General features: G+C 46.0%; 2 protein-coding genes and 1 non-coding gene across 5 annotated transcripts; 1 reads left to right on the top strand and 2 right to left on the bottom strand.

The window, feature by feature from the left end:
• Positions 1-4,445: 4,445 nt before the first annotated feature.
• Tmem237 (transmembrane protein 237) lies at positions 4,446-23,325 on the bottom strand. Of its 3 annotated transcripts, XM_055616975.1 has the most exons (13): positions 23,249-23,322; positions 21,401-21,432; positions 20,774-20,784; positions 18,568-18,624; positions 16,834-16,971; positions 13,733-13,850; positions 12,851-13,008; positions 10,755-10,878; positions 10,307-10,498; positions 8,999-9,072; positions 8,267-8,357; positions 7,140-7,261; positions 4,446-5,112 (listed from the first exon to the last, which is right to left on the bottom strand). In XM_055616975.1, exons 1-13 carry the CDS (start codon positions 23,279-23,281, stop codon positions 5,051-5,053), a joined length of 1,212 nt encoding a protein of 403 aa, XP_055472950.1. In that variant the 5' UTR covers positions 23,282-23,322; the 3' UTR covers positions 4,446-5,050. The 3 variants fall into 3 exon arrangements, with proteins under 3 accessions (XP_055472950.1, XP_055472948.1, XP_055472949.1); XM_055616973.1 differs by lacking the exon at positions 20,774-20,784 and having other exon boundaries at positions 23,163-23,323; XM_055616974.1 differs by lacking the exons at positions 4,446-5,112; positions 7,140-7,261; positions 20,774-20,784 and adding an exon at positions 7,294-8,180 and having other exon boundaries at positions 23,163-23,325.
• A 1,317-nt stretch (positions 23,326-24,642) lies between these two features.
• On the bottom strand, positions 24,643-52,523 carry Mpp4 (MAGUK p55 scaffold protein 4). Its single transcript, XM_055616772.1, has 16 exons — positions 52,413-52,523; positions 51,943-52,024; positions 49,282-49,367; positions 47,867-47,938; positions 46,271-46,467; positions 45,399-45,469; positions 42,863-42,880; positions 41,892-41,930; positions 40,381-40,401; positions 35,217-35,258; positions 33,019-33,189; positions 31,824-31,904; positions 28,120-28,213; positions 27,320-27,428; positions 25,880-26,014; positions 24,643-24,970 (listed from the first exon to the last, which is right to left on the bottom strand). The coding sequence occupies exons 1-16, from the start codon at positions 52,449-52,451 to the stop codon at positions 24,779-24,781; spliced, it is 1,449 nt and encodes a 482-aa protein (XP_055472747.1). The 5' UTR covers positions 52,452-52,523; the 3' UTR covers positions 24,643-24,778.
• Positions 52,524-55,472: 2,949 nt separating this feature from the next.
• On the top strand, positions 55,473-55,578 carry LOC129684068 (U6 spliceosomal RNA). The gene has a single exon (XR_008721258.1). It is a non-coding gene; the product is annotated as a U6 spliceosomal RNA (small nuclear RNA).
• Positions 55,579-65,101: the final 9,523 nt, after the last annotated feature.

Raw genomic sequence — 65,101 nt, 5'->3', positions numbered from 1 at the left:
TCAATTTTGTCTTCTGTTAATCTCTACCGCTAGAAAGTCTATTGTACACAGCACCTGCTCACACCCAACCCCACCCACACACCTTTCCAAGGTTCTCCACTCCCACCTCTCTCTAAGTAGACTGAGAGCCTCCACACGTCAGACATTGTGCTTATTTGTACGTTCACATATGCCTCTAAGACACAGCTAACTGCTGTCTCCAACCTACTGTTCGCCACACTGCTTAGACTGGGCTCACAGTAGTAGCTGCTCTTGACAGAATTCTTCAGGGGTAAGAGCTCGGTCCCTTCCCTTTCTTACTACATGGTACAGAATCCCAAGATCCTTCATTCCTACGTGTGGTCAGTCAGCACCCCAATGAGGGTTGTCTTACCAGGTCGTTCTGACTTCCCAAGGGTTCATTAATGCAGCATAAAGTACACCCTAGATGAAGTAATCTTGGTTTTTGTTTGTTTTTTTACACAATGAGAGAAGATTTTATTTGTATTATAAAACTATTCCCACTGGGCAGTGGTGGCGCACAACTTTAATCCCAGCACTTGGGAAGCAGAGGCAGGTGGATCTCAGCCTGGTCCACAGAGTGAGTCCTAGGACAGCCAGGGCTACACAAAGAAATTCTGTCTCAAAAAACCAACAAAACATCATACCCCAACAAAACAAAACTATTCCTGTGCTCCATTTACTGGCTTCTTAGGGAGAGCCCTGTTTTGCAGGACAGTTTAGAAATTAGCTCAGTGCAGTTTCCAAAATGCTAATGTTTTTCTGGCCAAGGCCTGAGTAGTAAGCAACAAGTTTATCACTATATGAAATCTCTGGTTAAGTACAGAAGCTCTGGCCAAGCCTTCAATCCCAGTACTCAGAGAGGCAGCGGCAGGCCGATGGCTGTGAGTTGGAGGCCAGCCTAGTCTACAAAGTGAGTCCAGCGCAAGGCAAGGCTACTCAGAGAAACCTTGTCTTGAAAAAGAAACAAACAGAAACCACAAAAATTCTGTGCATTACTTTCTAAAGACATCTGCTAGAAAATAATAGCATTACTAGTTTACAGTGAAATAAAGGAAATACAAAGGAAAGGCATACTTCGGGGTCCACTAAAGCCTGGTTCTTCTGAATTGTTACCAAGTCTGCAAATTTATTTGAACCTAATTGGTGGAAGCAACTAGCAATTGTCTTTGGGTGGGACAGAAATGAAGTCTCATGAACAAATTCATATCTCTAGTTATTTGAATCTATTAGTGCTACACAATTTGAAGAGGACAGAATGTATTTCTGACAGTGCTGGAGGCTGCCGAATTTAAGATCCAAATGCCGTGAGGGCTGCTGTCTGCTGAACATCTAGTCTATGCTTCCTAAACAGTGCCTTGGGCAGAGTCCTCTAGGAGAGGGCCACTGTGCTCCCATGCTATTATTTCATCTTAAAGACAACTAGGAAAATTTGAAATTGGACTGGATATTAGATATTATGGAATTATGTTTTCTGGTTGCTTTAATGACGCTGTGCATTCATAGACAAATGTCCTTAATTGTTTAAATAAACTTCCCTTCAAAATTTTTTGAAAGAAGAGGCATACAAAGAAAAAGCAAATGAGGTAAAAAATTAATTAATTAATTAATTAACATGAAACCTAGGCTGGTATCTCACAACATTGTTTTGTTTTGTTTTTCTGAGACAGGAATTTTCTTAGTAGCCTTGGCTGTGCCACAGTGCTGAATCATAGGCCTGCGCCACCTCACCCAGCAACATTATGTAATCCCAGCACTCTGGGAGGCAGAGGCAGGCAGATTGCTGTGAGTTTGAAGCCAGCCTGGTCTACAAAGCAAGTCCAGGTTAGCCAGGGCTACACAGAAAGACTCTGTCTCTAAAAACAAAACCAAATAAAATTAAATCTCAAAGTGTGCAGCACTGAAGGCCTGTAGAGATGGCTCGGCGGCTGAGAGCACCTGCTCCTCTTTTCGAGGACCAGAGTTCAGTTCTCAGTGCCAACATTAGACAGCTTACAACTGCTTATGGCTCCAGTTCCAAGGAATCGGACACCTTTTCTAACCTGCAGGGCACCCACATGCTTATGGCCTAGACACACATTCATATAAAGAAAAGGTAAAACTTTCTTGTTTTTTAAAGGCTGAGCTGAGCTGGTGAGATCCTTGCACAAGCCTGGTGGCCTGAGGGTGATGCCCAGAACCTGTGTGAAAGAGGAAGAGTGAAGCAACTGCTCAGAGTTGTCCTTTGACCTCCACATTTACTCTGTGGCATGAAGCCCGATGATGATGGTGATGATGATGAAAGAGTGTTTTAAAGTTCTAAGCTCACTCGCCTTTCTGCTCTTTTTTTTTGTGCCCCTCTCTACCAGGAAATTGCATCCATTTTACAAAGCCCCTGCTCATGTCCAACTTCACCTACAAACCTTCGCTAGACCCTCCCATTCCCAGATGGCTCTCTAAGTAGACTAAGAGCCTCTGGAAGGCACTGTTTACCATGACTCATCCTCCCTACCACCCGTTCCCATAAGCCTGAGCGTCATCCTCAAAGATTCTGATTTGACAGGTCTGACATTCTCAAATTGCCTCGGCAATTTGCCTTGAGTTAATCACCGAGACATTTGCAATAAGCTTGCAATGGACTTTTCTGATCATCATGGTCAAAAGAGTCTTTGACGTGTGCTGTGGATTGCTGCTGGTGAAGGATTTGTAGGTTCCATCAACTCCTTGGGGATTGTGTCCTTGGTGGGGTACATCGGGAGATTTGAAATCCAAGTCATATTCCCAGACCTATTAAGAGAGCATGCTTCCAGTGTCAGTTAGGACATTATTCATGTTCCCAGCTTTCTCCATTTGCAGTGCAAGGCAGCACTCTCTATGCTGGTAGGAGCAAACCTGGCCACTTGGCTGACACAAAGCTGTTGTCTTACATGTCTGCAGTCCAAGTCTGGTACAGATATAACTTGAGTCCAAATCAAGGTACCATAGGACTGAACTGCTTTCTGGAGGCTTCCTTGATCATTCATTCTTGATAGAATTCATGGGGCTGGGATGGCTGTCTCTGGCTGATAGGTAAGAGTCTGTTCCCAGCCTTTCAGGGGCGCTGAAGGCTCCTCACCTTTATAAATGAAGTATCACAACTGATCAACAGCTCTTTAACGAGATAGAAAAGGGCTCAGTCTTTTACATCTCTGGGCTATACTGAGCCATTTGCATTATGGAGGATGCTCTCCCCATTCCAAGATTCTTATCCTAAACACACTGGCACAACCACTTTTGCTATGCAAAGTAGTATAATACTCATGGCCTTCAGGAATTAGAAAATGACTGTCCTTTGGGGCCACTACTCAGCCTACCACAACCCCACACTGAGAGCAGCTTTCCCTAGTTCTCCTTGATGATGCAATTAAGATGTGATAGACCTTAGCTCAACTTCCTGGCAGTTGCCACAAAGCAGACTGTCAACTCCTACACTCCCAGGTGCCGCCAACATGAGAATCACTGCCAGTCAGAGAAAACTAGAACTGATGGGATGGCCAGAATTGCCTGTAGTTATAATCCTATGACCCAAGTGAATGCCTGCTCAGCAACTCGGGCCTTACAGCACTAAAAGATATTTTAGTTTGGTGTAAGCATAGGCCAGTCCCCAGAAACAGCCACCTCAGTTATCAAACTGTCAATGGTCTTCTCTGCATCCCTCAGTTGTCCGATAATCTGGGAGGCCCGGCAGTTTCAGGAATGTGTCCAACAAGCTCTGGGTCACTTTCTCTTCCAGCAGATCTTCTCACTGACTGAAGCTGTCAGGGCTCACAGACACCAGCTGAAGAACCATTTGAAGTGTGTGGAGAGAGCCTTTTTCTGTGCAGAACCCACCCCAAGAGCGGGATTCCGCAGACACCTAAAGATGTCTGACAGAGTGGAGTGAGACTGGTGAACCCCCACTCATGTTTCTTGTGACTCATAGGAAGAACCAGGACCCCGCAATCTCACCACTCAAGAGGCTGGCGAAGGAGGATCAGGAGTTTGAGGTCAGTCAGGGATACAAGGCAAGGCCTTTCTCAGCAAACAAACAGAACAGAAAGACTAAGGGTGTGGCTCAGTGATAGGGCCCTGGCCTATTTAAACCCTAGGTTTAAATCCATCACCTGTAAAAAGGCAGGGTGGCGAGAGACCCTGCAGAGGTTAGCCCCAAACCACAAGCCTGAGCTGGCCTTCATGGCCCAGTGTCTCTTTTGCTATGTTTGAGTTTGTTGGTGCTGCTTCTGGTGTCTGAAATGGGCTTTTATGTAGCCCAGGCTGGACCGGAGCTTGCTGAATAGCTGAGGTTGGGTGGCGCTGAACTGCTTCTCCTGCCTCCACCTCCCAAGTGCTGGCTCTAGGCACACAGCACCACTCCTGGCTGTCACAGATGGTTTCCAGAGCTCCCTACATGATTCTGATGTGCGACCAGATACAACAACGGGCACATATTTAAGGAAAAATCTTCTGTTTATAAAGCTTTTCAAAGAGATACATTTGTTTTATTATCCACAAAGTAAAGCATCTTTCAATTCAAATGACAACATAATTATTACATGATGCACAACCCTGGGCAGATTCAGAAAACACACATCAGATACTGCAGTGTGCTCAGTAAAATGTCAAAAATATGAAATGAAGGCATTTTCCCTTCTACCCTAGTCTCTAAATTTACACTTAAACGTGATGTATATTATTTTATGATGCTGAAGTTAGGGCTTTTCTACGTTGGCACTTTTTTGATAATGATCATGAATATAGCAAATCTGTGAGAACAGGAAACAAAAACATTCACCTGCCTTTTTTTAGCCCATTATCTCCTGTATCACTAAAGGGATAGTAATATGGAAAGTAATGTTAAGTATAAAGATATAATTTAAACATTTTTCATAATCTCCAGAAGCATTTCAGTATTATATAACAAAAGCTCAATTATAAATACACATACACATATCTTATAAAAATACACTTAAAAACAAGAGTAGGGAAATGCAGGTGGTTACTGAGGCTCTCTCTTGGGGTCTTGGAGGCCTTCACTGTGGTGAAGGGGTCGGCACTATGAAGGTGCTTGGATTCTCTTTTCAGAGTATTCGTCCACATCAGAAAAGAACATTAGCTCTGGAGAACAAAACGAACATATCATGCTTAAAACACTTTTCCAGCTCCTCAGAACAGTTTTTCAGCTTAGTCAGAGTCTGCTGAAATCCTGATTTATGTATAGTACTCAAGCACAAGGATGAATTATTCAGGGAGTTTTTAATCTAAAAGCGAAGCTAACAGCGAGTGTGCATGTTTTGTAATTTTAAAAGGTCAAGTTTTAAATTTATTATAAACCTCTTAAGATAAACTACACAAAATAAAAACAACATAACACATCTTACCAAGAAAATTAAGTCACTTAGGGTCAATAAAGAGCTAAGAGGCTTAGTTCTGTAGGGATCAGGTAATTTACAGTGAAGGAGAGAAGCGGGGGTTTCAGAACAGACACTAGGTGTCTCCTTACAGCACTTCTGCTAGCCTATCCTACTTCATCCCCTAAAGACCCAACGCGCTACGTGTTGTCCTCATTTTGTTTTCACTTTTAAAATTACCATCCTTAAGAGACGGCAGGTTTCTGGAATTCTTGCTATTCACCATACACGCTGCCACTGAGACTGAACCCTGCACAAGGCAGCCGGAAACAGTGTCAGTCCCAGCAACAACACACAGTGCCGTCAGGAGGAACTGTAATCACTACACTATTATTCTGCACAGCAATAGAATTTATTATTAAAATGTGAAGAAATATACAAAAAATTAAATCTTGAAAATACAGAAAACAAAATCCTCTGGTTATTAGATTAAAAAATTCTTTGAATGTTCAAAAACTGTACTTCATGAAAAAAAAAAAACCAGCAAAGTGCATAAAGGGCAACCTGTTTGTGTATGACTAGGTGTGTAGTATGCACATGTACCCATGAGTGCGTGCACACACGTGTACACATGCCAGAGGCTGACATCAGCTGTTGCCCTCTCTCCTTCACCACGTTGTTTTTGAGCCGGAGTCTCTCTCTGAGCCGGGACCTCATCAGTCCGGCTGGCCGGCTGCCATGAGCTGAGGGACCACCTGCCTCTGCCTCCCTGTGCTGCAATACAGGTGCACAGCCCTGTGCCTGGCTTTTCCCCGGGTACTGGAGATCTAAAGGCAGAGCCTCGAGTCTGCATAACAAGTCTGTGGACAACTGACCAGCTACCCAGGCCCAAAGCCCAATATACAGCAAACTGGAGGGAGCGGCAGGATGTTTAGTGGAACAACATGAGAATCACAATGCGCAAAGGTACATTCCTGAGTGAAATATTTCACTCCTGAGTGAAAATTCCTGAGTGAAATGACGAAATTACATTTTGGTTTGCTATAATATAGTAACGTGCATACGGAAAACACAACGGGGACAAACGGGCTGTATATTTATGTACAAGCTCATATATGCATATTTACATCTATAATGTAACAAAAAATTATAGACGAAAGGTCACGAATTTGGAAGGAGGGAATTGAGAGGAGTTAGAGGGGAAGAGAGCGGTGAAGCTGACAGAACTACAGTGCTCATGTGTGAATGGACGGAAATGTGGGAGCCCTGTCAAGGGAGGACAGTCTATGCTAAAATTCCAAGCATTCCTAGAGCACTTGCTGATGAGCTAGCTGCGTGCTAATGGGAGTTTTCTTCTTTTGGTGTTCTGGAAAGAGCCTTGGGTCCAGAGATTAGAGACTTCGAGGGGCACATTGAAGGTGAAACAAGAAAGCGCCGTTAGGCAAGGAGACAGGGTCTGTGCCAACGAGATGAGAGTCACTGACTCCCGTGTGTGACAGGCCACGCTGATGGAGCAGGGCATCATCATGTGAAGACCACTGAGCACGATGACAGCAGAGCCTTAGCAACCTGAGCATCCCTAGAAGGCACAGCTTCGGGAAGGATAAGGACCCTCGTTCAGTGTTGCCAGGCTTCAACTGTCCAGGCCCCTGTTTCTTCTGACACTCTGAGACATTGTTATTCTCACTGTCCTTCTGATAATTTGATTTTAAATGTGTTTGTTATGAAACTATTACTGGAAGACTAATCATGAGAGAGACTGCGGGATACTTGTATTGTTTTTTAGCTTGATACCTTCACTGAGATCCACGCCTGGCCTGTAAGACAGAAAAAGCCAGGATAATCCAACCAGAAGGGCCACCACCAAGTTCACTATGATCCACGGCATGAGAGTCTCTTCCTCAATTTCTGCTGCCCTAGACAGAGAAGCGCTCGTTAGAAAGGCCTTCATTTTTGCTCCCATGTCCAAACGTAACTATTTTATAAACTTTTCAAAAGTAGTCCTCTCCTAGAGGGAGAGCACTATTTCATACCAAGTAGGAAATAAGGTGTGATCCTCCTAAAACAAGCAAACAGCACAGAAGAAACCCGACACGTGCCTGCAGGGCTGGAAGCCGTGTGCACTCTGAAGAGACCTCTCTACGCCAGTGTAATGACAGTCAGGTGTTCCCCTCAAGAGTCCCAGCAAGTTCTTTTACAACATCACAGTAATATTCTTCAACTGATAATCATCCTTCTCTCTTAGCCTACCTCTATTCCCTCTCAAAAGAAACTGTCATTCACTTAAACTGGACTTTCAGCCATCTGGTCAACCCAGCAGCTCATCTGCAAATGCTGGTTCTCCCTTACTCTCTTCCCAGCACTACTAACTCCTTTCTTAGGCTCTGTTCTCTACCACAGTGTGGTATTTGGCTCTCTGCCTGGGGTAAAGACATAGAGCACACCTCCAATCCATTACACAATGACTTGAAGAGTTAAAAAAACCTTTTTTTGAAAAGAAAATAGTCCATTTAAAAATCCAGGTATAGTGAATACACTGTAATTAATATAAAAAATAAAAATGTAATTAAAACATTCAAAAGCAAATAAATAAATGAAAACCCAGGTATAAGCTAGGTGTGGTGACTCATGCTTATAATCACAGCACTGAGGAGGCACAGACAGTACGATCAGGAGTTCAAAGCCAGCCTCAGCTACATAAGGAGCTTGGGCTACCTGAACCCCCATACCAGGAAAACAACAGGAAGTCTCTAAGAAGGTCACTCTCCATTAGCCAACAGAAAAGATCTTCTCTTCTCATGGTTTATTATAAACAGAAATGTGGCCTCTTCTAATCTATGGATGAAAATGTGGAAAGGTATCATTAGCCCTCCCCCGCTGCTGCTGTTACCATAACTGCTAATGTTACTATGAATTCTTACCAGCGGCTCCCATTAACGGAAGGTGTGTAAAGGTGGATTCTGTCACTTGTCATTTGCTGACTCAGAGATAGCACTAGAGCAGTAAAGTACACTGAGGGGAAAAAAAGTAAAATTACTAATTATTTTAACTCCTGTTTATATTGAACTGACAGGCTCTTACAGGTCAAAATAAAGCACACCTTGCTGAATGATTATACAGAATTACTTCTGTATATTAGCCATGTCTGCCTAATGCCAAGTGAAAGCCACAAAAGCTAAATAAGTAATAAAGGCCAAAAAATTCAACTTTACTTGTTATTTTTGGTGCAGGTCATTAAACCCAGGGCTTCACATAGAAATTCAACTTCCGAAAGTCATTTAAATGATCCTCTAATGAGAACCACTTATAAATCAGGCCTGGCGATGCATCCTTGCAAATCCCAGTTCTTAAGGGAGAGCAAAGAGGATGAGGAGTTCAAGGCTATTCCCAACCACACAGAAAGTTCAAGGCCAGCCTGAGCTATGTAAGAGATCCTGCCTCAAAACAAAAACAAAAATGTAGCTCTATCAAAATCACTCCTACCATGTTTTAAGTTACAAATTCATTGATGGGTTTTTTTTTTAATTTATTTTTTTTTTCATTGATGGTTTATATGAAGAAATAATACAAAACTTCTGTAAAATCTTTTTCTTGATTCAAAATGACAGAATCGCTCCTCAGTTATAGCAGTTATCTAGGTAACTATTACTTACGGAAAGAGGCTAAAGCTGTTGGCTCCAGGGCTAAGAAGTTCCGGATTGCTACTGATGTCTTAGCAAGGTCAATCCTAGGATGAGACGTGAACGGCGTCACCGTGCAGCTCGAAGGTAACCAGCCTTACTCCCCTTGCTGGTTTCCCTCCTCTAGCCTCCCACCGCCAGGGCCACCGTCCCTTCCGTCTCTAAGGAGCTAAAGTTTAAACTTAAACACGAGAGTGTCTACCTTAAAGGCCGCGGAAGATATCTAACACAAAGACTACTTGGTATCAAAACACATGAAGAAACAATTTAATCCTGATCTGCAAAAATCATTAGCTTCCTCCTCCTCCTGTCAGACTCTTAGACTGCAGTGCTGGTTAGTGTTTGTCAATGCGACCTAGTCGTCTGGGAGCTGAGGAACCTCCACTGAGAAAATGACTCCAGAGGACTGGCCTGTAGGCTAGCTCCACGGGAGCACCTTCCTGTTTAAGAATGGATGTGGAGGGGCCCAGCTCACCGTGGGTAATCTGTCCCTGGGGCAGGTGGCGCTGGGTTGTGTTTTTAAAAAAGGGGGCTGAGCAAGGCCATGGGCAGTAAACCAGTAAGGGCGGTCTTCCACGGCCCCTGCTTCAGGTCATGACTCCAGGCTCCTGCCCTGTTGAGCTCCTGCTGTGGGTTCCCCTGAAGAGGGGCTAGGACATGTGTGGTAAACGAAGCCGTTTCCTCCCCACGCTGTTTTGGTCAGTGCTTTATCGCAGACACAGAGAAGCAAACTGCGACAACAATACATAGGCAGGATTCTGTGCACGTGTCTGATTTTATTTAGCTTGTGTGGTCAGGTGGGTACACGGATGCACACACGCGCGCGCGCACACACACACACACACACACACGCACACGCACCTCAAGCTAGGGTGCACATGTGCAGGGAGAGGACAACTATCAGGAGCTGGCTGTCTCCTCCCACCTTGTGGGTCCTGGGTAGCGAACTCAGGGCATCAGGCTCGCCAGCAGCATCTTTACCCACCATCTTTAAGCCATCTCTCCAGCCTACTGACTTCTTTTTATTTTTTAAATGGGTTGACTTGTGTTCCCCAGGATAAGTGCTGAAGGTCTAACCATAGCACTTACAAGGTGACTTCATTTGGAAACAGGATCTCTGCACACACAGCGAAGTTAAGACAAGGCCGTGCTAACCCAAAGGCTGGTTTTAAAATGACAGCGTTCCCACGCTGCAGTCCTGTCTTGAAGAGTCATGGTTAGTAACACGTTTTGCTCGCCGGTTTCTTCCTGCAGGAAGGCAGAGGGCCCACACAGCCTTACCTGTCAAATGCTGAGACTGTGCTCAGAGCCAACAGCAGGTAGAGCAGGCTCTGGCACGGATACGCCAAGGGCTTGTAGTGCTGCACAAGGCTGGAGAGGTTCGACAGCTGCTCTCCCGCGAGAACGTAGATGACAACGACATTCCACACAGCACAGCCAGCCAGGAAGCCATGAGAAAACAGACCAACCATCCTGCAAAGAGAAGGGCTGAAGTTCCTCTCAGTCGCTCAATGAAAAGCTAAGGTATTTTAAAATCTCTTCAAATATAACAAACGTTAACCTATTATGACGAGAACATGTGGAATGTCTACAAAAATAAATCTATACGCCATGCTAAATCCTCAATTTTGTCTAAAGTATGGAATAGCCGAGACTTTTTTTTTTCTTTTGTCTTAAGTAATGAAATCTGGTTAACATTTGCTTAATAAGCATCAACAGAAGGCTCCACCTGAAAGCTCGATGTACCGAAAGTGCCACATCTCGGGTGGTCCAGGACGGCTTCGTGTCCATCGACACATCTATGTTTTCTGTGGTCTTTATCAACTCTGAACGGTCTGCTGCCTGAAATCTCCCTGGGAGTGCAGAACAGAGAGCACGTTACTCATGACTGGCAAGAAGAACCCACTGTGCAGGTAAGCGCTCGGCCAGCCTAACAGTGCGAGCCTGTGCCACCAGCACTGGAGTCCCGGCCGCCTGGCTCCGTGGCGCTCTGTTGTAAGAGCAGGCCAGGGCTGAAGACACTCAGCAGGGCTCAGCAGGCAAGAGTGATCGTCCAGGGGCATCACTGGACGATCTGTTCAGGTCCCATCTGCAAACCCAGGTCCAGAGGATCTGGCCCCTCTGGCCTCCACAGGCACTTGCACACACACCCACATACCCACACACAGATTCAGACGCAAACATATATAATTAATTGAAATAAACTCTTAACAGGATAAAAAGGAGCCTGAGAGGTGGCTGCTGAGGTAAAGATGCTGCCTCGGGTCAAGCCAGCTGACCTAAGTGTGGCCACTAGATCCACACAGAGGCAGAGGGGCAGAACCACATCCACAGAGTTTGTCCTGACCTCACAGGCTTCCTGCACAAGCACCCATGCTTAAAAAATTAAAAGGAGGGCTGAAACTAAGGTTGACATTTGATAATTTTTGTAATCTAAAAATTAGCCTTGACTGTAACTTTTTTCCTTTTCTTTCACCTTTGGCTGCTCAGACATATCATTTCTTCATCTTTAAAAAATATAATGTGAATTAGCTTTCTTCTCAACCCAAAGCCAATGTCAAAATAACGATTTTACGAATCAAGTATATTTAATACGTTAACTGTATTTAATAAAATACAACAATAAACTTCCAACTCAGAATTAGATGTCAAAGCCTCTAGCATGACCTGGAAGTACTGTAGAGACTTGGGGAACATTAACACTGGAACGCTGGGGCCTGGAGGAATGGCTCGGAGGTTGAGAGCACTTGCCGCGCTTACAGAGGCCATGGGTTCAGTCCCCGGCACCTACACAGTGGTGTGCAGCCGCTGAGCCTCCAGCTCTAAGGGCTACATGCCCTCTTCTGACCTTTGCAGGCATGAGACACACGTGCAGTACACTTCAGCAAAACACTTGCACACATAAAATAAAAAATAGGTTTTTAAGAAGAAATCATTTCTTAAAAATGTAATATGTTTACACTATCGAGGCAAGCTATTATTTGAAACTTTCTTTAGGACTCTTGGGAAAGATGTCGGGGTGTGGGGCACAGCTTTCTGAACCGGCAGGAGGGAAGTGGGGTACTTCATAAGGTTCTGAGGTGCGGGAGTGGAGTGGGGGTGTCACACCTGCACTATGGCTAGGGGGTTCTTCTTTAGGAGCTGCAACCCAGAAACAGATCAAGAAGCAGACAAGACTCCATCCCCATTACCCTCACAGAACCCACTGCTCAGATATTTTGAGAGATGAAAGAATAATTTTCTCAAAAAAAAAATTTTTTTTTATTGGATAGTTAACAGAACCATGCACGCCTTTATCAGTTACTCAAATGAAGGAAACAGAATAAAAATGACTAGGTCACACCGCTCTAAAAAAGAGGGGATGAGGGATGGCCCAGTTAGCAAAATGCTTGCCTTGCGAGCACAAAGGCCAGACTTTGATCCCGAGAGCCTACCTAAAATTGCTGGGCAGGCGGCCATGCCTGGAATGAACCCCAGCATTCTGAGGCACAGTTGCTGGGGCCTAATGACCAGCTGGCCTCGCTTGGTGAGCTCCAGCCCAGTGAGAGATCCTGTCTCGAAGGAGCGAGATGCTGTTACTTCAGGTTAACACCTAAGCTGGGTAAGGGGAAACTGAAATAAGAATATAATATATGGAAAAAATATATTTTCAATCAATAAAATCCAGTGGGGAAAAATAGTGTAGTGATTAGTTTGGGGTGTCAATTTTCATTACTAATTTTTATTATTTCCTTCATTCAGGTCATCAGAACTATAATCACCAGATTAAAGAGATCCATGTATAGTATTTAGCGCAACTGAAATCCAAAACAAGAAACTACTCACGGCTTTTTTCCACGAATATTTTGCCAACAGGCTGGCTAATGCCAGTGGGCGCCGTGAACCTAGACTGCTGTTCCAGGGCGCTTTGCTCCTCTGTCACTATGTCTTCATCTTCTACTCCCAGCTCATTCACATACTGCAGTTCCGCTGGCTGGGTTCTCCTGAAATCAGGGGCAATCTTTAAGAAAATAGGTAATGCTTGAATTTTTAAAGACCCACGTAAGAAATTCCCACTGAATATAATGGAAAGAGTCCTGAACTTGGAGTGAAAACAAAAAATGCTGTTTACTCAAATAGATTTGTTAGTAACTGCCCACATCTCTGTGGAACTCGGTTTTCTCATCTAGGAAACAGTCACTGACTGGGCTAGATTTCTCCTGACATAAAATCATAAAATTACAAATGTACCTGCTTATTGTTTGCAGACGCAAAGTATACACATTAATGTTATATAACTTCCAGCATATTTTTAAAGTATACCATTGTATTTTATATGAATTTAATCTTCTATGTTAAAACACAGTGGTTATGCTTATTGTAAAATGCCTCAATTTAACTTCCATTAACATGAAAAAATGAGTCATAGTAGCTTATCTTTAATTATTAATCTTTACCTCACATTTTGCAACTTCTATGAAAATACTGTCTTGTGCTTTTTTAGAGATGAGTCCTTATGCTATTTCTACACACTATTCTTTGGGTTTTTTTTAGTGTTATTCTTTTCAAATTCCTCATCACATCAGCTCATTTCTGTAACGTAACTTGTCCTGACACACACAGACATAGCGTTTGCTAAGCCCCAGCGAGGAGCTACTCTTTGGGATCTCTATATGAAACACCAGCCCTGGCTCCAAGGAGGGGCTCGAACAGTGAATAAACTATTACTTTGCCTTTCTTCGAGGTTTCGGAAGGACCGCCTCCTCACGAGGCTCCACATCGATGCCATTTTCATTCCGCAGTAAGGATGGACCAGGTGGCTTTTCAGTGAAAGAAGTCTCCGGCTCTGAAAATAAGATGTGTCCCACGACCACACGGCAGAAAGAAAAACAATACACAGCTTTTGTATTATACAGGATAACCTTAAGATTTTAATTTGGTCGATTATTTTCTACTAAGGGCAGTGTAGCTGGTGGAGACAGGGTTTCACTATGTAGCCTTAGCTGCCCTGTAACTTGCTATGTAGACCAGGTTAACCTTAAACTCAGAGAACTCTCTGCTAAAGATGTATGCCAACATGCCTAGCTAGGATTTTTTTTTTTAATTTTTTCCATATTGGGTGACTTGAAAACTTGAAATTATATATTTAAAGTATAGAAGAGTAAAAATTTTTAACTGAAAAACTTGGCCAGTGTGGCAGTGCCTTCTTTTAATCCTAGCACTCAGAGGCAGAGATAGGCAGATCTTTGTGAATCTGAGGCCAGCCTGGACTACATAGTAAAACTCCAGGCTGGCCAGGGCCACGCAGTGAGACCCTGCCCCAACAAAATGAAACCAAACAAAACACTAATCTCCAGATTTGGGGTAGCTCCAGGTTTGGCACCTCTCGGGCAGGTTGCACACCACTCAGAAGTCTCTGTACTCACGGTTACAGGTTATTACCGTGAAAGAACAAAAGCAAAATCAGCAAAAGGAAAAAGTGGACAGAGCAGACCCAGGTGACTCGGGTCCAGCGCCCGACAGTCCTCCATCAGCAGAGCCGAACCGGATGCCTGTTATTCCAGCACCAAGTTATGGCAACTCGAGAGACTTGTGCGGGAAGCTCATTAGAAAGCCCCAGGGTTTACCTGACAGCTAGTCACACACTTACACTTACCGAACTCCCGGAGTCCCAGGAGGGAGGCGGGTGTTCATAAACTACAGCACGTGGACAAAGGCGCAGTGAGCCGCCCCTACCGGTTAGTACAGCCTGGTGTGACTCTGGGAACTGTTTATCATCCAGGTCTCCCAAACAGGCCAAAACACAGCAAGCAGGTTTTCTCAGAGCACACGGACCCTGGCAGCCATCAAGTTCAAACAGGTCAACAACACAGCCATCTAACCACTAGCCATGCTTCCCGTCTGATAATACCAGCTCCCCAAGACAGGCTCAACACCTCAAATTCCACTTTGGTGAAATACAGCCTGACTAGAGAGCCAATATAGATAGAACAGTACACAGTGGTCATTCTGGGTAAACCACAAGAACCGGAGCTGTAAAACCTTCAGAAGTTGTGGCTACGGATGGAGCTCAGCTGCCAGAGTGCTTGCTAGCATGCACAAGGCCCTGGGTTCAGTCCCCAGCACTGCAAAGGGCAGGTGTGGGCGCTGTAATCCAGCAGCCGGGAGGTGGTGGGGAAGGAGGGCTGGAAGTTCAGCTACCCATCAGAGGTTAGTCTGGGTTACACAAGACCCTGTCTCAGAAGAAAATAAAATTAAAACAAACAAACAAGAAAACAAAACTAAAACCTGGGCTAAATGCGAAGGGCTGAGTGCATTTCAGAATGGCGGTGACAGGTTGCCCACAGCCCAAACTTCCTTTGGTCTGATTCTCCTTGGTGCCTTGTTTTTTGATTTGGACTTTTTGCTGGTTAGGTTTTTCTCTTCTTTTGTGTTTTGTCTTTTTGAGACAGGGTCTCACTTCTTAGCCCACAGTGACCTGGAATTCATGGTCCTTCTGCATCAGCCTCGAAAGTGTTGAGAAGACAGGCATGTGCCGTCACATAGGCAAGTCATAAATCTGAGAACCTGAAAACTTTATTTGTAAATAGAGTATTTGTGGACATAAAGAAGTTAAGACAGGGTCATGCTGGGTGAGGATGGACCCTAAATCCAATGACTGCTGTCTTACATGAAGAGAATTGGGGAAACAGACAAAATGAGAAGAATGGGAGATGGCAGGGAGATGGGAGATGGTATTATGCATCCACAGTCACCGCCGGGAGTTCAAGGGGCAGGGAAGGCATCCCCTAGAGCGTCTGGAGGAAGCCTGGGCTTGTGGACTCCTTGATTTTGAACTTCTATCCTTTAGAACCATGAAGAAATAAATGATGGTTGTTTGACGTCTCCCAGGTTATGGTAATGCGTTACAGCAAGCACAGGAAGTTACTAAAGTGTGTTCTTATAAAAGCGACATCCTTCCAGTGCATACCGATTCATAAGCTTTGTTGCTGGGTCAACGATGCTGGGTAGACGGCTTCCCAGGACACTAGCTCACCTGACCTATCCTCCCAACCAGTACTCGCTTCACACTTGTTTACATACATTGTGACTGTGCAGCCAGGATCACAGCGTTCGGGTTGTTACCCATTTCTACCTTGGAGTGCATCAAGCATCACAGCTGCTTCTCGCCTTAGACATCTGGACAGGCCGAGGCGATGTATGCTCCTATCCTGGTATGGGTGTGCCCGTTCCCATTAGCATGGGATTTTTTTTTTTTACTGTAGTCTTTTTCAAGACAAGCTCTTGCTTTGTCACTCAGGCCTGGAACTCATTATGTAGATGTCCTAACCCTTGCAAAGCTCCTCCCTCCTGCAGCCTGTAAGTGCTGGGATTACAAGTATGTACTTGCTCAACTAAACACAACAGTTTCAAATTTAAAAATCAAATAGCATTGCCAACTTGATAGGAGCGCGCGTGCACACACACACATTTTTGTTTACACTGAGAGCACTGCCTGAGTGACAGATAAGCAGTAAATAGTGACTGTTGCTTTATTAGATCATTGTTAGTACAGAATTCATCTTATTTCTATTAACCTGAAATGGCCATTGATTTAGTAAATTCTTAGTGCACCGAGATCGGAGCTTTCTGTCTTAGGCCTGATTTTTGATTTTTTATTTTTATTTCTTCTCTCATATCCTACATATACATCACCAAAGAGACCTGAAAAGGGGTCTGCGTCATTGGCATTGAAGCGATGGGTATTTTAAGGAAGAAAGCAAGAACCCATCTACAGAAATAAGGTCCGAAATCCCATCCTCTGCCCCCATCTTGGTTTCCCCACATACCGGGAGGTGGTCTTATCTTCTTCTGTCTCCTTTGAACAGGAGCTTCTGGGTAGGCTTTGGGTTCCACAGCGGGAGGCTCACTGCTCTCAGACCACCTGTTAGCAGCAGGCTCAGCAAGGCCTTCCGAAGAAGACGTAGCTGCGGGAAGACAGCAGATGAAGGTGTCAACCCGAGCAGAGTTAGAAAGATGGGACAAAGAGACCCACGATGCTCTCTGCATATCAACACCTTCTCTTTCCTGAACCGTACCTCGATAATGACATTGTGCCTCCTCACCTCTAACTTCGGGCTTTATGGTGGAAAAGAAATAAACACGGGAAGAGAAAAGCTGAGGAAGAGGGGAGAGGAGGAGAAACTGCTTCGGAGCATTCCGAGCTTTCAAAGGTTCAAACAAATTAAACTGATGCAGACAGCACTCTTGTCCCTGCCCGAAGGCCTGTATCAGCCTCCACAGCTCATTCCTTCACTAGTAAGTTAGCCTGTGATGAAGTCATCATGAATTAATAACTTGGGTCATTCAGGAGTCTCAACTTTTCCCCTAATGAAACCTTTTAACCAAATTTCAACATCTTTAGAAAATTTGAATCATTCTTGACTACCTTCTTCTGCCTACAAAAACTAAAAATATGCTAAAAAAAAAAAAAAAAAAGGGGGAGACTATTCTTAGCCTCACTAGTATTTAGGGAAGGTCAACTCTGGGCTTGAGATGTGGGGGCAGAGGTCATTTGCATAGCATGGGGAGAGCGGGGCTGGGTTCTCCTATGGCTGAGAAATGCAAATTGAAAATAAACTACTGAATTAATGGCTGACATTGTTCTGTTTCATGAGGGATTTAGAGAAGGTGATGCTCCAATGCTTTATGATAGCAGAAAATGACAGAAACGTCCTTGCAGGCAAGTTAGCAGAGCCCATATAGTCAACAGCACAAATCCTCCCACTGCTGGCCACCCTTGGTACACTTGCCCCAACACCCACTACCGTACGCAGAACTACAACAGTCTCTGGCTGAAATCTTTAAGTAGAATAATTACAGTAATATAAAGATTAACTAACATTATAATACTACAAAGTCACCGCTTCAGGATGCCTAGAAAGCTCTATAAAAAGCCAGTACTTATAGAATGGTTCCTTTTATACAAGAAAACAAAACAAAAAAGCCATAATAAAGAGTGAAGTTAAGATACCAACTAAGGGTGACGCTTGAGGTTTCAGGCCCACTAGGAAAATGGTGAAAACCAAAAACTGCCTGCTGGGGGCGATGAATTCTACGTGTGCTGAGTCTGAGTTACTACCAGACCCTGCAGGACTACCAGTTAGGCAGCTCTGGGAAAAGGGCTTCATGGGCCTGCTTGTTATTAAAGCTTGAATGGGCGATGCGGCCCTGCCTTCAGGGTCTTGCTCTAACACAGAATGGGAGAGTTAAAAATCCCTTAACTTTCTAAATCTAGTATTGTGCTCAAGGATCTAGAACCAAGTGGAGCTTCAAACTACCTACGTTATCTAGGGACCAGACCCAGGAAACCTGACAACATTGTGACCGCGAAGCGTAGGTGGCACAGTGCTTTATTCTGTGAACATAGCTAACTGGTCTCCAGGCTACCCATAGCCTTGACCCCTGCCCCAACATATTAGTGATCTGGCGGCCCAGCACCTTCGCTCTCTGTACTTTGTGATGCTGACCATCCTTAAGGTCCCAGGAAAACCCATGACCTCCCCTAACACAGACCGCCTTACCTAGTGTGCTTTTTGTTCTGGATTTCTTTTTCTTAGGATGACTAAGTGGAATATCATCTATAAAACAGAAAGAACAACAAAGGCAGAGAATCAGCCGGAACAGACTTCTGTTGAGGAAGACTCTTCCCTCCCTTCTCTGGAGCCAACCAATGTTTACATATGAGGGGAGGAAAGGTAAGAAACTGACAGGGCCAACTGACACTGTGGTGCCAGCAGCATCCTGCTGCTCAGTGCTGTTTACAACTGTGACTTAGAAAGTGGCCTCAAGAAATGTCTACCTTGGAGGCTGCAAAGATGGCTCAGTGGTTAAGAACACTGCCTTTTCCCAAAGAACTCAGGTTCAATTCCCAGCACCCACATGGCAGCTCACAACTGTCCGTACCTTCAGTTCCAAGGGACCTCACACCAATGCACATAAAATAAAATTAAATAAATTATTTAAAAAAAAAAAAGATAGTAAGGGTTCTGGAGAGACTGTCAATGGTTAAGTGCACTGACTGTTCTTCCAGACGGCCTAAGTTAATTCCATTCCGGGCATCCAGATGGTGGCTCGCAACCATCTGTAATTCCAGCTCAAGGAGATCTGATGCCCTCTTCTGGCCTCCAGGAACACAAGTGGCACACAGACATGGATGAAGGCAAAATACTCATACATATGAAATAATACAGTATTAAAAAAATAAAAGAAATAAAGAAATGTCCATCTAGCCAGGCGTGGTGGCACAGGCCTTTAATCCCAGCACTTGGGAGGCAGAGGCAGGTGGATATCTGTGAGTTTGAGGCCACCCTGGTCTACAAAGCAAGTCCAGGAGAAACAGGGCTACCCAGAGAAACCCTGTCTCAAAGTGGTCCCATACAGTCTCTAGCCCCTGGACTGAGGTACAGTCTAGATTGGTTCTGGCCAGGCGGCTGAACAGACAGACGGTTTGTGTGTCTGTCTGTAGCACTGAAGGTACCTGATCTTGTTGACATCAGGACCTAAGCAGGGTGTAGCCCTGTCAGTACTTGAATGGGAGAAGGGACAGGTGTCACATATGTGCCAGCTGCATGTCAAAGCAGGAAGCTTTGTCTTAGAATGTCAGAACCATGGGACAAAAGCAGACTCGGTCTCACAACATCATTAACAAAAGCAGCTGCTCTGGACTGCTGCCCAGCGAACTTTGCAATTAACCTAGTTGGGTTTTGTTTTTTTTTTTTTTTTTTTAAGATTTATTTATTATTTATACAATATTCTGCCTGCATGTGTGCCTGTAGGGCAGAAGAGGGCACCAGATCTCACTATAGATGGTTGTGAGCCACCATGTGGTTGCTAGGAATTGAACTCAGGACCTCTAGGAGAAGAAGCCAGCGCTCTTATCCTCTGAGCCATCTCTCCAGCCCCTGGTTTTTTAGTTCAAAGAAAAAACCTAACATTTATATTTGTGTGTGTGTGTGTGTGTGTGTGTGTGTGTGTGTGTGCGCGCGCCCATGTATGCGTACACACACATATGCTCCTACATGCATAGAAATGTGCACACCACAGCTTATATGCAGATGTCAGAGGACAAGTTGCAGGAGTCAGCTCTTTCCTCTTCCGTGTGGGTTCTGAGACTCAAGCTCGGGTTTTCGGCTTAGCAGCAGGTGCCTTCAACACTAAGCCATCCTGGTGGTCCGACCTTGTGTTATTTCTAACAGACTTGCAAGATATTGAGTGAATAAAAATTTTGGAGTTGTTAGCTGCCTACCCTGACTAAAGGAGAAAATGTACAGTCTATCACAGAGCTATGAGCAAGCCAAGGGGTACACTTTGGGACTGCAAAGAGCATCTGTTACTGTAGATCAGACATCACTTTAAAATAGCAGTCACAGGACACTGTGGTAACAAGCAGGCACTGTAATTTTATAGCATCACATCCAGTTCTCAGTAGAACTAAGGAAGCAAATCAAATAATAATAACAATGAGGCCAGGTTTGACTGCTGCCCATGCTGACCTTCTCCTGGGCTCAAGCGGCTCTCCTCCCTCAGCCCATAAGTGGGGACTATAGGTGTCTGCCACTGTCCCCAGGTTCCACATTTCCTCCTAGGCAGTCTAGGCAGGCCTCAAGCTCAGTCCCCCTGTCTCTGCCTTCCCAACGGAAGTACACACCACTACCCTTATTTTCATGCTTTTTTTAGAACACCAAATACTACATTCAGGATCCTTTACATCAGGGTAAACTCACTCACCTTGAATAGCACTTCACATGAGCCCAATCAAATGTAATCAGCAGGACAGAAAGAAAGAAGTTTAATTAGACATCTACTTTATTGTTTGATTGAATATTGACTTACGTTGTTACAACCTGAAAAATAAAACTAGCTCTCACATCCCTGTCTGCTGGTTTATAAACTAACTTATTATCTGTAAGTAGTATGTTGTTTAATAGCACTGCTAAATAATATCTGGAAGGCACAAATATATATTCCCTACTGTCTGTTAATTAAAGGGACTAAGCAGATTAAGAACTCATCTTTGTCTGGTGGTAATCAGCTTAGGCTCTGACGGAACTATCCTCACAAGCACCAGGGGCTCGGGAGAAGTCTGGTAAACAGGACACTAGCACATTCAGAACAGATTCGTTATTCTAGCATGCTGGACTAAGGCTTTTCTAGCTAATTACTTATAACAATTACTCTCATGACTCAAATTTAATTTTTGCCTCTAAATTTTTAGGAAGACTTTTCCTAAAAATTCCAGGAAGGTTCCCCCCCCCGCCCCCGAAGCATTACATTTTTTGAACCATACTATTCAATTTTTCCACTTTTTTTACATTTTTAAACTTCAATAATGAAACGGCTGTAAATTATTTTTACCTTGGCACAGGCGGAAGGGCTCGTGGAGGAAGCTATGGGGGAGGGAGAAACAAAAAATCTCATAAATAAAAGCTTGGTGCATCTTACCTTCATTTACCTCAAGTACCACAAAGCTGCTCTTTTAAAGCTCATTGTTCGGGTGTGACAAAATTAAATGGATCAGTAATTATCGTCAAATCTTTTGAAAATTGTTTATCAGTGACACCTGGGAGGTGGTGATGTAAACTGAGTTTACTCCTGAGTTTAGATCTGTTCTTTCATTTCTACATCCCATGTAAACTTCTTTTCTTTTTACATTTCAGCCCACCAATCTGGCCTATTAAAAGCATTCAGAATAGGATCAAAATAGAGCTCACCTCCCTTTACAGAACTTCCATTAGTGGCTGAGTATTGGAAGATAATGTTACATATGCATAAAAAACTAGGCCATACCATATATGTGCATAGATACTTTATCATATCTATATACAAGGAATGAAAGCTGCAACTTAGGGAAAGTCTCTCTGAGGTCATTCGAGCCAAAATCACAGGCAACGAGGAGCAAATGCTAAGGTTTTCAAGAAAGACTGGGTACCAGGGGCTCCAGGTAAAAAAAAAAAAAAAAAAGCAACAACATCAGTCACAGTGGTTGTCTGGAATCCCAGCACTAAGGGAGACAGAGGCAGGCTCATCTCTGTGAGTTCAAGGCCAGCCTGGTCTTAAAAAAAAAAAAAAAAAAAGGCAAGAAGGCTGGAGCACAGTTACAAAGGACAGCAAGGCTGAAGCCAGATTAATTAGGGCCTTGCAGGGCAAGGGAAGGAATGTGGGTTTTGTTTTACTAAGTATAAAGCCAGCTAAGGTTTTATGCCACAAAGTAGCATGCTGTTTTAAAAATTTACCTTAACTAGAAATAGAAAACATATTTTAAGGGCTGGAGAGATGGCTCAGCAGAAGAGCTTTGTCTGCTCTTCCAGAGGTCCTGAGTTCAATTCCCAGCAACCACATGGTGGCTCACAACCATCTATAAGGGGGTCTGATGCCCACTTCTGGCATGCAGGCACGCATGCAGATAGAGCGCTCATATGTAAAATAAATAAAAAAGGAGGAGAAAGGAAGGATGGAAGGAAGGGAGGGAGGGAGGGAGGGAGAAAACATTTTAGAGCAGAAGTTTTGGGGCTGGGGTATAACTGACACTGCTCTACCTGAGTAAGAAGTCCTGCTTGCAAGTTCTGGGAGCATTAGTTAAGAAGCTTTCTGAAATCTCTCATATTAGAATGAAGAGATGGCCCAGCCATTAACAGCACTTGTTGCTCTTGCAGAGGACCTCGGTTTAGTTCCCAGCACCCACAAGCAGCTCACAGCCGTAATTCCAGTTCCTGGAAAACCGGCAGCCTCTTCTGGCTTCTGCGGCCACCAGGCACATAAGTGGTGCACACAGACGCAGGCAAAACACTCATAAAACAAATCTTGAAAAGAACTGAATGCTAACATCGGTGTCTAGAAGTTAATTCAGTGTCTGAAGTGCCTCATGCTGCTTACACAAGACCCTGATTCCAAAGGCTTACGTTTTAGACACTCGTTTGCCCCATTTCGCAATCCGTTGTTGTATTCATTCAAACAGATTCGCGAAAAAGCTACAGAGTCAGGACCCTGAAGGATATCCCAATGCTCTCCAGCAGTCAAAATGACAACTAGAAAACAAGATGCAAGCGGATTCAAAAGTCCCGCAAAAAAAAAAAAAAAAAAAAAAAAAAAAACAAAAAAAAAAAAAAACCTGACCCACCTCGCCCATCTAGAAACCGCAACTCTAAGCCCCTCGAAGCCAGGACGGCTCAACAGAAGGCGAAAGCCACAGCAGCTCAATGGTACCTGAGGCTCGCCGACCACCTGCTTCTTCCCCATCGTCTCCGGCGGCCGAGGCAGAGCTCAGGGCTCTGCACCCGCCCCGCCCGCCCCGGCGCAGGCGCAGAGCGTCATCGCACCGCCCCTCCCGGGCTGCCGGGCCCGCAGCGCCGCCACCCCTCGCGCGGGAGGTTCTGGGGCGACCCATCCGAGAGCCTTCAAACTAAGCCTAAAGGGAAAGCCTCGGCGTCGGGAGGAGGGGGTTCACCCACAGCTTCCGGGGAGATCATCTCGGCTTGCGCGAGGATGGGCACGGCCCCACCAGATCCGGATCCAAACTCCCCGCCGGAAACAGCCTCCTTTCGCTGGCAGCCCGGAGCCGGCGGGAGGCGTTGCCTTAGCAACGCAGACTAAGGCGGGGGATCTTGGGTAGGACTGGACGCCTGGTCGGGGTACTGTCCCCCCGCACCCCCCACTCCCGGCTCGGCGGTGCTCACTGCAAGCTAGGGCGCCCTACACTTCGAGCCGTGCGCCCCTCATCGCTCACCCCACGGCCCTCCTCCAGGGAGCCCCGAGTCGACCCTCGTGGTGCTTTTTCCGCAGGGCTAGCCTGAGGCCTCCCGGGACCTACGGGAGGAGGGAGGCGCGGCTTTGGGGAGCCTGGTGAGGCCCCCCAACCCCCAGGCGTGCTTCCCGCCTGCCAGGGCGCTGCCTGGAGGGCGAGCCCTACAGCTCATCCCAGATTCCCGGCCACCCTGCTGGCCTGGGAGTGTAATTTATGTGTGCAGTTCTGATAGTTTCTTCAATGGGAACAGTTGGAAAAGCAGGTTCTCAAAAAGCAAGTGTGGACATAAAGAAGATGAACAGACAACACCCTCATTTTGGAGTTTGCACATATACAGGCCCCCAGGACTAGTCCATTGTTGCTGATTTGGAAATAAGTGTCATAGGTTTCCTTTTTAGATGTGTGCGTTAACCATTCTTGCTGAGTTGGTCAACTAGGCACTTTTGTAAAAATAAACAGAAATAAGACAATATTTCACAAGGTAAAATACGGTTTCTGTCATTAGCTATTGTCTGATTTATTTAGAAGAGGTTTGTAAAAGCTAAATCTTACAAAGCACATGAAATCTGTAATTCTCACATGAATAATCTCGCATTCAGAGACTTAACATTATTCACACTGCTACCATGAGTTCATATAGAGAAACCGTGGGAAAATTGCCTGAGTGCCAAATAAATAGCTCCATACAATCTATTTATAGCCATACAATAAGCTGCATCACTTGATAGTTGCAGTTCTAATGGATCAAATACTGTTGTTTGTTGTTTTTATTTGTTTGTTTGTTTTTTGAGACAGGGTTTCTCTGTGTAACAGCCCAGCTGTTCTGGACTCAGAACAAGACCAGGCTGGTCTTGAACTCACAGAGATCTGCCTGCCTCTGCTGCCTGAGTGCTGGGATTAAAGGCGAGGACCGCCATCCCCGGCCAGATACTGCTGTTTTCTGGATCTTTCAGACATGATATTGAGGCTCCAGTTTTAAATGGGAGACTTGATTAAGACTCGGTTCCGGGGGAAACCCAAGCTTCCGGGACCCACTGCAGTTCTGCCTGGGCCTTCTGTATGGCAGACAACAGCCGGGCAGACGCATCTTGCAAGTTGTCATTCACAATCACATGATCAAAAAACTGGCCAAACTGACTCTCCATTTTTTGGGCTAACTCCTCCATCTCTTGTAGGTCTTCATCCTTCAGGAGAGATTGAAAAAAAATATGAACGGCACCGGCAATAACACATGAGGTGTTACACTGGCAAAGGTGTGAGGCTATAAAAACAGTTATATCAAATATGTGTCCCCTATTTTTTCCTCTACCCAACCCATCCCCTTTTCTCTTTTTTTTCTTGTTTTGGATTTTCGAGGCAGAGTTTTGCTATGTAACCCAGGCCTGCTTTAAACTTGTGATCCTCCTGCCTCATCCTCCCAAGTGCTTAGGTTTCAAGTATGTGCCACCATTCCCAACAGGACACAAATTTAAGAGCCCCAAAGACTTAGAAAATAGACTGTTTTTGTCAAGCTAAAAAAAAAAAAAATAGCATCATAGCATTTGCTAAATCTTATTTTAATATCTGTAAGTGACAACTGATAAAAAGGATAAATCGTTGGGGTTTTTTATTTTGTTTTTTATTTTATTTTATTTTGGTTTTTGTTTTGTTTTTCAAGATAGGGCTTCTCTATGTAGACTTTGCTGTCCTGGACTCACTTTGTAGACCAGGCTGGCCTCAAATTCACAGAGACCCACCTGCCTCTGTCTCCAGAGTGCTGGGATTAAAGGCATATGCCAACACTGCTAGGCTGAAAAAGATAAATGATAAAGACATTACTCATTAAAACTTTCAGCCGGCAGAGGCAGATACAGATCTCTGTGAGTTTGAGGCCAGCCTGGTCTACAGAGCAAGTTCCAGGACAGCCAAGACTACTCAGAGAAACCTTGTAGAAAAAACAGTGATTTTTTTTTTTTAAACCATTCTATTGAAGTGCTCCTGAGGAGAGAGTCAAGTGAAGATGAAGACATTGAAAGGCCTTGAGGCCAAGCTGGCCCCACCACTTCCCACTTAGCCATAACTGAAAGCAATTCCTTGATTCTGACTTGATTTACCTTGAACTTCATGTCCACAAAGTAGTCGGTAATAACCTTAGCGTTCTTCCGAGACTGCCTCATGTAGCTCATGTTGGGTGGCTTAATAAATATGACATAGGGCTTCAGGTCGTGGGTGCGAGCCAACTGAATATCCTACACAGAAAAATTAAGTGCATGATTGTAAAAAAAAAAAAAGAAAGAAAGAAAGAAAGAAAGAAAGAAAGAAAGAAAGAAAGAAAGAACAGAAGTGGGCAAGCAAGATGGCTCAGCTGGTAGATGCACTTGCCCTGCAAGCCTGATGAGCCCACGGTGGAAGAGAATTGACTGCCGGAAGTTCTTCTCTGGCTTGTACACAAGCACCTTCTCATACCCACCATACCCATTTTAAAAATTAAAAATAGAAGTCCCGGCTTTCTGTAGTCAGCGTGATCACAGGCTCACAGGTACTGAAGATCTCTTATAAAATCTAAGCATTTTAACACATTTGGTTCTAGAATCAAAATTAAGTTAGGATCCTGCTCCTTCCTATTTCTAGATATGACTGGCTATTGAAATTAGTCTTACACATGACAAAATGCTGCTTACTAAGAGTACCCTGCTCTATATGACCTCATATGACAAAAACAAAGAAAAATTCAGGAAAGGTCAACTTTTGCCCTTATTTCCCTTTCCTTTAGCCAGCACCTCATACCTCACAATTTACATCTGAATGACCACTGCTAGCCCTGACTCAGGGAAGAACATACTGTTTTTCCCTTCATTTTCTTTAGCACACAAAGTATATTCTCTTTTTTTTACATTTTTTTTTTATTAATTCAATTTACATCTCGGTCACAGGTCCCTCCCTCCTCTCCTCCCAGTCACACCCATCCTACCGCATCCTTCCTCTCCCTATTTCCTTGGAATAGGGGAGCCCCCCTACCCAGACACCCCAGCTTATCTATTCACATGGGGACTGGGTTCATCTTCCTCCCTTGTGGCCTGCTAGGGCAGTGCCATCAGGGGGAAGCTAAGTACATTCTTAAAAAAATGAAGATAATGCAAGGATCAGAAAAATGGTCTACACAAACAGTATCAGTCATACCTCAGCTAGCTCATCTCTGCTCTTAGCACTTTCATGCCAACATAGAGGCTACCTTTCTATAAGGCAACATCTTCCACAGAAGTCACCGTAACAAGTTTGTGCTAGTGTCAAAGCAGGAAAGATCAGAACTTTTTTATGGCTATTCCCTTAGGCTCTGGTTCTGGGTGTGAAAAATAGAACTTTCTCTCCAACTAAAGCATAATATCGCCAATTTACACTTCAAGCGACAACCTGGCCCTGCAATGTGAGAAGTGGTCTTCGTCTTAAAAGTCTGAGTAAAGTGACTCAGTTGTATCCTGGTGCATGTGCACAACATAGACTGTTACATGCATCTGTGACCTTAAGGTGATGGGACTATTCCACCACAGACCCACCTGAGGCTCCAAATCCAGGACGCAGATCTTCCCTTCATCGAGGACGGCCTGCACAGCACTCACACTAGTTCCGTACAGGTGGCCTTTGTACTCACCGTACTCCAGCATTCTGCAAGAGTATGACAAAGGAAACAGCCTTCCCCAAGTAAAATATCAGCAGGCGTTATGCGGATTGTGCCTGTTAATTTTTTTGTCAATGTGACATAAGCTAGAGTCACCTGGAAAGAGGGAATCTCAGCCAAGGGCTGGCCTCCATCAGATTACCGGTAGGCAAGCCTGTGAGGGTGTTTTCTAAGTTAATGAGTGATGTCAGAGGGACCAGCCCACTGTGGGCGATGTCACCTCTGAGCAGGTGGTTCTGGGTTGTGTAAGAAAGGTAGTTGAAAAAGCCAGGAGGAGCAAACCAGTGTGCAACACACACACACACACCTGAGTGATTGCCTGTGACATGGAAGTGCAAGCCAAATAAACCCTTTCCTCCCCAAGCTGCTTTTGGTCATAGTGTTTTTCATAGCAATAGAAAGCGAACAAGGACACAGATGGTTAGAACACGCGGGGTGTGTCAATACAAAAAGAATGTGTGGCTATTCAGCAGAAGAAAAATTAGAAAACTTCCTTTCTCTGAAGCTTGTAGCCCGTCTGCCCCCTTCCCCAACCTGACTGCTTGGTTCTAACACATCAATGCATAGTCCTTTCTCAACTCTTCAGAAATGAGGGGTTCCTGCCAAGAATGCTGACTAATGAATAAGAATGAACTACTGTCAAATAGCCAGAGGAAAGAATTGGGTTCGGAACCTTACCTGTGCCCATACATGAGGCTTTCAAATGTTTCCCTTGACACGTAGTGATACTCACGTCCATTCACTTCATAACTCTTTGGGGAACGGGTGGTATCTACCAAAGAAGATTATGTAAAATTTCAGAATCTTCTAAATATTTTTATTTGTTACCAAATATATACTTGGACAGAGATTCCCTACTAAAACAAAGAAATGAACACAGAGAGACAAATAAGATACTGGAGCCAAAGAGAGGAACCTCGAATTGGTGATAAGAAAGTCCCATGTCAAATTACACTAATTACAAACCTTTCCTGATTGTTCGTAGTATGGGAAAGAATGTATCATAACTCTCAGACCGGAGAACACCTGTTGTTATTTAGGTAATGTTGAACTAAATGTGAAGCCCAAAATGCAGATATGCTCCCTCATAACAACATTAACAATGTCTTTTGCTTAGATGATGCACTTCTGATTATATCATTGTATCTCTCACACTGCTCCCCAGGCATGTTATATTTTACCGATAAGTAACTTTTGGAGCATAAGCAACTCACTCACATTATAAGACTAATGCTTCCTCCTAGATGGTTTTGTGTTACACAGCTTGTCTCAGATTTGAAAGAGAGAGAAAGACTGCAGCCTTGGCAAAGCACTAATACCAAGGTAGGAGGCCTTAGATATAAAGAAAGGGAGAAATTGGTCAATTTGATTCTTTGATGTGGCCTCTTTGATTTAGACCATTGATTCTCAACCTTCCTAATGCTGCAATCCTTTAGTCTCCTGTTGTGACGACCCCCAACCATAAAATGATTTTTGTTGCCACTGTAATGTTGCTATTATTATGAACTGCAATGTAAATGTTTATGTTTTTAGATGGGCTTAGGTAACCCCTGTTACATAAGGGTTGTTCAACAAAACCCCAGAAAGGGGTTGCGACCACAGGTTGAGAACCTCTAAGTTAGGTTTAGATCCTCAATTTTTTTCTCTCAGCGGCATCTGGTACAGAATACACAAGTTTCCCCAAATACCTAGAAGTGATTTGCTTCTTGTCTATTTATTCAATTAATGAATTTATCGCCTGTTTAACCCAGGTACTAGTCTGGACTCTAGAACTCAGGAGTACTATTTCATTCTGATTTTCTAGCCTACATGCTGCAATGCTTGTTCTTTCTTCTCCTCAATTACAACAAATTCCCCTTATTAATTTAAAAAAAAAAAAACCTGTTCTTGCACTTGACAAAGTTTAAGGATGAATAGAGCAATGAAAATGACATGCAAGGGGCTTGAAATAATCCTTCAGTGAGCAACCTCCAAAGAGCTATGGAAGTAGATATCACCTTGGGGTAGTTTTTTTCTCTTTATTCAAGCTCCTCCTTCTGTCTTTAGGGTTCTCCACTTAGGCAAATTCTCCTGCAGTTTCCTACTGAGAACAAGCTTAAAGCCCCCAAGAGGTAGCGAATTGTGTTAATGTGCCTGGGGTGACCCCTTTGTTTCCCCTGTTGGATTGCCATTTCCTAATATGCTGCCCTGCAAACTGGTGTCCATTAAAACACACACACACACACACACACACACACACACACACACACACGCACAGAAGCAAAATAACACGCAAGTTTTTTCTGCTTTAATGGTGGCTATTTATGCACTTTAATGCCTACATTTTGTGGGTACTTTGCTTTTAGCTACTGAAAGTGGTGATAGCATTCACAGTGTTCTCTTTGAGGTCAGTGTTCATCCCTGTGCGTGTAAGCCACACCTCAGAAGCACACTCCGTCAGAAAGGACCACAGGCAACAAGGTTGGTCTTCCCTGCTTCAGAGGAGACCCTTCCACTCCCCTCCCTGTGAAGAACTAAGAGTTCCTTCCCGAGATTCTCTTTCCTTTTCTTCATCAGTTTGTGTCTCTCTAAGGCTAGAGGGTAGAGAGGAGAAAGCAGGGCAGAAAGGCGTTCCGGCTTGCCTCACCCCAAGGCCGCAGCTTTCTTCCGCAGATCTGACAGCTATTTCAACCTGCTTCTCTCTCTAAATGACGTATTAGATTACGCTGTCAACCCTACCGTGCTACCTATAACTGGCCAGTTCAAACCTGTCTCTACAGTCGGTCCTTCCTTTCTCCTTCCTTTCCTCTGGAGATCCGCTTCTGGCGGCTTCCCCGGGCACTTCCCCCCGGAGCAGGCGCTACGCTGACCCCAGGCCGACTTCTTCCCTCCTTATCTGCCCAGATATGAAACTTGCAAAGTACCTCAAAACTTCTGCTCTGACAAACCCTACAGGGGCAGCTGCTGCTTTCCAAACTCCCGCCATGGAGCAATGCGTATTCCTCACAATTCTGACAGCAGCCTCATGCGCCCCCAGTATGCAGGGAACACACTAGAAACCCCGTAGTCTCCCGAGCTCCTCCATCTTCTCTGAACCATCCACGCTCATTGGGAGCCATCGGACAGAGAGGCTTTTTCTGATGAAACCTCCACGAATACCCCTGGTAACCTCTCTCCCAGAGTCTTTCATATACCGATATGTGTGAGCTGCCTGACAGATTTTCAAATTCCTCTTTTAAAGATTTTCATTTGAGTGCCTCACACAGAACTTTATCCCACCTTCCACTTCCCTGAAATTAGGGATCTTAAGCCAGATCTTCTCTATTTTACAATAAGCAAGTGTTCTGGCATGATTTTTTAAATTATTTATTGAAAATTAAACCCTAGTTAAAAAAAAAAAGATATACAATAATGGGGCTGGAGAGATGGCTCAGCAGATAAGAGCACTGGCTGCTCTTCCATGGGACCTGGGTTCAATTCCCAGCAACCACATGGCAGTTATACAACTGTTTATAACTACAGTTCCAGGGGGTCCGACCCCTTCACACAGAATTGTACTCAAGCAAAACATTAATGCACATAAAAATAAATAAATCATTAAAAAAGACATAGTGACATTTTAGAATTGCAGTTTTCCAATTTCATTCTTTCTTTTTTATTTTGAGCAGGGCCTTCTCTGACATGAAGTTTTCCAATTTCTTAAAGCTTAAAAACACATATACAGCTCTCTGTGGGCAATGGAGGAATGTCTGAAAGACTGTTTCTCAGAGGTTAGAGTAAGGGCAAACCAGAATCTTAGCAGAAGTAAGGAAGCTATGAGTAAAAGGTGTGATTTTTCAGAAGCCACGGGGATAAGATAACAATACTTAGAAATTTATATAAAATTATGTATGGAAATATTAAAAGCTTTCAATAAAATAAATAACATAAAGGCCAAGCAAGCATAATGCCAGGAGGGTAATAAATACTAAACAAATGTTGGTCATCGTTACCAGAAAATACTTCATACCCTGAATAGTCATGTATATGACTAACAGGAAAAGGGAGAACGTAGCCAAGGAGATAGCTTAGTGGATGTGGGCAACACGCACCAAGCCTGATCTCCTGGATTTGATTCGCAGAAGCCAACATGGTAGAAGGCGAGAACTAACTCCCATAAGCCCTCCACTGCCTTCCACTTAAAAAGGAAGGGTGTAAGAGTCACCTTTAGAGCATCCAGCCTAGCGTACTCCATGCCAGTTAACCAACATAGTCACTAAAAGAAAAAAAAATAGGGACAACTACTTAAGGCCTGGCCATTACACTTCTACAACAAAAGATCTGACATCATTGAGTGACATCAGCACATTCAGAGACAAAGTTTTACTGAAACCTGAGCCACCAAGAAAGAAAAATTAACTTACGTGGCACAGCACTTTGAAAACAGCTGGGATTCGATCCAATGAGTTGTCTTCGCAGTTCATTGACTCCCACGCCAGAGGGTCCTGAACACAGAAAGTCACAGCAGAAGTAATTAGACACGGACACCCAGGGTTACCTGCCAACCGTCCCTCATGAACATGAGAGGAACATGAGAGCAAATGCTTTTTCATTGAAAATTCGGTAGTGACCCAGAAAACTCTTGAGAAATTTCCTGCTGGCCCGTGACGTAGCGCACCCCACCCCACCCTTCAGGGATGAGGTGGTTGAGCAGGCTCCCCCAGGTCCTGCTGGAGGTGGGATTGCCTGCAGAGAGCCTGCTGTGATAGAGCCTGCTGTGATAGAGCCTGCACTCTGTCCTGCTGTTCCGCCTGGAAAGCAGGGGTTTCGGCACTTTACCTGACCGTCTGACACAGCCATGAGGTTGAGCCGCTTGCCAGGCTGTTTTGTTCTGCCGGAACCTCACATGCTGACAACTCAATGGCAGCAAGTTATAATCTTCTACTGCTTCCGGGAGTCAGCTTCACAGAGAGCTTGGTCAGAAAACCAGATCACCCAAGCTCCTTAGGGTCAAAGGTACTAAATGCAAGGGCTGGAGAGACAGCTCTGCGGTGAAGAGCACTGGCTGCTCTTCCAGAGGGACTGAGTTCATATTCCCAGCAACCACATGGTGGCTCACAACCATCTGTAATGGGATTTGATGTCATCTTCTATCACGCAGAAGAAGTACATGCAACTAGAGCACTCGTATAAAGAAATAACTTCTTTAAACGATACTAAATCTTATAAAGAAAATGACTACACATTTCTTAGAGAAAGGGAATTTAAGGATATAGTCCAAAATGGACGAGCAATGCAGGCTGGGGTAGACTATGCATGCTTCTAGGCCAAATTCTTAACAGATAAAAGTAGAAATCAGGTATAACCTCATTGCGTTAGAGCTTGTTAATACACAGGGTCTTACCCATCATGGCATCCCATGTTCATTGGCAGGTCAAAGGAGAAGAGGAGGCAGAGAAAGCTTGCCTTTGAAAGTTGTCTTATAAACGCAGACAAACAGGCTTTTAAAACATCTATACTGCTATCCATGAAGAGTCCTGGGTTTACTGTTACAAACACAAGACATTAAACCTAAAAAACAACTTCCCAGAGCCAAGCAGGGAGCATGACAAGCCGTACCCGCGAGCACTATGAGGCGGTGCTTGTCTGCCGGCCGCCGCTGGTACCTCACCACCTCCTCGTAAGGGGCGCCCACTGCGCCGTAGCAGCTGCAGGTACAACGCATGGTGGCGTGTAGCCGGCTGAAGTGAGACTTTCTGCGGCAGAGGCGCATGCTGCGGCGGAAGCCAGCTGAAGAGGGAGGAAACGCACAAAATTTCAGGCCAGGCCAGGACAGGTACCCGCTTCAAGAAGGAGACAGCAAGCTGGCATTGGTGGCACATGCCTTTAATCCCAGCACTCTGAGGCAGAGTCAGGTGGATCTGAGTTCAAGGCCAGCCTGGACTACAGAGTGAGTTTCAGGACAGCCATATAGAGAGCCCTTGTCTTGAGCAGCAGCTAGTGATGTCCCACAAGGTATCTCTAAGTGGCATCTATGCCAGGGCCTATACGAGGCCAAAGAACCCAGGTGATCCTCCCTGAAGCCCAAAAACTCAACAAGAACAACAAAAGGAAACACTCAGGCAAAGTGTGAGAGGTCAGGGAGTGACGGTGGCTCATTAGAATAGGCAGTTCGGCAAAAGGATCTGAAATCAGCTGGCAATAAGCAGTGTCCTGAGTGCGTGAGGGGGTCAGCTAAGGTGCTATCTGCAGAACAGAACAAACGCCAAGACACAGCAAAAGGGCTGCACTCGGAGCCTTTGAGAAAGAGCAGGAAAGTGGTGAGATCCGGTGCCGAGGAAGGAGTCAAAGCTAGATCACAGAGGGCCTTAATGTGGGAAGGGACCTTTGTACAGCAAGGCTGTGGCCTGGTCTGTTTCTGAAGAATTCCTTGGTTTGCTGTAGAGAGGGTGCAAACTGTAAAGAGGGTAAAGGATAGCCTGAGGGAGAGCAGTTAGGAGCTACTGTAGTGCCTCTGAGGCCAGGGTGGAAACACCGGGTGGGTAGTCTTTTTGTTCCCATTTTTCTGAAAGTTTAGGTACAGACTTCAGGATGGTAGCATCATCCACAAAGTTAGGGCCCCTTAATCATTATTCCTGGCTGAATTCTTAGAGTCCTTATCCTGCCACAGAATCAAAAGCCTTCTTGATATTTCCACAGCTGTTTGCAAGTCCTCTCTGAAGGCAGAGCCAGAAACTCTATGCATATCTATAAACACACAAACACATTTATATCTGTACCTTCCTATACTGAAAACCACGGGCCTCCGCCAGCATCTACCATATAAAAGCTACCCTACAGGTACAGCCTCATTTGTGGCTGCTTTCTCGCCCTGGCTCTCACTGTCTTCAACAGACTCACTTATATGAAGCAACAGCCCTGGGGTTGGGGGCATCTTGGTGGAGGTTGGTGGCTAGCAGAGCCTGTATATAGCAGCTGCTGTTCTCTCTGACTCTGACCACTGCACCAGGCCACCTCTGTCCACAGAATCCCCTTTGGCCCTGCTTGGGTTCCTTATTCCCCATCTTTGCACAGTCCCTTAGTCTGTTAAAGCTTACAGAATGGCTGTGGGGTGGATAATTCTGAAAGCAAGGCACAAAGGCAGCCTCTTTTGTCTTAACTCTCCTCCTGTGATCCTGAAGCACAGCCAGGTTTAGGGCCAACAACCCAGCTTCTGGACTGCTGCCCTGGGCCTCTACCCTGCCCTGTGAGAAGAGGGGGGTCCAGGGTGATTTTCATCAGGGAGGTCTGTTCCTTCAGAGAGCTCTGCCTGGGTGACAGATCATAAAACTGTTGACATGAGAGATGACCTTAATAGCCATGAAACTGATCTACCTGGAGTAAGACAGATAGGTTACAGAACGGTCTGGGGAAAAGTTAGCAGACGTATGTCTGACAAATGAGTGAAAGATACCCAAGTGAGCTGGGCATGGTAGATGCGCCTTTAATCCTGGCACTCAGGGAGGCAGAGGCAGGCAGATTGCTGTGTTCAAGGCCAGTTTGGTCTACAAAGAGAGCCCAGAACAGCCAAGACTACACAGAGAAACCCTGTCTCGAAAAACAAAACAAACAAACAAAAAAGATATCCAAGAGAAATTAGATAACAATGAATCATCAGTAGGTCAGATTATTGATGAGGCAAAACAGACAGAGGGAAGTGAGAACAAGACACAAGGTTGGAAAGATTCGTCAGCAAAGGCAGCTTCAGCAGGGCATCCAGAGAGTAGGGACAGCACGTGAAGGCAACAAACACACACCTCTCATCAACCGCCACCTACCAATGAAGAACTTCTGCCCATTGCCAACAAATTCCTCTTTACCTGGAACACAGAGAGCGGGAGAATGTGTGAGGACAGAGACAGGACTACAACAAGCAAATGCATGATCTCATCTTCTGGTTTCAAGCGATGCTCTCTCTCTAGGCGGCAGGCAGCCTGCTTAACCCTTGGCAGCTTAAGAGGCCTGCTCTCTTCCCTTTCCATCCCACTGCTCGTGTACAATCTCTTTCAGCACCCTGCTGTCTAGAATGACTGAGAATAGAAAACTATTTTAGGCTTGATTAAAGCTGTAATAAAGAAACTGGACATGCTATGCACCTACAGTCCCGACAGTCAGGAGGCTGAAACAGGAGAACCACAATTTTGTGTCCACCTTGAACTATACATTAAGAACTTGCCTTAAAAAAAAAAAAAAGTCACAGTAAAAACATAAATACTGGTTATGTATTTTCAAACACATCCTAAAAACAATGATGCTACAAAAATAAGAAACAAGCCGATTTTGGCTTTCAGCTGAAGATAGAGAGCAGTCTTGCGGGCCCCGTAGTAACGCTGGGATGGGCAGCTTTAATTCTGTGTGGGACAATCTAGAGGCACCCGGGAGGAACTGTCAAGATCACACAGGCCTTCGGGGACAGCTGTGGGGAACCACCTTCAGTACATTAACTGAGGTGAGAAAACCACCCATCAGCCCCGACACTGCTCCTTGGGTTTGTGTCCCAGACTACGTAAGAATGGAGAAAGTGAGCTAAACACAGCATACAAGGACACAGGTGTTTTCTCTTGACCGTGGACGTGCCGAGATGCCTTAAGCTCCTGCCTTAACTTTCCACAATGAAGGATTGCGACCAAGATAAACAGACCCCATGGTGGCCATAAACCCCTGAGACAAAGGAGAGGAGGATGCCCAGCCCCCACAGTGCCTATTTAGGCTCCTGGTTATGCTTCTACTTGGAACTCAGGAATACAATTACAAACTCCAGAAGTTTTTTTTATAAAACTCAGTTTTATTTTTATTTAAATCCCTTGCAATTTAAACAGATCTGTTCTGATTACTGACGTAACAAATACGAACATTTGCTCACAGGATGAACTCACATATTCAACTTGCTTTCTTTAACCTTGTTTTTAAGAATTGTTGTATTTGCTATGACAAGGTCCGATGTAGTCTAGGCTGGCATCAAATTTGCCAGATAGCTGAGGGTGACCCTCCTGCCGTCACCTGCGATTATAGTGAATGCCACTGCGCCTGCTTTAAGAATGCATTTGACAACACAAAGATAACCCCAGGGACTGGAGAAATGGCTCAGCAGGTGAGAGAGCCTGCTGCTCTTCCAGAGGACTTGAGTTTGGTTCCCAGCGTCCATGTCGGTGGCTCACAACCACCTGCAACTCCAGCTCCAAGGGATCTGATGCCCTCTTCCGGCCTCCACAAGCACCCAATGTATACATGGCACACACTTGCACAAGCATATCATATAAATAAAAATTAAGATAAATCTGAGTAAAACTAAAATACCAGTATCACCTCCATTTTCTAGTACTTAATCATTTTCCAGTGATATAACTATGTTGACAAGGAAATATTCACTATTTTATAGACTCATAAAGCTTAACTGCTGTCATCGCTCGCTCTAAAATGTTTTCTGTGAAACTGACCGGTTCCTGATCTGACCTTCAAAGAGTCATCTCTTGTAGAATGCTCTGCTGCCCCTGTGTGACAGTGAAGGGCCTTGAGCGTAGCATGAAGAGGTACACGCAGGAGATAAAGACAGACACTTACCTTCGACCAGTTCCTCTGAACATTTGAACAAGTACAGAAAAGACATGAAAAGTTAATCTTGGCAAAGATCAAATTAACCGTTCAAGAAAGGTGAATGGCATAGCAGGGAAGTCATGCCCCCGTTAGCAGAGCTTGTAACTTGGCAAAGTAGATGAAAGCCACACCGCTGGGGCTCAGAACTGTATTTGATCTGACTCTACTGTGGAAGGGCAGCAGTTTGTTCTGCAAGTTGTGTGTCAAGACTGTCCCGGAGGGTGCGTTTATCCATGAAGACCAATGGTTCTGTACTTGACAGAAAATATAGGAAGGCAATGGCTGAGCCTTCTCTCTCCTCTCTCACAGCCATCTTGCCACATTCCTGGGAAGGATGTTAGGCAGTGGGTACACTCTATAACAGTCTTATGTCCTCATTGCTCGCCCCTGGATGGCCCAACACACTCACTTTCTTCTCCAGCCGGTCCTGTGGTGGGTTGGGGGGGGGGTTGGCAGTTGTTTGGGTAATTTTGCTTATTATCTAGACGTATTCAAGTGGCTGGATTTTCTGCTGCTGCTGTTGATACCTGGTTTTGTTTTGCTTTTTCCCCTAGTTAAATAGATTGTGTCAGTGGCCCCTGGAGAAATTTAGGAAGGTCCTATTATATTTCACTCAGAGGCAGAGACGGAAACTGAAGAGCCCTAACTATTCACTAAGTTGGTCAAGTAACAGGAGTAAGTGTCCTGAATGACTGCCAAGGCTTATCTATTCAGAAAACATGCCAACCGGGTACTAACTATCCCTTAATTGAGCTCCTAAGAGAGCCAAACTTAAACCATTCTTGAGAGCTGTGGGTTAGCTGTGTGCTTCTCTCGGTAGAGCTGGCTTAGAGAGGCAGCAGCCGGACACCCCACAAACAGTTTCAAAACCGCGACACTAGCTAACACACAGTGCTCCCTGCACGCTCAGCTCTGTCCCGAGCACCTTACCATGTAGGGTGCTGCTCACTTTAGAGACGTGGGACCTGAAGGTTGAAGAGGTGAAAGGCCACAGTCACACTTGGACCACTTGGCTCCAGCTGACGGTGGCCCCACACCACAACACTCCCTGCCTGTCCCCTCACAGAGCCCACGAGTATCTCTGGGTCTCAGCTATCACTGTGGAGTGCAGAGCACTCTCCAGAGAGATGACGAGAGGATCGGAGCAAAGAAGGAAGAATAGAATCTAAAAATACTAAAAGGAAGCCAACCGCGAGCTCTGCGCCAAGTAGAGAAAATTAAAGCATCCATAATGAGCCAACAATCATTTGGAAAACAGGCATTTAGGGGGGAAAAAAAAAGGAAATGGTAAATAATAAGTCGAGTGGTTCCCAACCTCATCTGTCTTCATGCTGTCTTTTAATGATGAACATTTCTGGGTTCTTTTCTTTCTTTTTGTTGTTTTTTTTTGTTGTTGTTTGTTTGTTTTTTGTTTTTCTGAGACAGGGTTTCCCTTTATAGCCTTGGCTGTCCTGGATTCACTTGATAGACCAGGCTGGCCTCAGATTCACAGAGATCAGCCTGCCTCTGCCTCCCCGAGTGCTGAGATTACAGGCGCGCCCCACTGTGGCCAGTGACCTCTCTGTTTTTAAAATGATTTACTTATTTATTTACATACATGATTGCTTGCTTGCATGTGCGCCACATGCATGCCTAGTGTGTGTGATAGGCAGAAGGCAGCATCAGATCGCCTGGAACTGGAATTAGAGATGGTTGTGGGTCACCATGTGGGTGCTGGGAATTGAACCCAGGTTGTCTGCAAGAGCAACAAGTGCTCTGAACCTCTCAACCATCTCGCTAGCTCCAGATCTCTCTATTCGTATGGAATGAATTCGCCGGAGAAATAATCTATCATTTTATGAGACTGCTATGATGTCCTAGCTATATTGTAAAAGAAGTAATTTAAACAAAGCAATTTACATATATATATATTTGTTTGTTTGTTTTTTGAGACAGAGTTTCTCTGTGTAGACTTAGTTTGTCCTAGACTCGCTTATGTAGACCAGGCTGGCCTTGAACTCACAGTGATCCCCCTGCCTCTGCCCCACAAGTGCTGGGATTAAATGCGTGCGCCACCACGTCACGCCTGCAATTTATATTTTAAGGGTATACATATCAAAATGTAAATTCTTAGGTCTGACTTTTCTAGAAGATAGAAGAACCTACTAGACAGTAATATCTCCTTCACATGATGAACACTGGGTTTAAAAGAAGTGAGAGGACCAGGGGTTTTTCCTTCTAGAAGTACAGAGAAGCAAAAGCAAAGGGGAAGGGGGACTTTGACACTGAGTGCTGGGCTGAGTGATGACGGACATTTTGTGTGCACATGGCAAAGGAGGGAACTGCCTCAGTCAAAGCAGAGACTCTAAACTCCAGACTGACAAAATGGAGAAGCTGACGGACACTGGGCTTCAGCAGCATGTCTGACAGCAGCATGTCCATTTAAACAAAGCCAGCACGCTGTGGACTCTGTTCTGCTACTAAAGAACAGTATTTTGAAGACTAGATACTGGATGAGTGCCATTATTATAGCAAGTAACACATTAACAACAACAACAAAAAAAGCTTATTCAGCATACACAGTGGACTCTGTCTCTTTACTATCCACGTGGAAATAAGGGCTTCATAAACTGCAAGACAACGTCTTCATTCTGTCTTCCAGCAAAATGTCTGCCTTCTTTCTCCTCTCCCTGTCTCTCCTTCTCTGTGTGTGTGTGCCACAGCCATGTGTGAATGTCTGAGCACAACCTCAGGTGTAGGCGCTCCGTGTTCTCCACCGTTCGTGCCAGGCCAGAAAGCCACCGGTGACTCTGCCGAGCCGTCAGCGTAGGCGCACCTGAGTGCAGATGCACCACTGTGCACAGCTGGCTTTTCACTGGTTCTGACTTCGGCCCTCACACTGACAGGACCAGTACTTTATCCGTGGGGCCGTCTCCCCCGCCTTCTCCACGTGTGGCCTATAAAACTTTACATCACTATCATGTGGTGAAGAGTTACCTACTGGTCTCTTCAATTATTGCTGCCCAGTAGGAACACACGTGGGTCTAGGGCAATGGTCCTCAACCTGCCCAATGCTGAGACCCTCTAACACGCTTCCTCGTGTTGTGGGGACCCCCAACCAGAACATTATTTTGCTGCTACCTCATTACTCTTATCATTTGTAATGTAAATATCTGATAAGCAGGATAATATCTGATATGAGACCCCCCAAAGGGGTCACAACCCACAGTCTGATTGTATACACTGTCTCCTTTCATTTAAACAATTACTTTGTTATAGCTCTAAATATGTTTACATTATATCAAAAACATGGAATACACATTTAAAGGTTAGTAACAAATATGCATTTTTAAAAAAAAAACAACTTACCAGATTCAAAAGTTTCTTCATCTGTGGTTTTCAGTGGAGGTAAAAAGCAAAATTGTCATTACAGGACTGTCTACACCAAATCTACTTCCTAGCAGTACAAGCCTGGTTCATAGGCCTGCAAATATACTACCTTAAAAATGTTTGTATTAGATCAAGATCAAGTCAGTGTTAGCTCTACGGCACACATATGTCTTAGGTGAGATATGAATGGCTTTCCATCGTTGGGCTGTGATTACCAAGAGGGATGAGGCAGGAGCATTAAATAAATAAATTAAGTGACAGGAGAGAAGAGGATAAATAAGTGGAACATCTCAGGAAACTCCTCCAGACCGCTGGATGCGGCACAGGGGACTGCTCCAGAGGCCACCAGCATGGAGGGGCGTCTGTTCCCTGCAGAGTCAGGGTCTCCCAGCAAGAGGGTGTGGCGAGGGTGAGGCTGGCTGGCTTGAGTAGGCTTGCAAGTAACTGAGAGAGACACACACCAACTCCCTCAGTAGCTAAAACAGCTTTTGTTGTTCTCATAAACTTAAAACATGAGAACTATGTGTGCAGGGGAGGGAGAAGGAGGGAAAGAGAACATGCAGGCATGGACATGCGATGACACGTGTGAGGTCAGAGGACACACAGCGGGCAATTCTACCATTGAGCCACCTTGTCTGTCCTTCTTGTTGTCTTTTTAGAAGGGAATTAAAGGTGAAGATACTATCATTTGTGTGATAGAATGACTGTAACACACAGCTGGGTGACCTGTCAGAGACCCTTAGACCAGGCAAGGCCACCTCTAAGGGTGCCCACATAACTGTGGGAATATTTTAAAAGCTGTTCATTGTGGGGCTGGAGAGATGGCTCAGTGGTTAAGAGCACTGTCTGCTCTTCCAAAGGACCCGGGTTCAATTCCCAGCACACACACATGGCATCTCATAACTGTTTGTAACTACAGTTCCAAGGGGTCTGACACCCTCACACCAATGCACATACAATACAATTAAATAAATCACCACCAGAAGAAACACGGAGCACCTTGCCTCCGGGTGCTGGGAAGCAAAAACCATCTACAAAACCCATTAAGTATAGAAATATAAAATGTCCTGTTTATTTCTCCAAGGTTTAGAACCCATTACTATCTGTCTAGACTAGATTCATTACATATATAAAATAATTTATATATATAACTAGAATCATCAAATATAGATATACAGCAAAAATATATTTTGCAATTTAAATATTTGGTATTACACTCCTTTCATCTATTCCACAAAGAACACGAGTGCTTTCTGCCCTTCTGCCACCTGAAACACTGGTTGTCTCCGTGTCCTGAGACAAGTCCCAAGGGGGAGCCCTGGAGACACCCCTGGGCTTTGATTCTCCCTCCAAGCGCAGAGCCACAATAAGGGCACATAGGCTGGTCTCCCAGAGGAAGGGCGTGTGGCCCCTCCACCCCTCTGCTTCCCGGCATCTGGAGGCCAGGTGTTTCTTCTGGTAGTGGCTCAGTCAGGAGGCGGAGCTGTTACCTGCTTCCACACACTTCTCGTCAATCTTCATGTTGTCTTCTACAAGAGAGGGTACACAAGAGCTTAAAACTTGGGATGCATCCACATTACAAACAAAGCCCTGCTGAGGCTGTGTCAGCAAAGCTCAGACCACCTTTCAGTATGACCCCTAGAACTGCTGCTCACTTGGAGAGACAGGTAAGATAACGTCCACTGTGTCAGAGGAAATGCATGTTATGGACGATGGAACAGTAAATGCTACCGCTTAAGCAGCGCTTAAGCAGCGCTTAAGCACGCTTGTGCTCAGCGTGCAGATGACACGTGCGTGCAGCCTGCTGGAAAAGGGACCAACAGCGCTGCCTAGCTGTGGACCCCAAAAACTACAGCACTGACCGGCCAGGCCAGGTGGTCCCAATGGTGCACAGTGGCTCATTTGTTTTGGGGTTACCAATTATTTTCTCACTGGATTTGAAGCCTGATCCATGGAGAGAAACGCAAAACTAGTATTGACAACCTGAACCAAAACCTATGGCTTAGATGGCATAGGCTTTAGGGCATAGTTTACTATCGATAATGTAGCCAAACTGCCTTCTGAATACTTAGGTTTACACCCTAAGACTAATGCATGCAATGCAAGTTCAGGTAACCATTTTTTTTCCCTGAACCTCAGTTTTTTCACACATAAGATGAGAATAATAATAAATTGCTTGCAGTGTCATGAGATTTGTATAAAAGAGTTAAAACAAAGCCCTACAGAACTTATCTCTTGCAGAGCTCTTAGCCTGTGCTGTTAGACTCTGGGCTGTGTATAAACATTATGTCCGCCCCCTTGATCTCTCAGATCAGGATGAAGACCCTTTTTGTGCTACACACTACCAGATACATAGGAATAGCTTCACATGGCTAAATGGAGTGACATAAAATTTGAAGACTAGAGAAAGTTCCTAGGAGTACTTGGAGATATGGGTGTTTTCCCGAATCCTGTTTCTTACCTTCTTCCATAGAAAATGCTGGAGACAGGGAGAAAACGGAATAGTGGTTCATATTCTTGCAACTTTTCTCAGATTAATTTACAATAAGAAACAGGAAGCACCAACATGGTAATTAGTATTCCAGGAATTCAGGGAGACCCCTAATGACCGTCCTTCAGAAACGAATGGCTGGAAACGGGGATGTACTGCTTCTGGCAAACGCACCACCTGCCTTCTCAGCACGCTCTGAGTTAGAACAACATGTCTTAGGAACTCTAATCTAGGCTGGAAGGGAGCAGGAGGGGAGGGGAGCAGGAGGGGAGGGAGCATGAAACGTTGATATTGTAATGACATAAAGGCATTACAGTGAACAACTTTCTGCTCATCAGGCATCGTCACAACACCAGAATTTTAAACTTGATTCATTAAATGGCCAACACCTCTTCACTCGTAGCTTGTTCATGCCCTGGGTTTCTACACAATAAGATTTAAACAGAGCAAAAAGAAACACTAGCACTTGTCACAGCATCACTCATGACAGAAGAAAATGATCGAGTGGCTTTGGGACCTGCTGCTGTCCCATCATTCCCTGAGAAAGATGGTCCTCTAAGTCAATGGCTCCAGACCTGGGGTTCTCAGATTCAGGGTTGTGTGCCAACACTAACAGGGCCAGGCAAACAACTTTCTATATGGACTTACAACAAACAAACAAACAAACAAACAAACAAACAAAACCCTTAAGGCAAATCACACGTAGGGCACACATACAGATTTCACATCAACCTCTGGTCACACTAGTTAACAGATACTGACTAGAGACCAACAGTATCTCTATGACCCTTTGACAGATGAAACAGGAAAGTGAACTAAAGGATTCTTTACAACTACTTGATTAATTTTTTTTTTCAAAATAAAATAAAATATCACTAGGAATATTATGATGCAAAAATGCTTCTGATGAAAAGTTAAGCGAGAACTAGTGATATTACAGCTATTGCTGTACCCTGGTGGACATGTGTCTGTGAGTGAGAGATGATTTAACATGGTGTCAGGGAGAAGGCACTGCACGGATGTCTCCTTTTGGGAATGTCTCTGTGAGCTGACTGTAATGGTGCATGCCTTGTACCCAACATTTGAGAGGTAGAGGCAGGGGGATCAAGAATTAAAGTTATCCTCGGCCACATAGCTATTTCTAGGCCAGCTTGGGCTGCATGAGACACTGCCAAAAAATAAAAAACAAACCTGTGATACTGGTGTTGCTGTCTGTGGTCCACATGGAGTCTCCTCTATCTCGTTTCCATCTCTCTATGTCCCCTTTCTCCCCCGCCTTAACCCCTGCAGGCCCCAGTTTGTTTCTGTCATCCTTCCTTGACTCCTGTGTCCCACCGACAGCAGCTTTATTAAGGCCTTGAGCACTTCACAAGCGCTTCTGGCCATGGAATTCTCTTTTCAACCACTCCCCTCCTACCATTTGAAGAACACTGTACACTGATCCCTTAAGTGATATCTCAGTCTCTTCTTTCGTCCTGAAGGCCTGGGGCTGGGGCTGGGGATGTAGCCCAGCAGGAGGGTGCTTCCTTAGCATGCACCAAGTCCTAGGTTCAATATCCAGCACAAAAAAGAAAAGACACAGGGGGCTGGAGAGATGGGTTGGGAGTAAGGGTACTGGCTGCTCTTCCAGAGGACCTCGGTTTGGTTCCTAGCACCCACATGGAGGCTAACAATCATCTGTAATTTCAGCCCTGGGTGGTCTGAAACCCTCTTCTGGCTTCCTGGGGCACTGCATAAATGTGACACATAGACATTCATGCAGGCCAAACACCCACACCCCTCCATGCACACAATGTAACAAGAAAGTAAATCTTAACATTAAAAAAGAAAGACACAAATGAAGATTGTGCAACTGCATGGCTGCAGGCATCTCTCCAGGCATGAAACCCCCGGAGCTGCAGGGATCTTGGAGGACTTGAAGTTGGGGGTAAATGACTTAAGCGGTCTTCAACCAAAGCATGTGTTTGCCTTCTGTGCTGGCTGGTTTCTGTCAGCTTGACATAAACCTAAACATATCTGGGAAGAGGAACTCTTAGCTGAAAAAATGCCTCCCTCAGACTGGTGTGTCTTGGTTGGTGATTGATGTGGGCAGCACCATCCGTGGGCTGGACTGGTGGTCCTGGATTATACAGGAAGTACACTGAACAAGCCATAAGGAGCCAGCCGGTATATAGTGTTCCTCCTCTGCTTCAGTACCTGCCTGACTTCCTTTGGGGATGGACTGTGATGCGGAAGTATGAGCAAAATAAACCCTTTCCTCCCCGAATTGCTTTAAGTCATGGTATTTATTACAGCAATAGAAACACTAAGGCTCCTTTTCATCAACTGGAAAGTAAAGGGATGAATACCTATGATAGGATTTCTGAAGGCTGGCTGTGGAAGGGATTATCTTGGGACAGGGAGACTATTTAAGGCCCTCTCTCAGGCGGGAAGCTAGCCTGGGAGGCTGGGGGAGCAGCCTTCCAGATGTGCCGTGTTTAAGGTCCGTGCACACTCACGTACGCACATTGGCATCGGGTGGATCTGAGGCAGGTGTGAGGCTGGTACGGCTGAGACCACCAGAACTCCCGCTGCTTCCTGGGCAGAAAGAGAGCAAAGGTTGGCTGACTTTCCCAGCGTGGGCTCTCAGGGCTGCGCCCCCACGCCTGCATTTCTGAGGAGGCACAAAGATAGGACTGGGGCATCTAGCTCCAGTGTGCGCTGGTGACTCTGTTCCACTGAGCCTGGGCCGGGCGCTGTCCTGGGTCACCACCCACATTCCCAGATCACCCTTCCTTTCCTTGAAGAGTCCCCAGCGTGGGATGCCATGCCCCATTCTTCCTGGCTGCTCCCATGCTCTCAGCACTGGCTGTAAAACTGGATGGCTTTATTTAAGCAGGCAAATGTCCCTTCTAACACGTGGGTCTTTTCTTCAACAGCCTTTGACTCACCCTACCTCTGCCGCCACCTCCCACTCCTATAGCCCCAGGGCTGTGCACTGTGCAGTCTCTGGGACTTCAATTCCTTGCACCTCCTTTTCCTGTCAGGACCTCCGTCTTCACAGTATCAATAACCCGTGGTGCTGTAATTTATTAATCTTACTTCATTACCTAAGCCACCCCTTGCCTTCTCACACTATTGCTCTAGGGGATTGGGTCAACATATTCAGATCATAGAAATATTTAAGTTTTGTTCAGGGGCATTTTCTAGCTGATGTAACTTTTCCGGTCCCCGTAGAGTTTAAGAAGGTAAAGGTCTATCAGTAAACTGACGCTCGGGTTTATAAACCAGGGTGTGTCTGTTCCTCCATCTGCTTGCGTCTTTGTCACACATTCAGAAAGCTGGTGTCCCAAGCACTGCTTGATGGTCTAACTCTGACACCGGGGATGACCTCCTTACCTCTTCAGAAGGTGGTAAGAAGGGATGAGCCCAGCACAGACAGCGAGGTCTGAGATTTTCCGGGCCTGCCACCAGAGGGCATCGTTCTGGTCCACTATCTGTAGGATGTCCCCTTTCAGGAAGGGCAACCCAGCATCCACGCAGGGGATGTCAGGATCCTCCTGGGGCCAGTAATCAATCATGGCACGGACGTAAACCTGATGGCAGGTGCATGACAGTACTATCAGAAGAGTGTTGCCCAGGAGCCATCACGACTTAAAACCGTCGCCACCTCCCTCACCCCACTTCTAAAGTAAACGCTGGAGTACAGAGGGCACAGAGAAACCAGGCTGGAAGCTTCCTCCCTCCTGGCCGCAGGCTGCTGGGGAAGAATCGCCGTCCACAGCTTTACTTCTCTGTGGAGCTGTATTCGGGAATGCCAACCAGCCAGGAAACGGGAGCTCTTTGCTGCAGCCGTGGCAAGTCTGTTATGGCCATAGCCAACCACTTTCCAGCTGGATATGATGCCCACTCCATAGGAGTGAATTCAGTACTGTAAACACAGGCAAAAGCCTGTGGCTGAGGAGGTCATAGGCCCTAATGGGAAGCTACTGATAGTGTTTTGCCAAATGGGCATGACATGCCTGTCAAAGTGCTTTCCCCGTAACTGTGCTTGCTACATCCACAGATTGGTGATGCTGACAGCTCTGGTCAGACATGTTTCTTTCGGCTGTGGCCTGCAGTGACTGCAAAGCCTCTTAAGTGGTCAAAGTATTGAGCATGGATGATTATTGAATGAATAGCCATAAATGGGAAATCTGTATTATCCACTCCAAAGCTCAGAGAGCATTGTAGAAGGGGCAGAAATAATGTAGGAGCCAGACAAAGCGGGAAGAGTGGTATAGACGCTGACTTACAGGCGTGATGTCGCTGTTGCACTCCTGAACAACAGCTCTCTCAGCCACCATGATTACCTACATGACTGGGCAGGTCAATGCCCTGTCATAGGGTTTTGGGGTCTCACTCCTCTCCCCTCAGGTTTTAAAGACATCAGCGGTCAGTGAGAAGATTGAGACATTTGTTTCAGTGTTCCTGCTAACTCCTATGAATCTCATTCACACAGACACACCCATACACACACCCATACACACACACACACACACACACACACACACACACACACACACACACACCATGCATGCATAGACATAGATATGAAGGCAGCAATGGGGAAAGTTGGAAAGATAAAGAAGATTAATGGGAGCGGGGCATGAGAGAGTAATGAGATAGATTGAATGTGATCAAAATACATTTATATATATGAAAATGTCATCATAAGACTCATTATTAAATATAAGTCACATATGCTAATAAAAACAGTTAAAGTGTGTTGTAGAGCAGACTCTGAAATACTTGTATTCAGATGTCAGCCATTTTTGACGCTGCTTCTTCATTTCATGGCATCCCGCTCCTCCGCTGTGTTCACCCATCCTCCCTCTCAGATCATCAGCACTGAGAAACATCCTGAATACTGAACCCCCGTCCAAAAACAGCACAGCACATAGCATATAGGACTGCCATATGCCATCCTGGGTAACTGCCATTCTGTGCTCTTACCGTCGTCTGGCTGCTCGCAGGTGGGGCAGACACTGGGATCACCTTGAACATGATCGTACCACAAGACATAGCCTAGAAGAGGAAGAGCGAGAGTGGCAAAGCGTGAGCTCCAGGGTAACAGCTGAATGTCAACATTTGCCACAGAGACTGTCACCGGGGTCAGTACCAAATGGCAACTGGGAGGCAATTTAGCTCTGTATCTGCCTCAGTGCAGGGAAATGGGGTCATGTGCTACAGAAACCCACCCCGAGGTGGCCTCTGCCCACGACCCTCAGTGCCCTGCTGATGAACTCACTAGAGAGGCCTCTTCCCCACACACCCTGGGAAAAAGTCAGCATCTTTGACTTCCTTCCTCACTCATACCCAGTGAGTGTTTCCTGAACACGCGTTGCTAAGCCAGCTGCCTGATGGGAAGGACAGTGGGTTCCCCCAAGTTTCCAGATTTAAAAATGAAAATGAGGAGCCCTTCAAGTGAATAGGGGAGAAGGGACCCTCCCGGCTCCCTGTTGAGCTGTGAACCCTGTTACATACACTGACAGGCGTCAGAGATTAGAGAGACCTCATTCTGACTCTGTCCGGGCAGCTGTGCAAGCATTGTCCTGGCTATGCACATCATGGCTGGAGCTGGGAGGCCGAGCTGGACACCTGCTTGGTTGATATCCACCATAGATACACTCCAAATTCCCTTTGCAGGACCTTCTGTACCACATGGAATCTTGGGGTAGTAGCTTAGAAAATACTTAGGAGCTCTGGCTACATTTCTTATCACTTCTCACCTTGGTCTCCAAGCCGTCGCTGGGAAAACTACCTGGGGTGTACTTGGGGTACACCAAGCATTCCCCATGCTTCAATGGGGAATACACTGCACTGCTGAGGAAGGAACGAGCCTGACAGAGGAGAACCGGAACTTGAGAGAAAAGGCTGATATCTGGGTACACGGGCTGGGCGGACGCTGGAGCCTGCTTGAATTTGGAGATGCTTTTTTCTCAGCACTGGCCACTGAGGGACAAGAGCAGATTGTTCCTGCCATGCATTGCCTTCTGCCCCTCCTTTCTCCACCCACCCAAAGCTGCTCAGAGAAAGTCCCTGAATGGAGGGAGGGAGGGAACTCTTTCTCAGGTTCAAACTGTCTCCAAAACCTCTGCCCGGGCTCAGCTTCGCACTGGGCACAGTTCGTGAGGAACTTGTGCGTGTGTAGAGGGGGCCTGCTGGCCCTCAGGGAGGTGCTCGGGAAGGGCTGTTTCCCAGCCTGGGCTAGAACTTTTGTGGATTAAACAGGAAGCTTGGTGAGTTACATGGCAGCAGACAAGGTCCAGGGCTGGGGGAGACTCAAAGGTCATCACACTAAAGCACACGCACTGAGGGGCATGAAATGTCACTAAATCACTAACAAAAAGAGGAGGTGAGACAGTTACCAGAATATGGATCACTTGCTCGGGGTCCAGGCCCTCCACCGAAATTCCATTCACTTCCACCAGTTTGTCTCCAGCATACAGCAATCCTGGGTAACAGGGATACAAACAGAGGGGTCCAAAGAAACAGAACGAGGGCACCACCATTCCAACTACGAGCTCATGACCCCAAGCATGTTTGACATTTTTAAATAAAAAAAAGCTGTTTACCCCAACTTATACCCCCAACTTATATAACTGTCTGTGAGTACCCTGTTTTCTACTTCTCTGCCAGCACCAAGAGTGATTTGTTTTTGCTACTCTGATGTTTTAAAATGGAACCAAATGCTGGCCAGAAGAATACTAAAGATGTCAGAGTGGTGAGTAAATATTTCGTGAAAAGGAAAAGAATGGACTATTCCTCAAAAGATCCAGGGGGGGGGGCATTTGGGGGAATAAGACGAAACCTTGAACTGGGTGTGGAGACACGGCATCAGGGGCGCAGAAGCCAGGGATAGTGAGTTCAAGGTCTCAGCTCAGTGGTAGAGCACCTGCCTACCGTGTGCAAAGCTCGGGTTCAGTCCCTAACAACACACACACATGCATGCACACAAACCGTATACACACATACATATAAACATGCACACACATAAACATATACACATCCATTATATACATGTATTATACATCTATACATACACACACGTAAACACATGTGCATACACACATATGTACAGACACATAGACAAAGCTAAAGCCTTTAACTCTGATGCTCTAAAGTCCTGTAGGGTACTTGTCTTTCAGAATAATGGATTGTGCATTTTAGGACTAAACAATTCTTAACACAAACCAACAGTAAATGCTTAAGGAGATAAGGATTCAAATATCATGCCTGACACTGCTTGGGTGGCCAAGAAACTGAGAGTGGATTGTCCACAGGTCCAGGGGAAAGCCAAATATATTGTTCTGCTAAGGGAACAAAGCAATAAAATGACTCCTAACAACATTTTCTCTATCCGCACATCAGTGTTTTGCTCAGCCACCACCAGAGAAACTTTACCCTTCAGTAGATGGGAGCTGACGCTGAGATCTACAGCTGAACAGTGTGCAGAGAGTGAGAGACCCTGGTCCTAAAAGGAATGTCTTCACCAAGCCCCTCCCTTCGGGGATGCTCAGGGAACCTTGAGGAAGAGGGGCAGGATGATAGGATGAGCCAGAGGGCATGGATGACTCCAAGGAAACAACACTTTCCAGGCACAACAGGACTGACAGGCATGTCAGCTCACAGAGACTGTGGCAGTGTGCACAGGTCCAAGCCACACAGGGTCCCAGTGCTGAGAGGGGAAAATGACAGGAGCCATCCTTGCTGCTGCTGTTTCTGCACTGGTCGAGGCTCCTTATCCTGTTAACTCAAGAAGCCGCCTCTATCTGGGGTTATAGAGTGTTACAACGGAGTCCTGACTGCCTGGAAAAACTAGAAACCAGGAAAAAACTAGCAAAGAGGCTAGCTTGCCAAGGGAAAAGTCAGTTTTCTCCAATGGAGTCTCACTGAGTATTCAAACCACACTTACACGCAGGCCCCATGCCCAGCAGCAGAAGGGCCGACCCAAAATGAACTCAATGCTATTTTTGTCGATTTTTCTTTGGTCTCATATTGCTTTGGGCATTTTTAACCTCACTGGTCATTTGCTTACACATTATGGTCTCCCATTTTGTGTTTTTTATGAGTTTCGTTTCTGTGTGTTTCTTATGCTTTTTCTTTTCTCTGTTCTTTTTTAAAAGATTTTTTGTTTCTGTTTGTTTGTTTGCTTGCTTGCTTGCTTTGTTTGTCCATCTCTTTTCTAAAGAAAGAGAGAAAAAAGGGCCTGGTGTTGGGTATGCGTGGAGGTGGGGGAGATCTGGGAGGAGACGGATGGCAAACTGTAAACAGAATATACCATGTGGAAAAAAATTCAATTTAGGAAAGGAAGAAAAGCAACTATCTTGATCTATTACTACGTGTCATGTATATGAGTTTTATTTACGTGCTGTAGCTTGTTAATATGTATGATTATTATGTGGGGATATTTTAGAAAGCCTTGAGAAATACAAGGAGACAGGAGGTTCCAGAGAACTGACACAGCAGCAGGATGGTTGTCTAGAGAGAAATCGAGGATGGTGATGATCCATTGGGGAGGAGCCAAAGATGAAAAGATGAGAGAAGGGCCTGAGGACGTGCAATAAGGGACTCCTTAGGAGTTTCCAAGATAGTGTCGGGAGGCCAGCCACATGCAGGCTCCAGGAGACTGTGGGGAGCAAGGAAGTGAGGCAGCTGCATGTGACAGGGGAAAGCACAAACAAGAGGCGGTTCTCGATGAACATGAGTGCTGCCATCTTGGAAGCTGAAGAGGCTGGGTTCTTCTATCTGCACAATGTCATGGTAATGCTTGCTATGCCTGGGAGCCTTGAGAATGCTCACAAGAATGCACCCTCATGGAACCTAGCATGTCGGGCCTCTCTGAAGAAGGGTGCTGGACTTCCTGAGACCTCTGTTCCTTGGTTGTTTTTTTTTTTTTACTGCTCTGGCCAAGCAAGGGGTATCTGGAGACCCTGACCTAAGCGCAGGAAGGGCCTCCTCTGCTCCTGGGAAAGCCAGAGACTCCAGTGTTCTCTGTGTCTCGCCTACACCTTGCTACCCCTGCTTACCACTCCTGTCCACCAGCCCGCCGTGGATGACTCTGGCCACCAGTATGTCCCCTGTTAGCTCATGGCGCTTGATGGTAGCTCCCTGGGGAGAGAACACAAGAGAGACTAAATTAAGTCTTACCAGCTTCCTATTAATAGAAAAGAAAGATGTAGGCCAGTGTATTGGAACTGAAGAAAATACACAACACCAAATAAAATACATAACACAGATATCTTGCTTTCACTAAAAAAGTTTATACACTCTCTTGTCTTCTCATAAAAACAAAACAGACATAGAAACCTTTTCATCGAGAAAACATTATGGCGAGCGGTGTTTGACCCACAGGCAACATTATATTGGCTTTCACAGCACTATTTTCTCCGTGTGTGTCACCGAGACAAAATTGCCGTTCAAGTGACTATCAGACGTAACTTACATCACAATGAACCCTGCCATAAGGCTGGAACAAAAGATACAGTGATTTCCTTACCAGGGGCTGTTGGTTTTTCACCAAACAAACAATTCTCATTGCTTCTTCACTGTCAGGGATATTGTCTGGCAGTGGCGGGAGAAGGGGTTCAAAGTCTTTCTGAGCTACTGTATCATGGGCACTGAGCAAAGCCTGGGAACAGGAGAGGAAAGGTGAGCAGGTGTTACACGTGACACACGTTCATCTCAAAGACGGTGGCTGGGTACCGCATAAGACACACAGCCACAAACACCACACCTGGAGTCAGGTGCAGTGCCAAGCAAGTCCAGTCACAGTCCCTTACGAGACAGGTATACTTACCGTCCCTCTTTCATAGACGAGGGGACGAGGGGTCTGGGAAGACAGAGGTTAAAAAGGGTACAGTAATCTCCTTTCGGGGCTGGAGAGATGCCTCAGAGCTTAAGAGGTTTCAGAAGGAGCTGGCTGCCCTTTCAGTGGAGCTGGGCTCTGTGCCCAGCACCCACATCAGACAGCTTACACACACCTTTACACGTGGGGTGCACGCAGACTCACGCAGGCACGTACACATAGAGGCAAGTAAATGTCTAACCCAAATAATTTCAAAACGCTGCATCCAACATTCAAAATCTTCCCTCCTCGAGAGGGAGTATAGAGATTATTTCTCTGTAAGTAGAATTCTAGAGGGATAGTATGTTTTCGGGAGAAAGAGACATCCTGGAAAGTTCCAGGTGTACTCCCAAACATGTGACAGCACGTGCTCAGCGACTGATTAGTCAGCTACGTGGGAGTCCCACAGCTGCAAGTACAATCTGTTGGCCGTTCGTGTGCACTTTTGTTTACCCTTCCAGACTGTCTGTATGCCCGTTGGGCGAACCTTGACTTACCTTGCAGTGCGGAGCCTGCAGGACTTGTCTTAGCTCTTGGATCTCAGGAGAACCGGAGGCTTTGGGTAAGAGCTCCAAGACCTGGTTCATGGTGGGAAAACACAGAGCATAAAGTATGCTAAACCAGGTGGCTCACGCCCGTAATCCCAGCCCTGGAGTGATTGAGACGTGAGGATCGTCAAAAGTTTGCGACTAGCTTGGCTGCAAAGTGAGTTACAGAGCAGCCTGCCTGGCCTGCAGGTGAGACCCTGTTTCCAAAAGGCAAAATGCAATAAAATACTTAAGATCTTCACCGCCTGGGGCTGCAGAGATGGCCCAGGGCTGTGGGAGCCTGCTGCTCTTTCAGAGGACCCACATCTGATTCCCCACGCCCCAACAGTCTGTGTAGCAAGGCCCTTTCCCTCCGATGCTGGTAATATGGCTCTTTATTGTCAGTGTATCATGGGCAGACGAAGCTGAGTTACAGGTGACCTGAGAATTCAGGCCACTTGGTTTCTTGAGAAGCTCCATTTTTTTTTTTTTGGGGGGGGGGGGTCGAAAATGGGAATGGTGATTTTTATCTAAAAGTAGGTCATTTTTTTCTCGGCAGTTTCTTGATGCCTGCTGCAAATGTAAACTGGCTTAGAATGAATTGTAGACCCGCTCTCAGAGGGCACTACACCCTCCAAAGTATGAATCCTCAGCAGCCAAGTGTCACTGCACACAGCCAAGCAAAACACACAGGTCACAGGTTCACAACTGTGTAGTGGGTTACAAGTGAGTAAAATATCACATGTGTGCTAGCCTGCAGATACCTGACGACAGTCTGAACAGCTGAGCGCTGGAAGGGAGGGTAGAGTCTCTTCCTTCTTTCTCCCCTCTCCCTCTCCCTTCTCTCTGTCCCTCTCTGATTTCTTCTATGGTTTTGAACACGTTTTTTACATTGGACGCTGTTTCGGCTGATGGTAGAACAGTTAACAGACATACATAAATTCTCACTTTCTAGGAATTCACATCCCAGTGAGGAGGCACAGGCCATAAACAGAACAGAAATGAACAATTTTGTCTCATATAGAGAGTTAAGAATTAACCAAGGCAGTTGGCCAGGGGCTTCCAGGAAGGAGGCCACGTTTAGCTGGGTGGCCAGGACGAGCTCTTCCTGGAGTGTGAGTGATTGGAGGGTTGCCGAGCAAGCACATGTGTGGCTTAGGGAAGGGCAAAGGGAGAGGGTGCAGCAGAGCTCGTGGGCGTCGATGCTGGCATGGCTGGGGCAGAAAAAGCAGGTGGAGAAAACAAGCGTGAAAGAAAGCCGCAGGGAGGCCAGTCATGTTCCGGCACGTAAGGATCTGGGTATTTCTTCTGAGGCAGGAGGGTATAAGGAGGACTAGGGCAGGGAAGCGACAGGGCCCAACTTGCTTTTATGGAAAATGTCTGACTGCTCCATTGGAAGCAGACGTGGAGGTGCAAAGGCGTAGCTGAGAGAGCTGGTGGAGGAGACACCCAGCTAGCTGGGTAAGGCATGTTAACATGTTAACGGCTTGTGCTGCGGGGTGGTAGGCGGCACGGGACCAGTGAAAGAGAGTCCAGATGAATTTGGAAGTGGAGCTGATGGGATTTGCCACAGACTGGACGAGATGTGAGAGAAAGAACAGACTCACAGGTTATCCCCCAGATTCTGGCCTGGCAATGGCACCGCAGTGACAGCGCTGTCATTAACTGAGACAGGAGAGGCCCTGGAGGAGTGAGCTGGAGGGGGCATGTTGAGGCCGTGCTACATTCATGGCATCTACCCAACTTCAAGTTGACCAGCAAAGGCTGGAATCCAAACAGGGTCTGTGTTAGAAACTGGAGAATCATTACTGCAGCGTCACCCTGTTTATAGAGGACGGTTGAATGTAAAAGACAGATGGGCAAAAGGAGAGGAGGTCATGGGCTAAAAATGCACATACACGTGTGTGTGCATGAGTGTGCATGTGTGTGTGTGTGTGTGTGTGTGTGATTTTTAGAAAACAATTTTCTTCTTTATATTAAGTTTAATTAAGAACATTTATTAAGGGCTGGAGAGATGGCTCAGGGGTTAAGAGCACTGGCTGTTCTTCCAAAAGTCCTGCGTTCAATTCCCAGCAGCTATATGGTGGCTCACAACCATCTATAGTGAGATCTGGTGCCCTGTTCTGGCCTGCAGGCAGAATATTGTATAAATAATAAATAAATCTTAAAAAAGAACATTTGTTAAGTGCTCGCTTTGTCAGCCTACATACTAAAAACTGGAACAATATGGAGAAGGTTAGCATGGCCTGTGCAAGGCTAATATGAAAAGTCATGAAGTATTCCATATTTTTTTTTAAAAAGGAACATTTATTAAGAATGCATGCTCATTGCCCAAGTTTTCCCAGCAGAAACCTCCACTCATTTAGGTAAGCACTACAGGCCAGAGGACATAACAAGAGGGCTCTACCGCCCTTCTGGACAGAGCCGCCTTACCTCACAGGATAAGATCTGTGCATGAGTTGTAGCAGGAACTAGCTTCCTCTCTTTAAACTTCTGGAGGCAGTCATAGACCTGCAGAAGGGCAAGGTGGGAGAATGATGGGGAAGATGTGACCAGTGACATGCAAGAGTGAAGGACGTCAGGGGGAGAGGCAGCTGCACTGTGAGTCAGCAGCTGAGCGGAGTGTCCTCCCCCCTCCCCCTGAGGGCCCTGTGCTTCAGAAGCTTCACTCCTGCCTGCTGCCTGGAGCCTGACAGTCCCACAGCAATTTCATCAATAAAAAGTGTGCAAAATTTTCTCTTGTCAAAGTGAGGGAAGTGATGGGAAGAGTTCTGGGACCGACACCCACAGAGTTCTATACACAATGCATTCGGGGCCTCTCAGGGTGGGAGGTCTCTGAGGGAGGGACCCCTTAGGACCTCTGTGCTGGACCACTGTGGAGGCAGCAACGGTATGGCTCACGACCCAGCTAGGATCCCGAGTAAGAGGCCAGACATTCGAAATGCGCGAAGCCACGCTCTGCTCTGGTCTTTGAGGCTGTTTAGTTCTCCTCCCTCAGGCAATTCTCCAGAACAAATGCATCTGTGCACATTCCAGCTTTGTCTCCCCTGACCCTTGCGGATTCTTTTCTGTACGGGATGGAGGGTCAGGCCGAGTAAGCAGAGCTCGCCTGACTTCACAGCGCTGCCCTTCATCCTATTTTGTGAATCAAATTTCTCTTGTGGATGGAGACACGATGTCCAAGAACTGTAAGTGTCTTAGCCTTTTTCATTCATATCTGTGATGACTGAGGGCAGGTACGCAAGTGTGCCTGGAGGTGATCTATGCTGGTTGATGGCTGCAGGAGGCGCTCAGCACAAAGAGCCTGCTGGACATTTATAATGCAAGCTAAACTCCCCAGCCATGGTTGGTGTTGGATGAGGGGTGGGGTGGGGTGGCGTGTAGGTGTCAAGGGTTCACTAGGCACAGTTTACATAGTGAGTTCCAGGCCAGCCAGGGCTAAATAGTAAGACCCTGGGTCAGGAGCTATAAAATGAGTGATGTGTCTCTGGTCATACAGAGGACATGACCACTTTAGTTCTAAAGATTATAATATTAGCATCCATGATAAAGCTGGCCATGTTTCAAGCTTAATTGGAAGAAACATCCCTAAAAATAGCTTCAGAAGAATCTTTCCAGATTGTCCAGAACATCACTGTATGGTGTGCACACCTTTAATCCTGACACTGGGGAGGCAGAGGCAGGTGGATCTCTGAATTAAAGGCCAGTCTGGTCTACAAAGCAAGATCCAGGACAGCTAGAGCTGCACAGAGAAACCCTGCATTGGAAAAAAAACAAAACAAACAAACAAAAGATTGTATGAGGCTAAGGAAATATTCCAACCAGAACTATGGATGTTTTACTTTCTGACTTTAGCAAAAGAGGAAAGACATTTTGTTTTGTTTTGTTTTGGTACAGACAAGACTCTGAAACTCACTATGTAGACAAATGACTCATTTGTCTGACTCTCAGAGACTCGCCGGCCTCTGCCTCCCAATTGCTGGGATTAAAGGCGTGCCCCTTTTATAAAAGCATTCTTATTCATCCAGACTTGTTGGTTTAAGGACAAAGGACTGTGGGGAGCTGATCCGGGGTTGCTAATAGGCAGTTTGGTGATGGTTTGAGATTCTAGGGGCCTCTGAAAAAATAAGTTGGGGGCAGTAAAGAAAGGAGTAGACATAGTTTTTCATGCCTAAATGCTTCCAAAGCTAACAGGGGTGTGTCTATTTATGTCTCTGTCTGTCTATGTGTCTGTCTCTTTCTTTCTCCCTTCCCCCTACCTGAGCGTGCGCGCCTGTGTGTGTGTGTGTGTGTGTGTATGTGTGTGTGTATGTGTGTGTGTGTGTGTGTGTGTGTGTGTGTGTGTGTGTGTATCTTCTCTCTCTGCTCTTTTGGAAGTAGGGTCTCATTGATTCCAGGCTGTCTTCAAATTGACCTTGTAACCATGGGTGACTTTGAACTTCTGATTATCCTGCCTCTGTCTCCTGAGTGCTGGGATCACAGGTGTGTACCATCTTGCCTGGTGTGGTGGTTTGAATGAGAATGGCACCCACAGGCTCATATGTTTGAAGTTCGGTCATAGGGAGTAGTATTTTAGGGAAGGATTAGAAGGTGTAACCTTGTTGGATTGGGTGTGGCTTTGTTTGAGGAGATGTGTTACTGGGATGGGCTTTGGATTCAACATCTCATGACAGGCCCAGTGTCTCCCTCTCTGCCAGCTGCTTTCAGATCAGGATATAAAGGTCTCTGTTCCTGCTCCCATGACACGCCTGTTTCCTGTCAGGAAAATCCTGGACTAACCCTGTAAAACTGTAAGCAAGCCCCCAATTAAATGCCCTCTTTCTTGCCTTGGTCATGGTGGCTCTTCACAGCAATAGAACAGTGACTAACACACCTGTTTTGCACAGTGATGGGATCTAATCCACGGCTTTGCGCATGTCAGACAGGCAGTTGCAAAGCTGGCTGTAGCACCAGCAATGATCCTCTGCCTCACATAGTACCAAGGCGAATAGAGGAGGAGGGTCAAAGGTGAAGTCGCACTAGCAATGATGGGGTAACCCATCACTCTCTGTTGGAGGAGACCAGTGATGATGAGGCAAAGAGAAAGAAGAAAAAAAAAAAAAAAAAGCCAAGAACGATGAGAAAAAGGCTAAGCGCGAAAACATGGGATCAAATGAGGAGGCTAACGATGGGAAAGATTGAAAAAGAAGACTAAGGTGAAATACGTTGATCAGAAGAAATGAACAAGGCCAACCCCACTGGGACCAGGAACACGGCTGACGTCACTCAGGAGAATATGAGGAAGTCTGTGAGAGCCTCTTCAGTGACTGAGAAGTAGCTTAGCCGTCAAGCACTTCTCTGTAGGAGGCTGGCTGGGATCGAGGACATTGCCCTTTGTGCTCTGGCTAGCTCCCTTTGACTTCCTTGAGAACAAAAGGAACAACATCAAGCTATGCCCATTGTGAGTTCTTCACGGACAGCCAAAATGAGGTGAGACCTGAGAGTATCTCAACTTCAACTGTGGCATGGTTGGTTCTGAGGGCCTGCCCTTCAGCATCTCTAAGAAACGCTCCAGCAGAACAAAGTCTTCAGAGTCATCCACAAGAACCTCATGAAGAAGGGCCCCAAGTTTTTGAAGCAGGAGGAAAGCTGTAAGAAGTTTTATGAGGTAGTCTAAGAATTGAAACTTGGAGGCCATGAGACTGCCCCCACCAAGATGCTTCTCTGAGCTACTGTACTTATGGAGAAATGTTGGCTTCCAAGTCAGAGCATATGTTTGACATGAAGGAGACTCAGAAGTCCATCTACTACATCACTAGGGAGAACAAAGGACAGGAGGCCAGCTCTGCCTTCACTGAGAGGGCGGGGGAGCAAGTTTCAACCCTCTTGACAGGTCTGACATGCATCACCTCATGGAGTGGATGGGAAGAGCCTGGTCTCTGTGGACAAAGATGGTCTGGAGCTACCAGGAAAAAAAGTGGAGCAGAGTAAATCAAATTTGGAGAATCTCTGCAAGGTCATGAGGGAGATCTTGCATAAGATGGAGAAGGTGTTCTTACCCCACGGCGCTGTGAGGAGCACCTGTAGCTGGACAGCAAACACAGAGCCGTTCATGAAGGTCAGGCACTCACTGAGTCAGCTCTACCAGGACCATATCATGGTCAAAAGCACTTGGAAATCAACTCTGACCACCCAGGTGTGGAGTCCCTGCAGCAAATGACTGGGGCTGGCAAAAAGAAGCTGTCAAGGACACTGGTGGGCGCTGCTGTGAAAAGCTGCACTTCTCCTTTCTGGCTTCTCACTTGAGGATGCTCAGATCCGCTCCAGCCATGATCACTGTGGGCCTGGGCACTCATGATGAGTGACGGCAGAGAGTCCAGCATCTCTGTTCCTGCTGATGGCCTCCGACTTGAGGATGCTGTGAATGCATCTCACAAGGAAGCAGTTTAGAGTTCCCCTGGAAAGCCTGCGACCTTTGCAGAGTTTTTCCTATGGCTCCTCAAGCAGCCAAGACTAGCCTTGATCCATCTGGGCTCTGCCGATGTCTTCTCCTTTCCTGTTTTTGTATCTCAAGACAGGAAAATCCTCCCATCTCTGACAGCAATGTTGGATGTTGAGAATTGGGATTTTATGGAGGGTTTCTTTTTTTTCTTTCTTTCTCAAATTAAAAGTATGTGAAATAAAGAAGATGTGGTTTCATTTTTTAAAGCAAAGAAATAAACCAACACTTTTTGGCATGCTTTTGCAGCAACCTGAATGGGCCACGACACTGGCTTCTGCCAGTCCCGAGAAAGCAAAGGCTTTAAGCACTTGCTCACTCTCTCACTCACTCACTCACTCGCTCACTCACTCACCTTCAGCAGAGCCTGCAGCCATGGGGAGTGGAGGAGGTCGTACAAGAGACACACGCCATTCAGGTCCCGGCTGTAGAAAAGACTCAGCTCCTGCAGCAGGAGCCTCAGGATCCCAGAGAGGCCTAGAGAAGGACAGAGGCCAGCTGGAGGGCAGCGGTGGCAAGGAAGACTGGAGCTCACTGGACGCTCCGTCTCCGTGGTGACAGCACTGGATCGAAGGCCTAAGGGAGGCTCCAAACCCCATCCCATCCTTTACGTGACAAATTTCAGAAGACCCCGTGGACCAGGCGAGAAGCAAATTCCTTGGGGCAAACTTAAAGAAGCTAGCTTTCTCACGGGCTGTGACTGACTTTAGACCAAACGGTGGCATGAACCAGATGAAAGGTGGACGGGAGACACCGTGAGGACAGTGCCATCGCTGTCCCCTCGTCCGCCTCGTCCGCCTCGTCCGCCTCGTCTGCCTCACCAGACAGGAATTGATCCCTGCGCCATCCAGCTGTTTCCTGGACCATCTTTCCCTACCTCAGACTCCCTTTCTGAAAATACTTACTGAAAGTGTTACTGAAAACCTCTTCCACTAGACTTTTCAAATGACACTGAGTTATTTATTTGTGTGAGATGGGCGGGGGGGGGGGCACGCAGGGCACAGCGTTCATGTGAATGTCAGAAGACGACGTGTAGGCGTTAGGGCTCTCCTTGGACCGTGTGGGTACAGAGATGGAGCTGCTGTCAGCTCGGCAGCTAGTCTACCGCTGAGCCAGGCGGCTGGCCCTCCCATTAGACTTTTTACATTTATTTATTGTGAGTGTGTATGAGTGTGTGTGTGTGTGTGTGTGTGTGTGTATGTGTGAGTCCTTGAATTTTTCATTATAAAAACCTCTTTTAGGTGTCACTCTGGATGTGAGCAAGCTGTGAGGTTCTGGGTTTCACATGAAACCCAGTGTGGCCTGGTGGGGTCCCCGCTCTCCACGGCCGTGTCTTTCCTGCACTGGCAGCCGCTCTCTGAGTCATTAACACGAGCATAGTGGGCAAAGGTGAGGAATAAGCCCCCCCATATGGATCACAGCAAGTCGCCCTGTGTACGTGGCCGTGCGTTCCGATTTCATCGTTAAGTCTTTTCGGGTCTAGAAAAGGCTCTTCGGCGACACATACCATTCTCGGGATCGGGTGCCGTGGGGAGAGCCCTGTCCTCTTCCGTCAGCTCTGCCCCTCTGTCAGCCTCAATCATCCTCCTGCTGGAGCGTGGAAGAGGAAGTCAGAGACGGGAAGCAGGTCAATGGATGGCGTATTGCCCCTCAGCCACACAACGCTCGCTCGCTCGCTCGCTCGGCGCACTGGACTGTATTTTCAACAAATTTTTCCGAGTGCCAAGCACTGGGCCACACCCTAGGACACACACCAGATAAAACAGCCTTGTCCTGGGACACTTCCTCTCCAAATCATCTGCTACTAGCTGTGTGAAAGAGGAAACTATTGTTCCGTAAAACGCTTCCCTACTCCATCTTTTTTCTGAAGTAAATTCTTTTATATTATGTTTAATCACAGACACACACACTCAAGTGTATGGCTCAGTTCAGGTTGAGAGATCAGAGGATCTCTTGCACGAGTCAGCTCTCTTCCTCCACCGTGTTTCATGGGAACCAGCCTCAGGGGGCCAGCCTTGATGGCAAGTGTCTTTGTGCACTGAGCCATCTCCCCAGCCTGGCTACCTTCAAGCCATGTTCTATCGGCCTGCTTCCCCTCTGTTTGCCTGGATGAATTACCCACTGTTGAGTGCTCAGAGGGCCGCCCCGCCTGAACGCACACTGATGCACCATTCTGCGTACTGTGCTGGTTTCTCCTGGGTGTCTCTGATCAATTGCACAATTTCTGGAGAAGAAGACTGGATGGAACCATGTGTAACAGTGATCTGCCTCCCCACCCCACCCCCCAGCTTTCCTGGCCCATCCTCTAACCTGTCTGAGTCCTAGACAACAGTCTCCAAACGTGTGGCGGCTCATCATACTGTAACCCTTTCAGTTTCAACACTCACCTTGAGCAGCCGGTTTGAACGGCTTAATGTGTTTTGCAAAAACATTGCTTCCGATACATTTACTCTCACAAACCAGAAATCCAAACTAACAGTGGCCTAGTGGAGCAGAAGTTTCTGCATTGCTTATTGGACAGTCCAGAGGCAGAGACAATCCAGGCTTGGTAGGTCAGCCTCAAGTATGGAGGTCACAGGGTCCCAGCAGCTTGCCGCCCCATCCCTGGGTACATTTACCTCTCATCTACCTGCTCCAAGATGTCAGCATGATTTCCAGCTATCACATCCCTGGGAGGGTGAGGACAGGGTTAAGGAAACAGGGCAAAGGGAAGGTGGGATCTTCAGCAGCAAAGTTTTAGAAGTTACTCTACATGATGAACAACCACGTGCAAATGTCTCGCCGGACTTTCCTGTCACTGGAGCAACAAACATAAATCAAGCCCAGAATGATCTGAACTTAGAACACAACTTTTCAAGCTAGGCGGTGGTGGTGCACGCTTTTAATTCCAGCCCTTAGGAGACAGAGGCAGGTGGATCTCTGTGAGTTCGAAGACAGCCTGGTCTACAGAGTTACAGAGTGAGTTCAGGACAGCCAGGGCCACACAGAGAAACCCTGTCTGGGACGGGAGGTGTGCGGGGGGGGGGGGGGGGGAGACAATACGGGACGACTCAACTTTTCTTTTAATAAACACAAAATAGTTTGTAATTTTGAAACCACTGAATTTGAGGAAATGCTACTAGCATAATTGGAGAATGAACTTAATTTGTTGCATAGTAAATATTACCTAGTATGACAAATCAGGAAATCATTTCCTCAGGGTAATCCTGCGGTGACTCGGGAAATCACAACACACCGCTGTTGGATTACACTTGTCCCTGCTTTCAAGGCTGCTGCATCCTTTCAGGGCTTTGTGAAGGTTCAATGCTGAGTTAAAGTCGATGTTCCACGCTCACACATTAAAATACACAGTATCTGATGAAGAGTTATTGTTATTTTGTTTTTGTTGGTTTTCTGTTTGTAGCCCACGCTGGCCCTAAACTAGTTTGTAGTCAAGGATAATCAGATGCTCTTGAACTTTTCATGTTCCCCAGTGCTGGGATTATAGGCATGTTCGGCCGCATCTGGTTTATGTGTGCTGGGGATTGAACCCTGGACCTCACGTATCCGAGGCAAGCATTCTACCAGCTGAGCTATATGCCCAGCCCTGTATTTTCCTTTAACTTGTCCTTTTTATTATTGGTAGGGTATTAAGTAGATTTAAAAAAATAGCCTCATAAGTGCTTTGGCTTGAGTTTCCCCAGAATCAAAGATTCCAGACAGGCAACTTATGGGATAAAGAGGCAGGGAATCTGAAGAAGCATTAAAAGCTGGCGATCGAGCAAGTGATCGCTATGGATACTGGAACGCAAGCATCACCTTAAAAGTCAGCTTTGGGCATTTGAGCTGGCTCAGCAGGGGAAAAAAGGCATTTGCTGCCAAGCCTGATGATCTTGAACCCACATGGCAGGAGGAGAGAACTGTCTTTCTTCAGTTGACTCCCACAAGCACTCTGTGGCACGAGGGCTCGCTCACTCACACAGGCACGCACATGCATAATTAAAATACTTTAAGTCAGTATTTCCTTCTGTTTTAAAAAAATACACTAACTGCTATTCAAAGTTCTGACCTCCTACCCATCATGCTTGTTTTCCAAAGCACTTCTCACTATCGAAATCAGATCCTGCAACCATTAGAAACAGCCTGCTGACTTCCTCTGCTTCGGGACCCATAGCCCGTTTCCCTGAACTCTGTAACAACTCACGGGCCCACACTTAAGAGACGGCCCTGTATGGCGGTCAAGCACTTTGAAATAGACTGCCCAGGGTCTGTGCAGTCTGTGACTGTGACTCTGGCAGTGTAAGGAGTCTCTTACCTGTGAGGATGGAAACACGCAGCAGCACCGCTCCTGTGAAGAGAAAGGCGAGCAGGAAACACCGGTGGCCTCAGCTGCCAAAGTCACCTGCAGCTCTAGATAAAACCTCTGCACATCCTCTTTGACTTAATCCTGACCTTGCAGCCTGAAGGCTGACCCCCCCTAAGCCTCTAGCACCAGCCCTCACTGTCCTGCTATGGAAACAGCTCATCTGCATCATGTCCCACCTCAGTGGCTTCTTCTTTCTCGCTGCTACCCTACCCCCAAATCGTTAATACTCTTGCTGACTGTTTCCGGATAACACACCCACACCAGATTTTTTTTTCTACTTTTTAAGTTTTTTGTTCTTCTGTTTGTTTGTTCTGAGACAGAGTCTCATGTAGCCTAGGTGGCCTCAAACTCTGTAGGTAACCAAGGGTAACTTCTGAGTTTCCCGTCCTCCTGCCTTCACCTTCCTTTCCAGGGGCAAGATTATAAAGGTGTGCAACCACCCCCACCTGAGGAGTTTAGTTTTCCTTTAAACTTCAGTTTTTCAAGTCCTAAGGTAGAACCCAGCTCTGAAGAGGTGGTGTCTGTGAGAGCAGGGAAGCTCCGGGCTGAGTCCCAGCTCACGCGCAGAGCAGGTCACGGCCATCCAGTGCTGGAAAATGGCGAGAGCCGGGGCTGACCCTTGTCTGTGGGGCTACTGTGAGCAGCCATCAGGATCTTCCCGTCAGTTACATGGGTGCTTCTAGTCACAGATAGAAACCTGGAGATGTAGGGGTTTACACACACACACAACTTGAAAATTTATTGTTTTAAGATGCAACTAATATGGAATAAATAAATATGGAATATTTAAGTAAAAAAAAAAAAAGATGCAACTAGCTGGGTAGCAGTGCTGCACAGGTTTTGTCCCAGCACTTGGGAGAGGTAGGTGGATCTCTGTGAGCTCCAGGACAGCCAGGGCTACAACAGAAAAACCCTGTCTCGAAAACTAACAAACAACAAAAAGATGTAACTCAATGAAAAATACAAAATGGTTAGACAGTTTCACTTAAGG

Source organism: Psammomys obesus, unplaced genomic scaffold, assembly GCF_907164565.1.
Source record: "Psammomys obesus unplaced genomic scaffold, mPsaObe1.curated_primary_1811, whole genome shotgun sequence".
NCBI classification, from domain to species: domain Eukaryota; kingdom Metazoa; phylum Chordata; class Mammalia; order Rodentia; family Muridae; genus Psammomys; species Psammomys obesus.
This window is presented reverse-complemented; position numbering and strand designations above follow the sequence as displayed.

Bases quoted from the DNA above. Each gene is read 5' to 3' on its own strand.
- Tmem237 (XM_055616973.1), bottom strand. From the start codon at position 23,281: ATGGGGAAGAAGCAGGTGGTCGGCGAGCCTCAGGTACCATTGAGCTGC. The intron at 13,009-13,732 runs GTAATAGTTTAT...CCCTGATTTCAG, and splicing joins AAACCTCGAAGAAAGGCAAA to GAGAACCCAGCCAGCGGAAC. The intron at 10,879-12,850 runs GTGAGTAGTTTC...CTGCACTCCCAG, and splicing joins AATATTCGTGGAAAAAAGCC to GGAGATTTCAGGCAGCAGAC.
- Mpp4 (XM_055616772.1), bottom strand. From the start codon at position 52,451: ATGAGAATTGTTTGTTTGGTGAAAAACCAACAGCCCCTG. The intron at 49,368-51,942 runs GTAAGCAGGGGT...CCTGTTACCCAG, and splicing joins CGGGCTGGTGGACAGGAGTG to GATTGCTGTATGCTGGAGAC. The intron at 24,971-25,879 runs GTAAATCAAGTC...TCTCTCCTGAAG, and splicing joins TTGTGGACATGAAGTTCAAG to GATGAAGACCTACAAGAGAT.